The 70,749-nt window shown below is 41.3% G+C and overlaps 6 protein-coding genes across 7 annotated transcripts; 4 read left to right on the plus strand and 2 right to left on the minus strand.

Moving 5' to 3' along the window:
• The first annotated feature begins 18,944 nt into the window (after positions 1-18,944).
• LOC148892628 (transcription factor LBX1-like) lies at positions 18,945-21,346 on the plus strand. Its single transcript, XM_089006275.1, has 2 exons — positions 18,945-19,588; positions 20,110-21,346. The coding sequence occupies exons 1-2, from the start codon at positions 19,264-19,266 to the stop codon at positions 20,595-20,597; spliced, it is 813 nt and encodes a 270-aa protein (XP_088862401.1). The 5' UTR covers positions 18,945-19,263; the 3' UTR covers positions 20,598-21,346.
• A 3,929-nt stretch (positions 21,347-25,275) lies between these two features.
• Positions 25,276-31,854, plus strand: cenpk (centromere protein K). Its single transcript, XM_089006186.1, has 10 exons — positions 25,276-25,357; positions 26,110-26,211; positions 26,308-26,364; positions 26,969-27,032; positions 28,434-28,480; positions 28,552-28,634; positions 28,716-28,814; positions 29,415-29,544; positions 30,238-30,291; positions 31,280-31,854. Exons 1-10 carry the CDS (start codon positions 25,355-25,357, stop codon positions 31,433-31,435), a joined length of 795 nt encoding a protein of 264 aa, XP_088862312.1. The 5' UTR covers positions 25,276-25,354; the 3' UTR covers positions 31,436-31,854.
• A 541-nt stretch (positions 31,855-32,395) lies between these two features.
• smap1 (small ArfGAP 1) lies at positions 32,396-41,267 on the plus strand. Its single transcript, XM_089006780.1, has 10 exons — positions 32,396-32,660; positions 33,049-33,182; positions 34,450-34,535; positions 35,555-35,630; positions 35,736-35,801; positions 35,887-35,965; positions 37,242-37,372; positions 38,769-38,979; positions 39,778-40,103; positions 40,588-41,267. Exons 1-10 carry the CDS (start codon positions 32,543-32,545, stop codon positions 40,720-40,722), a joined length of 1,362 nt encoding a protein of 453 aa, XP_088862906.1. The 5' UTR covers positions 32,396-32,542; the 3' UTR covers positions 40,723-41,267.
• Positions 41,268-46,962: 5,695 nt separating this feature from the next.
• Positions 46,963-49,967, minus strand: LOC148892631 (keratin, type I cytoskeletal 13-like). Of its 2 annotated transcripts, XM_089005702.1 has the most exons (8): positions 49,480-49,967; positions 49,242-49,324; positions 48,993-49,149; positions 48,735-48,896; positions 48,518-48,643; positions 47,461-47,681; positions 47,361-47,374; positions 46,963-47,274 (listed from the first exon to the last, which is right to left on the minus strand). In XM_089005702.1, the coding sequence occupies exons 1-8, from the start codon at positions 49,897-49,899 to the stop codon at positions 47,231-47,233; spliced, it is 1,227 nt and encodes a 408-aa protein (XP_088861828.1). In that variant the 5' UTR covers positions 49,900-49,967; the 3' UTR covers positions 46,963-47,230. The 2 variants fall into 2 exon arrangements, with proteins under 2 accessions (XP_088861828.1, XP_088861829.1); XM_089005703.1 differs by lacking the exons at positions 46,963-47,274; positions 47,361-47,374 and having other exon boundaries at positions 47,457-47,681.
• A 10,388-nt stretch (positions 49,968-60,355) lies between these two features.
• Positions 60,356-63,655, plus strand: krt98 (keratin 98). Its single transcript, XM_089006313.1, has 7 exons — positions 60,356-60,761; positions 61,531-61,613; positions 61,717-61,873; positions 62,359-62,520; positions 62,648-62,773; positions 62,865-63,213; positions 63,298-63,655. Exons 1-6 carry the CDS (start codon positions 60,432-60,434, stop codon positions 63,087-63,089), a joined length of 1,083 nt encoding a protein of 360 aa, XP_088862439.1. The 5' UTR covers positions 60,356-60,431; the 3' UTR covers positions 63,090-63,213; positions 63,298-63,655.
• Positions 63,656-64,160: 505 nt separating this feature from the next.
• On the minus strand, positions 64,161-66,150 carry LOC148892633 (keratin, type I cytoskeletal 50 kDa-like). The gene is made up of 7 exons (XM_089006310.1): positions 65,678-66,150; positions 65,511-65,593; positions 65,256-65,412; positions 65,006-65,167; positions 64,799-64,924; positions 64,478-64,695; positions 64,161-64,367 (listed from the first exon to the last, which is right to left on the minus strand). Exons 1-7 carry the CDS (start codon positions 66,098-66,100, stop codon positions 64,271-64,273), a joined length of 1,266 nt encoding a protein of 421 aa, XP_088862436.1. The 5' UTR covers positions 66,101-66,150; the 3' UTR covers positions 64,161-64,270.
• Between the last annotated feature and the right edge of the window lie 4,599 nt (positions 66,151-70,749).

Raw genomic sequence — 70,749 nt, forward strand, 5'->3', positions numbered from 1 at the left:
CTGGGCTGAGGCAGACTCGGGAAAAAAATACTACCTCCCCCCCACCATCCCCCCAAAAAATTAATACGTGCAGCTCCAATTTGCAACTCATACACATATGGGGAAATGTTTAATTCCATGGCTGTTATTCAACTCAGTTCATTAATTAAAGAAAAAACATGAGCATTTCTTTATCTGCATTCCCGCCATCTTTTTGATGAGCTTTCTTCAGGAGTAATTGAGTCCGTTAATTAGACAGAATTAGGCTCTAATTATTCCAAAGGCACAATGCCTAGAGGGTGTAGTGAGGAACCAAAATGCACCATTTTTCACTGCCTTGCCACCCCGACAGCTTTCACTAAATCCCCTCTAACTCTCTTTGATGTCCTCTACAGCACCACTTTCACAGCAAATGGATTGGATATCAGGCCACCTCATTCTGCCACTCTTTTGACATTTGCGCCGCCTGATTTCCAGACAGTAAATGCATTTCATTACAATGAGGTGTTTTATTTTCTCCTGCTCGGTCTTTGTGTGATATTCAAGGGGATGGACATCTGTCTTATTTATGTCCGCTCACTCAGTGGCAGTCCTTGGCTATATCATGTTTTTATTACTTAAGTTTTAGATGGTGCTTTGTCACGCTAGGGGTGCAGATTTAAAAGATAGCAGATCCTTTCCTATTGTGATATCTGAAAGATTACATTTTCATCCCCTTTACAAAAGAAGTTTTATACATTGCAAATCAGTTATTAATGTGAAGACAAGTGATTGTAAATCCTGAAGAAACTGTTGTCAATAAACAATAAGTGGAGGCTCATATATTGGAAGAATAACATCCACTTTCTAATTAAAATATTTTAAATTGCGGTTGTCAATTGCTGCAACGCTTTGTCGGTGTTTACTGCAAAATGTGATAGAGTACAATCTTATACGTGTCTTGAAAGACATTATAGTGTTTTAAAGCTTTAAAGCTGAAGGTCCTTATTTTGGGAATAAAAAAAACATATTATTCCATTCTTTTATATTCTATGGATAGCCTGAAAATTTCATTCTGTCTGTCAGGTGATATAATGAATTACATTAAAATCATAACATCAATATACTGTATATAGTTTTGACAGAAAAGTACAATCTTAGTTAAGGCATTGGATGCGCACAAAATCTGCATTCCTTTATTCATGACCATTTTTTACACTTCTGTGACAGGAAGTTCATCAAAGAACCCTGAGGTGTGCGATCGTTTTACTTAAGAGTAACTTCACAAAATGTTACCCATTTTCTCCTGGATGTGAACATACGTTTTGAGCAAAAGACCAGAAATCTTCAAATCCATACAAGCAAGGCTTAAAGTCCGAATACATTGGCGTTGACACACACACGAGCGCACATAGGCACACATGGGCACAAATGTACACTTCCAGCTGCTCCAGTCAGAAACTCCCATGCAGATGTTGAACTGGACAGACCACCCCGAAGCAATGTGGCATTCAGAACCACAGGCCTCAGTGCCGCCAAACACGCCATGATGGATCGGCCCGCGCTCATGCCAGCTCAGACGAATGAGAGACTGATGGCCCCCATTGGTTCAGCTCCAAGTGTTAATAGTTGTTCCCAGATTGGAGCATGAAAAGACCCTTTAGCTGCTCCTAATACGGTAGGACGCGGGAAAACAGAAAGACTGATCTATCTTGAGTCACAAGACACACGCTCGAAATATACCAGCGCAACAATGAAATATGACTGTGTTGCGTTTTTATTAATAACTCACACCGTCATATTTTGCGAGTTGAAAATGAAAGTCAACAAAGAAACGTGCGTCGATGCTTTTTCCTCCTCCTTTAGCGCTGTGATTCAAGCCTTCCCTCGTGTTCAAGGGTGGAAGTGTCACCCTTTATGAAAAACACCATCTACTAAGTGTTGTTCAGAGGTGGTGTCCTTTATTTTCTCACGCCACATGCAACATGTTATATGAAATGCCCTCGTCATATTTTTCATGGTGACAGCGTCATGGCTTTCTCTGAGGGGTCTACCGCGGTTAGTTTATCCTCCGCTGTTGTATTACCCTTTGAATGTCTCTAAGTTAAACTGCGGCTGACAGCTTATCAGTCAATGTAATGCACAATGCCTCGATGTGCGCAAGCTGGGGAGCAGTTCAATATCCCAATGATTCAAGGCAAAAAAAGCAAAAAAGAGATTTATTCCGTCGGATGGGGCGGGAGAAGGGAGACATTAAAGCGGGTAGAGTTGGAAGAAAAATCTATTGCATGCATTAGCCTTCCATTTGGAATTTATACCAATATCAAATTATGTTTACCAGCAGACAAATGAACAGTTAAAACAACAATTGGTCAATCTGGAGGATGGAATTGACGGGCAGTAAACGTGTCTGTGTATTTATTTTTGCTCGCTGCATGATGCTTTTTGCCTACTTGTATTTTTTTTCAACATACCGTAAGAAAACATAATTCCTCCAATCGTTTTTCAAAAACCAAGTAACTGTGAGTGGCTGATTAGGTTGTTGTTTTTTAATCCAGCACACACACACACACAACACACACACACACACACACACACAGTCTCACACACACACACACACACACACACACACACACACACACACACGTACACCCACAAAACCTAAGTATAATAGAAATTTCTGATTTCAAGTCGAGGCTAAGATTAATAAATACTAAAAATGCTCCAAGATTGAGTTCAGTGTTTTCCATGGTTTGGTCACGAAGAACAATGAAAATATGTTAGCATGTTAGCTGCCACCATCAGTCATTGCCACAATGTCGGTCCATCAGCCAAATTATTATTTGGACAATCTTGTAGTGTGTTGTTCTTAAGAAGACAGACATGATAGTTGCTTTCGCCACTGTTTGTTTGTCCAATCACATCATTTTTAATCCAGACAGTTATTTGAGGTTTGGGTCAAAATTAATTGAACAATACTGTTCTTTTCATTCTTCTTTCAGCCATTGTGCAATGATATGCGCGCAATTGTGAGTACCATATAATCCTCACTGACCCGATTGCCGCAGCTAACAAGCTCAGATAGCTTTACTGATGGTCCTCCTCAAACTTCCTTGTCACGTAAGCATGATGTGTGTGTGTGTGTTTTGGCTGTGTGTGTGTGTGTGTGTGTGTGTGTGTGTGTGTGTGTGTGTGTGTGTGTGTGTGTGTGTGTGTGTGTGTGTGTGTGTGTGTGTGTGTGTGTGTGTGTGTGTGTGTGTGTGTGTGTGTGTGTGTGTGTGTGTGTGTGTGTGTGTGTGTGTGTGTGTGCGTGCGTGTGCCTGCGTGTGTGTGTGTGTGTGTGTGTGTGCGTGCGTGTGTGCGTGTGTGTGTGTGCATGTGTGTGTGTGTGTTGAACAAAATAAAGTGTCACTTTTTGATTTACCAATTGAAAATGAATGAATGGCTTATTTTCGTTATCCATGCTGTTTGCTCTTTGTTTGTTCAGTGTGAGGTTAAGTTTGGTTTGCACCTCTCCAAGGGCACGCTCCCTCACAAGTGGGCCGATCTTTGAGCTTGCCATGAAATCCCAGCGCCGTGACCTCTGACCTGCGACTAAGCCTCTCCCAAACAGGTCTGCATAATAAACAGAGAGTATCAGGAAGCATGTTGGTGTGGAGTCATGTTCATGAAATTGCACTCTTGCACCGCCTCACATTTCTGAGGTTTTCCTCTATGCTGCTGCAGCGTGTAATCCAATTCAAAACATTGCATGCACCATCATTCCATCGCCATCCACTAAAAAGTGACAGTGGACCGAAATAGCGCACAGAAGTCAATGAAACCACAATCCAGACTTCTCCATCACTTCCACACGTGAATTTTTTACATTTTCCTTTTATCTGCGGCACCTTGACTTTTACGACCGGGATCAACATTTTTGTCCCATTGGAACGACCTTGTCCCCTGTCACGATTTGGGACTCAAAGGGAGAAGGTATCAGAATTAACTGTTCTCGCACCTGTTCAACCATATATATTCACTTCAAGGCTTTAATATCTATTTTACATGCAATTTTTGCCTCATTTCGGTGTTTGTTTAACTCTAGTTGTGTTTCAGAATGAGTCTGAGAATGAAAACCACAAAAGTATGTTTCTTTGTTCTGAGAGTGTCTTTGTTGTGATGTAAGGGTGTCAAAGTCATTTTTTGCCGCAGGCCACATTGTATTTACAGTTTCCTCTCGAGGGCCGTTATGAATTGGGAGAAGCCATTAGAATGTTTCATCCCCTCCACATATTACATATAGAGCACACAACAAATTAATAAATAACTAGTTTTCAAATTTGAAGTAAAAAATAATGACTGTTATTGTGGTTTACATACAACAATTAGATTTTTTTGGTTCGGACTTTAGCAAACGTCATGGAACTTGACATGCTTGATTTGCTATTGCGGGCCAAAAAAAATGATATGGAGGGCCAGATCTGGCCTCGGGCCTTGACTTTGACACGTGTGTTGTAATGTTTCTCTTTTTTACATAACAAGTGTATTTAATTCTTGCCTTAATTTAATGACTAATCACTCAAGTTACTAAAATCGAAACATGGTTTAAAGCTAAATTTGAGTGGCAGTGGGAGGTGTCATTCACCTGTAATTATTTATATCCTCACATCAATAAAAAATGCCATATGATAGTTGAACACCCCCGTTCAAACAGCAAGTATTTTTTTGGAAAACATGGGATCGAGATTAAAAATGTAAAAATATATTCCACCAATAATGTCATATTACATACATACATACATACATACATACATACATACATACATACATACATACATACATACATACATACGTACGTACGTATGTATGTATGTATGTATGTATGTATTTATTTATTTATTTATTTATTTATTTATTTATTTGTTTCGTTGTTTGTTTATTATTTTTGGGGTGGGCATGGGTTAATTCTGCTTTTTGGTAGAAGTGTCAAGGTTTTGTTCTAACTCTGTCTGCCATTGCTATAGGCATGCTTGTCGTGTATTTTGGAATCATAACCCAACTGAGCTTCTGAGCATTTCTGGTGACGTATTTCCAATGTTATAACGCGACTTGAGCACAGGCTCAAGGTAAAAATCAACTAGCAATGTTCAAACTTTTCATCTCCTCCAAAACTGAAAATACATAGTGGGAAATTTAATCAATCAGCAAACCAAGATTATGTCAATAACTGAATGATTGTTTTACTGTATACCACATTAATTGAAACTCTATGGCGTTCTTCTAGTCTACTTATGGTTAAATTAAAATTCAGGTTTATTTTTTTCGAGACACTGGTCTTTTTTGGTGCATAGGGTGGTTCGGGAGGGGCAAAAGTGTTACTTGGCGAACAGTTGCGGATGTCACCAGGAATTATTGACAGCTCCATTGAAGGCTGAGGGAAGAAAAAAAAGGCTGGAGGTACAAAAAAAGAAACCATAAACCTCATTAATGTTAGAAATACATGTCATGGCCGTAATGTTGACTTTGGTCATGTTGAAAAAAAAAGTGTTCAAGTTCTTATATATACATATGCACATGCATGCACACACACACACACACACACACACACACACACACACACACACACACACACACACACACACACACACACACACGCACACACACACACACACACACTCACACACACACACACACACATTTTGCAGGTGTTTCTGAGCAGAGAAACAAGCTGTGTGGTTCCTGGGAGCAGCTGATGCAACATAGCCAAATTCCAAGATTTAGTCGATGATGAACAACACATAATAAGATGAGCTTGATTCCCTTATCCAAACATCTACAAGTGTAACCGACCTAACCTAAAACCACTCACTCTTTGAGGCTCAGAGAAGTCACAACCCAGGTTTATGTTTTTTTCCTTCCACTTTCAGGTCACTTAAAATACTCATAGTTACAAAACAGTGTTTCCAGAGAACTTGCTGCAGATCATGGTTGGAGGGAAAGCAGATACTCTCTTAATCCAGCTGCTGCCGAAGCATCATTAATTCCCTTGATGAACCTGTAATCTGAGATCTGGTAACCTGTGAACTTGTCATCCAAAGCACACAATTTGCGATTAATCACCTCACCCGCCCCAACCCCAAGAAAAAAACAGGCTTATCTCTTACTTGTAAATGCTAAAGCAGTGAAGTATCTTTTTTTCCGAAGGTGGGATATGAGTGTAGTGCAGTCACGGCCGTTAGTGAAGGCATTAACTGAGTGCTGGAGTCAGTCCGTTTCCTGCCACGCAGGGTTAAAATGTCACGACTTGAGCTCTGATTGAGTTACGGTCATGCTGCCTCTCAACACGGCTGTCACTCACATTTTGCCAAGACTCTGCAAGACCAAATAGTCCTTGATGTGGCAATTACACATACACCACATACATACACAGGTACACTCACACACCTTCAAGTAAACCTGAGGTCTTTTAAAACTAATGTGTTTTCAAATTGTTTCTTTCGGGGTGTTATACAGTTGCAACACGTTATGAATAGTTGTGAAGGCTGGGTGTGAAAGAACAATACAATCCATCCTCTAAATGTGTGGAGCATGCTGCCTTTGCGGTCTTCGGGCAGTTGCCGAGGGTCACACTGAACTGCTAGCCAGTGAATCGCAGGGCACATATTGACAAACCATTTACTCTCACAATTACACGTTGGGGCAATTTTGAATATTCCATGCAGGTTTTTGGAATGCCAGAGGCAGTGGCGGACCATCAAGGCCTGCAAAGCCTTCTCTGCCGGCCTAAAAATACCTGAATCACGGACTGATGTTAATTACATTTCCTCCATGAATTATTAACTATATTTTCTCCATGAATGTTTCCCCTTGTTGCGCTGCTACAAGACATGTGTTTTCGTATTTAAGGATTTAACCAATCACATTTCAGCCATCATTTGTTGCCAGGGTCAGAAGTCTACCTGGACGCCTTCGCAATCAATTCTGCGTGTCTTGTCGCATCAAATGTGTCGAACAAACTGTTGCTCTAACCAATCACGTTTCGAAATGGCAACCCAAAGAGGGTACCAACGCCTTCTTGAAGGCGCTGGACAAGGTCTGAGTTTTCAAAAACTGCTCTGATCACAAGCCGCTCATGACAAGAGCATACTGGCTCGATCTAGCACACTATATCGGTAGCGAGCTGCATAAGCAAATATGTTGTGATGATTTAATAGCAGTTTTGTCAACCCACAATGGCTGAAGGAGGAGAAGAAATTGATTTGTTGTTTGGATTTATTGTTAAAGCCATTTTCAAGACAGACTTTTCAAGAAAAAATAGGCATCATTAAGAAAGGTCGGTCAGTTGTTTCCTGGCTAATGGTACCCTCTAGTGGACTAGTAAATAAATCCCCACATTTTTTCAGTCTGGATTGATTCAGATGTAGCACTACATAAGGCCAACTCCGTCTTATTACAAAGACAACACCATCCAAATGTGTTGGTTCACCTTGGGAATACACCTGCACTTCTTTTGGCAATGGAAATGTTAAAGTTACCTTGGAGCACAATAATTTGTGTTCATGTGATTTTGTGTTTCTTTTTGTTTTGTATTTTGTACGGGGAGGGCAAACATTGACTTGGGCACAAGACTGGAGATCACCAATGCAAAACACACGTGTGCAAATAGATTATAATGTCACAGAGGGGCATAAATCAGCAAACGCTGCTGCAGGAAATTTAATGTGTAACATTTTATCAATGTTACCGCTCTTTTCTGAGCATTTTATTGTCTTGAAAAAAATCCGAACGGTGTTAAAAGTGGTTGTAAACTGACCCGATGTACAAACTGAGTTTTTATGAACAAAACACCTTGAAACCGTATACTGTATTAGTTACAGATCCGTGTTTTAATTTGGACTCCTTTTTTATCGTCCTCCGGTAGGTTATTTTGGGCGTAGCCTTAATGTTGCCCACCCAATGCAGCGCATGTGTGATCATGCACCCACACGCGAGCAAAAGATCGAGCGCTCTTCTTTTGATAAACCCCTGAATCAGCATGAGTCAAACTATCAATCGGAGACTTAATTCCCAATACAAATTATCATCTTGGGTCCATACCCAAGGTTGACATGAGCCTTGAACTTGAACTTTGATGCAACTAAACTATATTCTGCTTCCTATGAGCCTGACAAACACGCACACAAACACACACACACACACACACACACACACACACACACACACACACACACACACACACACACACACACACACACACACACACACACACACACACACTCCCCCCATCTTTCTCCACTGTATACTTCTCTCTCAATGCAGCTCAGGTGCTGATACAAGCAGAAATCTTGCACGCCCCATCGCTCCCAGAGCACATACGCTCATACACAGTAAGCACACGCACACATACACACAAATACACTCCCTCATACACCTTCATTCACCACACCCCTTTGGAAAACCAAAGGGAGGGAGCATTGCTCACTGCTGTGTTAGCATGGAGACAATATGAAGCACTGGGAACACTGTAGTTTGTCGGGGGACGATGCAGCTTCAGCACGTACGCGGGGAGCAGAAAATAAGAGATTATTACGTTGATGCATGGGCGGCTATCGTCTTAAGTCACTGAGGTTGCGGCCCTTCTCTCCCAATGAGGATATAGTGGCCAATAAGCACACTATGTCAGTGCAAAGACAGAGAGAGCTGAAGGAGAAGGGAAGTAGTAAACAAGGACGAAAAGGCAAAAGGGGACGAGGAGGAGTGGACTGAGTCTGCTATAGTCTCTGCTTCATCAGTATCCTCTTATATAAATGTCAACTGTACAATTTCCTTCATCACAGTTTCACCACCCCACTGGCTTTATCCTCTAGTACAAGGGGAGGGACATCACTCGCTCGCATCCCTTTTTATCGTTTTTCTCCATCGGCACTCCCAAAATCGCTTTACTCATTCTTGCCCTTCCCCGTGTTTCTCTCGCATTCCCTCCTTCCCGCTCTCCATCAGCTCTTTATCATTCTTTATCTCTCCTTGCCTCTCTCCCTCCTGCCTCTTTGCCTCTCATAGCAATGCGTCACTGGCCTGCCCCCATGAAACAAGTCAATTTTCTGCCAGCTCGGCGGAAGAATAAATCTCCCTGGCGCTGCTCAGAGCGATGGGGATATTTATCTAAGTGGAGTGTGTCCTCCTCGGCTCAACGCCACCGACTTCTCGTCGAAGGCGCTTTTCTAAAGGGGATGGAGGGAGAAATTGCGAAGGAGCGCGGGGAAGGGCTAAAAGAGGTAAATGAAAGGAGAGGGGTCTGGCAGAAAACAAAAACATGTGGGACAAAGGCATGAGCGAGGGCGGGTGGAGGGGGAAGGGGGGATTAAGAGGTGAAAATATGAAAAAGATGGATCGCTAGGGAAGTAAAGGAGACGTCTGGAACAAAGCCTATAAAGCAGTGCGACAGAGGAGTGAGGAAGGCGCATTAGTCGAGCCTGCTCGGGTTTAAACGGCAGGAACAGGCAGAGATGTGGATGAATGGCGGCCATCCTCCTCGAGGCCACACTCTTCCATTGGAGAGAGGGAAACGATTGGCTTATTGAGCTTGCTGTGAAAAAAACGGAGAGGGCTTAGAGAGAGGCGACGAACAAGGATGAGACATAAAATGATGACTAAATGATGAGGTTGCTGCTTTTTTTTCAATATTTGATTGAAAAAAAAGAAAAAAGAAAGAAAAACACATCCACATTAAATTCAGAAGCAGTGAAAAAGAAATGCTGCATTCGACTGATTAGTAGGATGATCAGCATGAGGTGAATATATTCCGAATAGAATTGTATCTCTTACATTTTTAATGCAGAGTGATTATTTGCAATTTAACAAGTGAGGAGATTTAAAAGGATTGGGGCAGCAGTGGGGTATTTGTAAGGGAGGGGAGCGGGGTCCTTTTCTCGCTACCAACATTAAAACAAAGTAAATATCTGTTGTGTCTCATTACCATTTAAATTTAAAAGAAACTGTTAGTATAATAAATGGCTGTGTTATTTTCCATGGACTTCAGCCAGCCTACCTCAGTATTAAGAAGAATTTCATTTTTCATGTTGGATAAAGTTTAAGCTAATTGAGCCTTTGCAATTAAAAGGATCAATTTTGCTTATGCACAACAGGAGCTGTGTAATACCGTGTTTTGGTTTTAATTACCTATTACAACCATGTGATATAATGGAAAGAAGGTTTCTTCGTGGGAGAGCATCATACTGTATTTATCAAGAAACACTGGGAAAAAAACTAAGTATATTGTAAAAAAAAAAAGTATATTGTAAATGTGTGTCAACGTGTCGTATTTCATTTTGAGCATTTCCGCTCAAAAGTAACACAAAGTAACAATTGCAAATCATAACTTCTTGTTGAATGTTTGTTCGTCATGTCAGTTTAAAATTCCTGTGGATCAAAAAGCTTCAAGTCTGCTCTTTTGAGAACTGTAGAAAATGCTTTCCAATTATATCCAGGTTAAAGGTTAAGAAGCCAACTCACCCTTTTGGCCTGAGGTTTTCTCTTGTTTATTTTATCACCAATGGTCATTACTACAGACACGTTTATGGACGATGCCATCAAAACCTTTTTGAATTGATTATCAAATTAATCCTGATTCTGTTGAGTCAGCCATGCACTTGAGTTGTTATTTGAACTACTATTGGATTGGACATTTCATTAAATACACTGGTACTATTTGTTCTGACAAAAACAAATACACTGTAAAATACAACATATAGAATTTACCTAATGGATAACAATTTACAGGCACTTTAATTGGGTCAATTTGAATCAGATATTTTATAATAATAATAATAATAATAATAATAATAATAATAATAATAATAATAATAATAATAATAATAATAATAATAATAATACCTTTTATTTCAAGCGCCTTTCAAAGCTCACAAGGACAGTAGGACACTTTACAGTCACAGACAAGCACAGATACAATAATAAATAAAATACAATTCTAAATAGAATACAATAAATAAAATACAATTATAAATAGAAACAAAAGATAGAGCTACACAGATAATGCAATTTAAATAGGGAGGTTTTGAGATGGGATTTTGTACAAGTACCATCATTCAAATGCCACGAAATACTAGCAAAGTAAAATTGACCTCACCATAATTACATTCCGCAACTACATTACTCATTCAAGTAAATATCCTCATGATTTTTAGTATGAATGGCACTATCAACTAATAATTATTACTCAAAAATGTAAAAAAAAAGACTAAAATGGCCAATGGATATCTGCTCACTATTGAAAGCCTTGTAAAAGTTCACCGACTGATGACCCAGCATCAGTACAAACTATGGCATCAGTAGTTTGCTGGATCTCAGGGACTGGATTGAACCTGCAACCTTTGTATTGGGGTCGACCAATGTACCTACTGAATGAAGTCAAGTAAAATTCTGTAATTTAATGTCTTGTAGATTCGGCTTGACAACATACGTGTGCTGTTTGACCTGCTTCGTATTTAGGCCTGTAATATTCATGTTGTCACTAGATTAGCATGATGAATGAAAACACTTCATTAGAGACAAATGAAAGCTGTCTTGACATGATTATGGCACAAACAATAACAGCACTGTGTGAGCCACGCAATGATTGATAATACTGCTGGGTTCAATAGTGGTGGGCTTAACCAGGCTTTCCCCGAGGGGGTTTCCTTTGGTATTAGTCAGACAAATCCCTTTGTCAACCTCTCCCCTTGCCATTTTTATTCATAAGCATTTGGCCCTAAGAAAGACATCAAACCTAGAATACAACGAGAGGTCAACATCATCTTTGCGCAATGTTAACCTCTGCATTGATGAAGCTAATTCACATTTCCTCAGTCCAGCCTACGGGGGTCCCGCAGAAAAGGGGAGGAGGACCTGAGGGAGCCACTGATGTGTGTCTCTATGAATACGTGTGTGTGTGTGTGTGTGTGTGTGTGTGTGTGTGTGTGTGTGTGTGTGTGTGTGTGTGTGTGTGTGTGTGTGTGTGTGTGTGTGTGTGTGTGTGTGTGTGTGTGTGTGCGTGTGTGTGCGTGTGTGAGATCAACCACTTTGGAGAGAGTGTCCCTCTTGACCCGGGGCCCTCCACATGGGGTTTGTATTGATAGTGTTTCGTGAAAGGAGGGGAAAGTGAATGTTGTCCAAACTGATTAGAATGACAATGGGGGCATATGGTTGCGTGAACGTTGTTGTATGGTCATGGCAGCCACCATATTCCGCTGCGCAGGGTTTCCAGGTGCTTCATAATCGGACCCACTGGGCGCCGACAAATCATACACCGATGCCATAATTTGGCTCATGGCTCTTCTTCCCATTGGGTGGGCGTCTTTCTCCAGCTCTTCATCACCACCATTCCTGGTTATAGAACTCACTCATCGCCGTGAGTGATCGCGAGGACACTGGACCTGATCGTCAGTGGGAATCATTTGTAATTGTCGTTTTCTTTTTAAGAAGCAAGTTCCACAGAGAGGCGCAAAATACAGATGTCAGCAGCAGCATCCCCTTCCACACAAAAGCCATTCTCATGAATACTCAGCTCCACCCTAATGACTATTCAATACAGTCTTCAGGCTGCAGATGAACGGCCATTCCGCAGCAGCATCTGCTGTGGGCCCAACTCGCCAGACGCCAGCCTTGTAAGAGGCTAATTGAAAGACAGAGGCCACCTCTCTGTGTTTGTTTGTATTTATGTGTGTGTGTGAATGAAAGAAGAGAAACAAGGGGGTGGGGGACACAAGTGTCAAAGGGTGGAGTAAATGAGGAACAGCGAGTGATGGAGAGAAGGAGGAGAAAAATGGTATCCCCTACAGAAAGAACAGCTGACCTTTCGGCATTTGTTCCCATGTGGCCATGTTGGAAAATGATCTTGAAGCAATCCTACTTCATGTATGTAATTAAAGTAACCCTTTTTTAAATTCATGTTTGAATTAGAAAGGCTACAATTTTGTTCAAAGAGGCACTTGACACATGCTTTACTTGCGGGAAAAAATACAACAGGTGCTGCAGGTAACAATGGCTGAGATGAACAGTAAACAATGGGTTATATCTTTGAATGCAGCGACAGGTTATATCTTCTCATTTTCCTTCTATTAATACAGCAAATTAGTTTTCCTGCTTGTCGCATCCAGGCTTCTTTATTGTACTTTGTAAGTCCTTGCATCAAAAAAAAGGCTGCGCAAACGAAAACTGAAGGATTGCTATCATAATTCTCCCCAGTTCTCCTCTGGCAGTTTTTACTAGCAAAAGCTGTGAATAATCTTTACCATTGAGGCCATTCCAAATAACACAATCCTTCAGCACTACAGCTTACTGTGTTTTATGGTGAAGTGCAGATGAGAAAGAAAAAAATCATTGAAATGATGCACTGCTCCTTCTGCCGCGTCTGCTGCTCCGGGATAGCATTCAAATAGCGCAGAGGAGAGATTCGCAGGTCGTCAAATGTGGAAAACTAAATAAGAAGAGAGATGTAATATACAATTACCAGACACCTTATTCGGTACGCCTGCATCTTATATGATCCAGAGTAAGAGCTCATCAAATTCTTGGGTACAATTTCACATTTTGTATACCCTCTTAACAGATTTATTACGTTGTTCATGTTGATATTCTAGCTTGGTTTTACATTATGAATAAATGAAATGAATAAATGGAGATGCTTGATCGTTGAACAACAATATGCGCTAGAGGACCATGTTGGCAAATTTAAGCAAATGAAAAGTTTTCTACGTTTTTATTGTCTAAATTCTGTTTTATTTGTTTTTACTTTTTAAATTTTGGTAACCGGTGAGCAGAACTTTTTTAGACAGAGCGAGATGCAAACTGTCACTTTTGGAGTTCTTATAACTTATTCACTCATTCGCTGCCATTCTCGAATTGAAAAGTGTGACGTGGAGCGCCATTCCCGAATTTGTTCAGATATTGGTTTTTCTTGCGGGGGGGTGCCAATGAAGCGCTGGTCAGACCTCTGGCAAGCTTTTTTCCCTTCCATGAGGGGGCAGCATTTGCCTTTTGTCCATGTTATCACTTTGTTCCAGCTTCAGCTGTTGTTAAAGCGCAATATATATCAATATGTATGTATTTTATTTTGTACAGCTGCCCGTATTTAAAGCTCGGATAATTCCAGACCCATATAACTTAAGAATCAACTCTTTTTTTCTAATGAAAGAAGACAATCTAATGTTCTTACGCTGAATATAATGTTCATGAAATCCTAAAACTCAATATTTTGTGGGTCCTGCAATTTGAGTGAAAATGACAAAAAACCCTGGCACTGGAGTGGACACCTTTTTGCACATCGTCTGGCAGTGAATAAGTTAAGAAATATTTAAAAAACGTATAGTAAGCTAAAAATAGTCAAGGTATTGTCGTCAGGGCGGCCTTATTGCCAAGTGGTATATCAAACTTTTACAAAGCTTTGAAATAAATAAACTCAATTAAATGAACTTTGTAAGTGTATATGTTGAACTTCACTGCATCATCCAGAAGTGTTTCTATTTTCTGACACTCCTTTGTAAGTAAATACAATTATTAATAATATTACAAACATCTTGTGTGCAGTGCAGTTCTACATCACTGCAAACCACAATCACAATAATAAATATATTCTAAGTTAATGCCTAATTAGAAATTGGAAATCATTCATTAAGGTCTGATGTAGGTCTGTAATGTCTCCTTGGATTATAATATTGTTAATGAAGAAATGCTTCATCAGGAATTTGTGAGTGGACTGTTTGCTGTATCATATATATCTATCTCACATATACTATGGGAAAAAAGGGACAAAGATAATCAAAAAGAAGGTTTGATAATTGTACACGTTTCTTGATGCTTGCCACATACAATTGCTGGGGGAGAGTTTTCTGGGAATTAGGAATGCTACGCTGACAACAAATGCACAAGCGAGCCCCAAACCCCACCAGAATGGTCCGACACGCTGTTATCACCTGGCAGGCCTGACAGAAAGAATAACCCACCAGTGTAGGCGTTATGCACACCCTTTTTAATCATGTCAAAATGTTAGTTTGAAATATCTATGGTTGAAACTATGGCAGCCAAATACACAACAGTCACTTTGTCCTCCATCTAGGGAGCCATGAAAAGGGTTCTTTAAAGAGGGAGTAACACTGCATTATGCACTCCCCATGGGGCAACGTCTGTGCGTCTTGTATTTCTTGGGAGTCCGTGCACCTGTTTGTGCTTTTCCTTACATTGGGGGAAAATGTCCTGACTTGTAATTTATTGATTGGCTGTTGTGTTCAGCTGCATTTTCATTCATGCAATTCATCCCTTCAAACACCTTGCAGGTTACAATGAACCCATTTTGTGAAAATATTCTTTCGAAAAAAGTACACACACTATTTGTCCCATTAGTTCAATCGCATGATTTCCTTTATTCATATTTAACTTGTTGTCACAGCATCAATAAAAAAACTCACTGTTCTTGCTAACGAATAAATAAATAAATAAATAACCGTTGTGGGGTTTCACCAAAGCGTGAATTCATTTATGTGAATGATCAATGGGCATATTTTTTCTATCATCTATGCCACCCATTTTTGACTCGGTGATACATACATATTTTAAAAATCCTTTCAAAACAAATGTTTATTTTTCCATTAAAAAAAGTTCAATGAAATGTAGTTACTATGCAATATGAACATTTTGTTGCAATGAACAAAGCCGCGTTGCTGTTCTTAGAGCAAGGGGTGTCAAAGTAATTTTTTTGCCGCGGGCCACATTGTAGTTCCGGTTTCCTCTCTGGGGCCGTTATAAATTTGGAGAAGTTTAGAAGGTTTCATCCACTCGTCATATTATATATAGGGCGCAAAAGAAATTGATAAATGACTACTTTTCAAATTTCAAGTAATAAATTATGACTGCTATTGTGGTTTATATACGACAATTTGAATTTTTTGTTGGTACTTTAGCTAGCATCATGAAATTTCACGTTAGATTTGCTTTCGCGGGCCGAATGAAATTATGTGGCGGTCCATATTTGGCCCCCGAGCCTTGACTTTGACACCTGTGTCTTAGAGGATACTTGTAATAGTTTAGCATGAAAACATTGCAAATTGTTGTTGTGCAACTACGGTGTAATATTCCTTCATTCTGTGACTGTAAAGTATCCTTGAGAGTTTTGAAAGTTGCTTATAAATGAAATGTATTATTATATTATTATTATTATTCATTAAGTAGTGAAGATACTTGAAAGAATACAGTTCTGAGAATATATACCAGGATTAGACACCTTTATTAACTAGGTTACTCATAATTGTTAGACTGAGGAAAACTAAATTGAAGTGGTGTCATTGTAATTATGCTCGAAACTGTGTTTGAGGTGAAAAATAAACACCTTGCCCCCCATAGAAATACATGTTGGGGTATTTGAGTGAATTGACCTTGGACAAGGCCGTTGGAAAGCACACAGTGGCATCCAGCGAAGACAGAAGGTGCGCTGAGAGGCGTTATGCTCTTACACTGATCGGGCTGTTGTTCTGAGGTTCCAGCAGCACTGCCACTGTACTGCAAGGCAGGGAAAAGCGGGCCGTCAGGGATTTGTTAGGGGCCTGTTATTACATCTCCAGTCACATAAAATATGGCTGCCTCTCCACAGAGAAGACTGCCAGATAAATCCACTCTCCTCCAATCACACTGGCCCTTGCGAAGAAAGCGCCCAATGGTGCGCCTCAGAGAGTGACCCTCTGGTAATGACATGTGATTTATACAGTACATGTTTTGTACAGAGAGAGACACACACACAAGCCGAGAATCACTCTGTCTCTATTTTCTTTCTTTCTATATATGGTGAGGTGGGAGTTAAGGGGCCTTTGGGAGAACGGAGATCTGACACCCAACTTTGGGGTCTCACAAAATGGCTACAATGTGGATTGTTCCCCTGCAGCTGTCAACTAACAGCCGCCTAAGCCTGCAGTGGGTGCTGAGTCTCCTCGCATGAGGTCACTAACATATAGCAAGATGGAGCTTGGAGCTAACAGACTGCTGTGTGGAAGGCCTAAATCAACACCTGGTTGGGAAGAGGTGAAGGGGCTGTGCTGACTCCACCAGAATTCTACACATGTATGAAATGCTAAATATCAGCTGAAATGGAGAACAAGTCAATTATAGGATCACTCCGTCAATTGAGAACCAGAATAATCTGACACATACAAAATAGTAAATGTCTTGAATTGTGAGAGAAGGAGTGACACTGTTGTCCCTCCCTAATAATAATAATAATAATAATAATAATAATAATAATAATAATAATAATAATTTGATGACTCAAACATTTACACTATATATATACTGTATATATATATACGTATATATGTATATATAGATATTATTATTATTATTATTATTATTATTATTATTATTATTATTATTATTATTATTATTATATATTTAGGTGGATGTTTATAATTCCGTATATATATAACAGACAATTTTAGTTGATTAACAGAAGCAAAGAAATGCAACCCAAACACCCCCCACCCACACATAGTAAATGTCAAATTCTCATTTGACATTATTCACAGGTTTTAAATCTTTATATTTTTTTAGCCTTCCATCATGAAAAAAAGTGTTTTATATTTGGTTTGATTACTGTAAAGGCATTTGAAATATGATGATGTGAATGCCTGTATTATTTGTTATCTCGCTAGAAATCACAAATACATTTGTGCATGAACACCTCTTGTGAAGCGACAAAAAACTCGCCTCTCAACAAAATACCACATAAGCAGTTACCACTGAAATTAAATCTCAACCCTTGCAGCAGCAAATAAAAATGACAGGATCTATTATTCTCAACTGAGCAGGTTATTGCTATTTGGTATTGTTTTCTTTTAGCCTTCATCTTAATATTTCCTGTGAAAATTACATCAAGAACTATTAGCATGCAGGAAACGAACGAATGACTGTGTGCAATATTGAAATTAACACAAACCAAACCAATTGTTTCAGAATCATTGTACCAACAATAATATTAATAATATTTACATCAAACAGAATTTAATAATAAATAATCTTCCCGTCGATCAACACACACACACACACACACACACACACACACACACACATATATATATATATATATATATATATATATATATATATATATATATATATATATATATATATATATATATATATATATATATATATATATATATATATATATATATATATATATATATATATATATATATATAAAAGCAAATAAATGTAACAATTTGAAGAAAACAACTAAACGATTAAACTATTATTTTTATTATTTTTAATTGTCGTAGTATTATCTTTGCATGGGCACATTGTATTTACTGTATGTTCAAAATGTTATTTCAATGACCCGAGATGTCAAACATGCACGGCGCAGGGACATTTGAGAGAAGATGAAGTATTTCTAGCAAGTTAATAAAAAGGACGGGAAAGGGAGGAAGAGGAAGCAATTGCCTGAATTATGAGAGCGCTTTGGTGATGCTGAGAGGGCCGCATGCTGCTCCTCTCTGGCGCCTCAGAGGAAGCATCATCAGAGCTAATCTATGGTTTAGCTCGACTTTACCTTTACAAAAAAAAAGAATCATCCTCAAAAAACAAACATCCTCATGACTAACTTCGATCATCACTCGTCGAATAATCCAATTTCTTTCACAAAACGAAAGAACGCAAAGTGTCGCCAGCTGAAAGTGAACTTTTATGCGTAAAAAGGTTTAAATAGGCGACGGTTTGTGATTTCTCTCCTTCTCTCTCGTGTGCCCCCCTCCCTCCTTTCCTTGTTCTCACCCCCTGCCCCCTCCCCCCCCTCATTGACTCCACCAAGCTATTCTCGTAAATCACCACACGACTAAATTAGACCGAAGATGATATGAGTACAACGCATGATAATTCCACCGGGCTCCTCCTCCTTCCAGCCATGCATCCTAATTAATGGGACCCCCACCCCGCATCCCACCCCCTCACCTCCAGTCGCAAAAACCTCGGCGCTGGACAGCAACATAGTCAAACAGTGAAAAGGAAGAGGGCGAAAGTGCCACTGGAAATAATTGATTAGCTACCAGTCAATGATAACTTGTTAGTAATCGCCAATTGTTTGGAGCTCGCCATTTTCCGGGAGGCTTCTCGCCACAGCGGACTCTGGAGGAGCACTTTGAAGACATCCCGTTTTGGAATAAGATTGTCCTCCTTCAGTCTCGCTCTGTTATGTGACTTTTGCAAGCCATCTCCCCTGCATAGCCTCGGTCGTTTTCCAATCTGATTGTCCCCACCTCGACCCGGCAGCCCAACTCACCACCAGCGATGACATCCAAAGAAGTGGCCAAATGTGATGCGGGGGAAAACAGGAGGCGAAGCCCGCTGGACCACTTGCCGCCCCCGGCCAACTCCAACAAGCCACTGACCCCCTTCAGCATCGAGGACATCCTTAACAAGCCGTCCGTGAAGCGAAGTTACACTATTTGTGGCACGGCTCATCTCATCTCTTCTAGCGAGAAGCACCGCGCCTCAAGCTTGCCTCTGGCCAGCCGGGCTCTGCTCACCCAAACCTCGCCGCTGTGCGCCCTGGAAGAGCTGGCCAGCAAAACCTTCAAGGGGCTGGAGGTCAGCGTGCTACAGGCGGCAGAAGGTATGCATGCGCCTCAAATTGATGGTTTTTTGTAATATCGACGCAGCTCTGGAAATAAAAACACACACATGAAGGTGCATCTGCAAACATATCCGATGCTAACGTACAACTATAATTAGCCCAAAAGTCCCTCCTCGTTTTTAAAATCATCGTTTTTATTTTGTTTGAGTGCTGATTGTCACACGTTATTTATAAGTTTACATTTAATAAACTCATCGGCAAAACTTGCAGCAGCACTGACGTATAGACAAAAGAATGGCCGAGTTTAGATGTATTAATCGAACAGCAGTTGAACCTCATCATTTTGGTGACATCACTTGGTCGCATTATTTGTAGACAAGAGCTCCCGGTAGGATATGAAAGATTGCAAACTATCACCACAATAATTGTTCAATTATTGCCAATCAAAATGGAGTATTATTATCTGATGCTAGTGGTCATTCCCGTGTGGTTTTCTTAATAAGGCATCGGATTTGTTATTGATTTATTTATTTTGAATGTGTTTTTCCTTTTCTCTACAGGGCGGGATGGCATGACCCTCTTCGGGCAAAGAACCACCCCGAAGAAGCGCCGAAAGTCCCGCACGGCCTTCACCAACCATCAAATCTACGAGCTGGAGAAACGCTTCCTGTACCAGAAGTACTTATCCCCGGCCGACCGGGACCAGATCGCCCAGCAGCTCGGCCTGACCAACGCGCAGGTCATCACGTGGTTTCAGAACCGCCGGGCCAAGCTAAAGCGAGACCTGGAGGAGATGAAGGCTGACGTGGAGTCGGCGAAGGCGATCGGCCAGGTCCCCTTGGACAAGCTGGCCAAGCTGGCCGACCTGGAAAAATGCGCCAATGGCACGCTGGGCCATCCTCGAGTCGACTCCCCCACGCGGGGGGGCCAGCAGGAGCACGATCTCGGCCAAAAAGTGACGAGATCCCCGCTGTCGCCTTTCTCAGACCACACAACGAGCAAAGAGTGCTCGGAGGACGAGGACGTGGAGATTGACGTGGATGACTGATGTCCCTGTTGCGCAGGAGAGAAAAAAAAACGATGGACACACACAAACGCCGTCGAGGATTTACTTGTATAATTTACGGCTTATATTGTGTACCACTTTTCTGAACATGTACCAAAATGTAATTATACTTTTGTACGGGCACTCACAGTGGATAAGCATGGATACACAAGAAGAAGAAATATGCAGTGGCCATTCACGACACGTAACAAACCGTCTTTGCAATCAAAGCAATATGGTCAAAAATGACACTTGTAACTTATTATTATTGTGATTATTGTTCTTGTTATTTTTAACGCCATACACACATCCAGGCAGGCGCGTGCGCACGAACATTCAGAACATGTTCGTTCCATTACTTTTCATATCGGGCCTACCCTCACCCAATCATGTTTAGCATGGAAATGCATGATTTGATTTGTGATTACTGTTATATTTATTTAACGTTGTTTTTTCTTCATTTATTTGATTTTAATTTAAATGTTTTTACGTTCCGTGAGCTGCGGCGGTTCCCCTCCTCTTTTCACCATGTGCCGCGGTGCATGAAGAGTGGGATTTTTTTCCAATGATGGCGTGATGCAGAAAAAAAGACTTTTTATTGTGGTGATTTTTAATTCTTTTCTTATTACTTAGTTTGGAGACCGTTTGTTATGATTTCAACACCTGTAAGTGCCTTTCTAAAAATCAGGATTTGAAAACCAATTAATGCACAGACTGCAATGTATATAGGCAACAATGGGAATAAAATGACATTTTCCCCGCTGAATATTTCCTTTAGGCTGTAATTCTTAAAGAATATTTTGTTTTTACTTTCTCTACTGCAGACTAATAAAAACCGTGCTATACGACACGCCGCTCGGGCGTGTAAAGCCATCAAACGCGTCTATTTAAACGTATTATACTGCGCTATTTAATCCCTTTGTGTCCTTTTCTACGAGGATGCTGGAAACATATTGTGGTCCAGAATCTCCCATGTCCTTTCACGTCTTAAATGCGTATCGTGGCTTCCTGACCCGCAGACGTGTTTCTCTATTCGGGCCAAAAATTTATGTGAGAAACACAAATCTGGCCGCGGCAAATAAAGAAGAGGATGCCACGAAAACACAAGGTTTTGGCCCACTTTATGCCGGCCTTTGGGGGTCTTTTTTGTTCCGGGGGTGCAGGCCGTAATTTTGAGCGTAAAGCATGAAAAGTGGGGACAAATGAGCAGCGTTCCCCGATGGGCAAAGCCACAAAGGCGCAGGGCCGCCCCCCGCTGCCAGCAATACTGAGACAAGTGTGTCCCACCGCACAAAAAGGACGCAAACGTTTGGAGGCCATATGGTTTTTGAAATTTCCTCACAATTTCGGACAATTTGATGGATTGAGTTAACCCTCCTTTTAAGCAGTTGAAGTGAGTGCGAACAAAGACCATAATGCCTTCATAGACTCTCCCTTCACGAGGGCATCTGCGGCTATTAATGTCTGGCCCTTTTCTTTGCCTCCCGTTTTGAACAAGTCAATGAATTACAATGAAAGTGGCCCTTTTTTTGTGAGTGACTTGTCTTTCTCCGCTTTAGCTGCCGAATAATAAGTTTGACTTTTGTCCAAGAAGGGTTCCTAAACAAGAAATGGATTTTCTTGAAAGTGTTTTTGATGTTAAGTAGGGAACCCATAAAGAGTTGAGACTGGCATTGATGCCAAAGCCTGGTTAGGGAGCCTTTTGTTTGTTTTCTTCCCTTTGCCTCTTTATTCCTTTTGTCTTTTAGGGGTTTAATGAAGCTGAAAACATGGTGATGTGAGAAAGAGAGAGTGTCACGAACATCAACTCAAAAGGCTACCTCTCGTTTAACCTCCTTTGTTCAAAGAAATGATATGTAGATCGCGTCTTTGCGTGGCTTGTTATATAGTGTTTGACTGTTTTAGGACAACTTAAAACTTCAATAAGTGTATTCGACGGTATGGCTATTATATGTATAGACTCCAAGTAGTCAGCTAGAAGTCCTAATTGAAAGCCATTCCATCCTTGGGCCATTCCATTTGGAACACCTGGAAAAGAAATATGTACTTATTAGAATTAATTTCTGGTGTTTTCTTTTCTCATGCCACTAAATAATCTCATCAATATGCACGCTGTTGCTTTAAAACTAAATTCACCAACATTGTTAAATGAATATTATAGTTGACCTGCAGTGGCCAGCGGGTAGTTTATATTATATGTTGCGTGTGTGTTTGTGTGTATGTGTGTATATATATATATATATATATATATATATATATATATATATATATATATATATATATATATATATATATATATATATATATATATATATATATATATATATATATATATATATATATTTGGGGGGGTGCGAAAACGGGTGGAGGGTGTAAAAGATTCATTTTACGTGTGGGTCTCATTCTGAATAAGCATTTATAGTTTTAAGGGAGAGTCTTAAGGCAACCCAAGTTTATGGATTTCACTTGTTTATTTTATGAGGGCTTGTCAGGAGAGCCCGTGATAAGTAATATTACAGTCTGTGGGGCCACTTCATGGTAATTAATCTGGAGGTCTTAAGTGTATTTCGGTATTTCACTTCAAGATGGGGGAAAAAAAATCACTATTTCAATCGTCCGGAAAATTGAAGTTTGATGCATGAGTCCCTACTGGAACAATACAGTCCTCTCTTTACCCCCCCCCCCCCCTCATTTATCTCTCATATTCCCTTTCTATTTTATTATTTGCACCTTGTGGTAAACAGTCTCAGATGTAAAGCTAAATTAATTTTTGAGCGACTGACAGTTTTGCAATAATGCATGCAATGGGAAGGATGAACTCTGTTTATAATTGTGAATTTAATCAATTGATGACCAAAATTAAGGATTTGGATGTTAACAAAAACCTATTTTTGTGATATTTGCAAATGTAACTATTATTAATAATCACAAGCACTGGCGCGTGTGGCTGCCACTGCTCACCCGCAGAAAAAAATATCCTGTGACTGTAAAGTGTCCCTGAGAGTTTTGAAAGGTGCTTATAAATGAAATGTATTATTATTATTATTATTATTATTATTATTATTATTATTATTATTATTATTATTATTATTATTATTATTATTTATCACAATTGATAACATTGCCATTTTTGAAAAACATCACGAAAAATTGACATGTAAACGACTTTATATTTGCCTGCAGTTAAATCACTGTATATAAATGGGGTGGGATTGCAGAGTTTTAATCATAGCCTTCCTGCAGAGCCAGTTAATACTTCAAACTTCAATTTTACGGGCGATTGGGCTAAGCATGTTTCTGACAGAATTGATGTATGTATTAATTTCCTTTAACTGTTGATTAATTAGGCTGCGCTGAAGGCTCACGCGGAACGGTTTGTTGGTAAATTTGCATATTAATCAAATTCTAGTTGATCATTCAAAGAATATAGTTGGACTTTCAAGAAAGCTTGAAAGTAGCAAGAATACACTATTATACCCTGAAATTGCCGCTCTTGTGCGTTTGAAAAACTGCATTTGCAACTCTCGAGGTATGGAGTCAAAATTGCTATATGATAAACACGATTTGATAGAAAAAAATAAGCAGAACGCCTAAATATTCTATTCATTGGGTTACAGACTGCCCCAAACAGATGTTTGACTAAAAGCATATTTGTGAAGTGCCACGATTTTTGTGAAAGCAGCAGTCATTGTAAAACGTGATGGCGATAAATACCACACAAAGTGTAACATGAAACAATGACATTTTAACCTTTTCCAAGTAAAGTAGTAATTGGGAACAGATTCTCATTTGCAACGGTGACCTGAAACCAGATAGCAGAGTAAAACAATGCAAAAGAAAATAAAACGAGAGAAAGAAAGAGAGAGAGAGAGAGAGAGAGAGAGAGAGGGGGGGGGGGGAGCGAGAGACGATAAGGTGAGTAAAAAGGGGAAATACCATGCAGGTACTCTTACTGTACTCTAATTTGGCAACGATTGTACAGGCGGGAGACGAGTATACAGAGCCATCTGCTGTACCATTGTGGAAGCACATGCTGAATGCCCACCAGCCGACGGGAAGCAGCAAAGTGAGACCCAATGCTCGCCCTGCCAGACGTTATGGGGGTGTGGCCCTCGACCCTCCAATAATAATCAGGCCAGTACCGATGTGTTCAAGGAGGAGCAGAATGATGACAATGATGGTGACGATGATATTGCTGTACTACTCCTGCTGCTACTACTACTCCCACGACGACGACGGCGATTACTACTAGTACTAGCTACTACGACTACAGCTAATTGCTTTGAATAATTAGTTTTCATACCAACAGTAGCCAAAATGGAACTGTATAGTGCCACTTAGCAGTTTTTTTGACGACGATACTAGTGCAGCGTGTTCTACCGGAAACAAATTTCTTGTGTGTTCTACATACTTGGCAATAAAGATGATTCTGATTCTGATATTTAACCATGATAGAGGTTCCATTTTACTTGGAAAATATTTACTCTTAAATAATAACAAACATTCGGTCATCGCGGGACACAAATCTGAACAATCTTAACATCTGTTATTTTGATGACACATGTTAACTTGTATGTGCTGAATTCAGACCGTGCATTACGTTTAAAACAAAACGAATGCGCAGATACCCGCAACATTGATGCTCTTCAATGTTTTCCACGTTTACTGTCGCGTTTATGACGTCATTAATGTTGGCGGCATTTTGAAAAAGAAGCGTTTTATTCCGTAGTTTTCTTTCAGTCAATTCGCCGTAACCAGAAATGGTAAGTATTGCGTTCATATTTATATCAAGTTGTGAATTCACTTGCTTGCCACGAATCGTTTCTGTTGGACGAAAGACACATCATAAACGATCATCAACATGACAGAAATTACTTTATCTTCATGACACGACATGAGCCATCCTTGTCTTGATATTCATATATCACCTAAGCATAAAGTCCTAACATATGTTGAAGTACGTGAAGAACATGAGTAAGTTTGTTAACTCAACTTAGTTAATCGTATTGTATGGTATGGACAGTTTCTTATTTCTCAAATACCGCTATTCAAATTTAAAAACCTAAAATAACCACTTAAATCCAATGCACAAATAAAAGCAGGAATACTCATTGGGGTCGCGGGGGTTGCTGGAGCCTATCCCAGCTGTCTTCGGGCACGAGGCTTGGTTTCCAGCCAATTGCAGGGCACACAAAGACGTACAACAGCCACACTCACACCTCGGGACAGTTTCAAATTGAATTTGGAGTGTTCAATCTGCCTGCCATGCATGTTTTTGGAATGTGGGAGGAAACCGGAGGACCCGGAGAAAACCCACGCGGGCCCGGGGAGAACATGCAAACTCTACACAGGAAGGCTGGAGCAGGAGGCGAACCTCCGACCTCTGCACTGTGAAGCCGGTGTGCGTATGTGTGTGTATGTTTTTTAAAATATGGAAAATTCAAACATGACACCCATGACGACGAATGATTGACATGACTTCAGCTCCGACTCAAAGATACTCCCATATCTGCAGGATGATGTTAGACAGGGCAACCAGGCTCAAATGGAACTGTCAGAAGTTGCTCAGGTGGAGCTTGTGAACCAATGTGAGCAACAGTTTGCTCAGCTCAATAAGGTGATTTATGCATTTGTTTTGTACTCGTATTCTTGATTCTGAGCACTGAAATGGCAATTCTGTTGAAACTAAAAACCATACTTACACTCTTTTCAGCTTCAAAACAAGATCATACTATGTGAGCCAGAACAATGTGAAAACACTCGAGAGCAGGTGAGCTGGTGTTAAGAAAGTTACATTGCAAATAAATATCCTACTTGTATGATCGAAACAACAGGACTCTTTATTCTCCCAAATGCATCGCGAAAGCGCTGAAGATCTCAACAGCTGGCTGCACATTTTGATTTAGTTGATTTTTTTTAGATATGCATTAGTCGATACCTGACATACAGTAAGGCTAGAAATAATTGAGTGCTTGGTGTTTCCTTTCATCTTCCTACATATCATATTTAAGCATCTTTTTAGATTGATCAATATTTCTTCAGTGTGGCCTGGGCTAGTTATTGAATTCAAAGCAATGTTTTTTTTGTTTGTAGTGACAAATGTAAATATATATATATATATATATATATATATATATATATATATATACAGTAAAGTCTCGTTATATCGATATCGCATATATCGATAGTCCCGGTTATATCGATACTATTTCTATGCACTCACGGAGAAAATTACATGCAAACAGGGTCGGATATATCGATAGTCCCGGTTATATCGATATTTTTTCGGACTCCCTTGAATATCGATATAACGAGACTTTACTGTATGTATGTATATATATATATATATATATATATATATATCTTTTTTTTAGTCTGTTAATCGGCTGTTATCAACCGAAGCGGAAATGAAGCAGTGGCAGACAGTGGAACCGAGATGTAAGTAACTTTTGGAATTATATATGACTGTTTAGACATAAATTGTATGACAGATCTAGAAGAAATCTCAATCAGAACAACACTTAATGCTGATGTCTGATGCTGAAAAACAAGAAAAATAAAACCACTGATAATATTATAAATAACAAAAGAAGCGATTAATTTAAACTGAGTGTGTGATTTTTAAATAGGTAGTGTTTGAGATGGGATTTGAATGTGGGAAGAGAGTCAATATTTCAGATGTTGGGTGGGAGTAATTTCCATACTTTGGGGGCAGAGCGGCTGAAAGCTTTGCCCCCCGCCACCCATCATTCTGAGACGGGCGGGTGGTACACAGAATCGAAGGGATGATGAGGACCTGATGGTACGAAAGGGAACGCAAATTTGAAGATCAGTAAGTTATGTATGGCTTTAAATGTATACAAAAGTATTTTGAAGTTGATGCACAGTTTTACTGGAAGCCAGTGGCCCCGAAAGGAGGGGGTTCCACTGATGATCCGGACTGAAGAATTCTTGACGAGTTGAAATTTATGGAGGAATTTGTGATGGACATGGGAAAGATGTGAATTGCAATCATATGATAGGTCACAAGACTGTGGACAAGGATAGCAGCGGTGTGAGGAGTGCGAGAAGGACCAAGACAAATGATATGAAGATGGAAATATACGGACCGAGTTAAATTATTAATGTGGGAGTGGAAAGATGGTGAGCTACCAAGGATGTGATCAAGTACATGTTAACATGTAATTCCTTCATAGAAATGAAAATAATCAATTATGAATAACATCATAAAATTATGAAGACATGGATGGGATTTGAGTATTGTCATTTCCAAACTCTCTCAAACTGGGAGCTCTTTGCAGTAATCACCCCCCCCCCCCCCCCCCAAAAAAAAAAAAAAAAACAAACAACTCATTTTCACATAAGTTGAAAAAAAGGGTACATAAATTACTGTATTTTCCGGTGTATAAGGCGCATCCAAAAGCCTTCATTTACTTCAAAAGATGACCCTGCGCCTTATACGCCGGTGCACCTTATGTGTTAAGTAATATTGAGCCGCAGCAGGTCTCGCGACTACTGTCAGCAGCCACTGACTCCATTTCCCCCTGTAGAAGTAGTCCGCGGTCCATGCTGGAATATATAAAACGTATCCCCAGCCTCTACTGTGGCGCCTTATAATATGGTGCTGTGCCTTATATATGAAAAACCTTTTTAAACATGTCATTCATTGAAGATATGCCTTATACAGTATATGGAACATATGGTACGTATCCAGGTTCTTCATTCACATTTTGACCACTTTTTTCCAAACTTTCGCAGTCTTTCTCACCAAATTTTTTATATTTTCCTTTAAACTATGGGAATTGTATTGATTTCTTGTATTTCTTTTAATCCATGTAGTGCTGGCAGAAAATTCTGAAGTATTGCTCAAAGCTGGAAAAGAGGAGGTACACATGCACGAAAAATACAGGACTGAAAAAAGAGACTGCTTCTGACACGCCCACTCTGTTTTGCACAGATGCTCAAGCTATGCTCTGAACTTGAGATGATTCTCTCTTGCTACGAAGCAAAGCGAGACAAGCTGCGAGAAACCAAAGAACTGTGCGTGACCTTTTATCTCGCATGCATGCATTTCTTTCTCTTGAGTGATGTTCATGGTTTTGTTTCAACTGTGTGTTAAAGTGAACTAAAGTGGGTGGAGGAAAAAGGACAGGTGCTAAGTGCTGCCACTGATCATGCTAAGCGACTACAAGAACAAAGAGAGAAATTATCAGAGCATAGGTGAGTGTGACGTTCGGTGAACTGTGTTCTTTTCCATGGCAAAACTATTGAACACTTACATTTATTTTGTCCTGTTAAATGCTCTGTTCACTATCTATTTTGTAATACTGTATAAGGTGCACTATACGTTGCACTTTTTTCATAGTTTGGCTGGCCCTGTGACTTACAGTACAAGGTATACTCAAGTGTGACTTGTACATATTGATATTAGAGCTTAGACTGGCAAAATAGCCAAGTAGCATCTTAATAATGAAGGGTAAAGCTTAAAATGGGTAGCATAAATCCACCCATCTCTTTTCCGGTCTCTGGGGAGTGTGGGTTGGGGGCACACACCCAGAACCGGTTTCCAGCCAATCAACTGACAAGCCAAACTTGTCAATCGCCATGCCCACCCAAGTGGTTACTGGGGTTGAACGGTTTCAATTTCATGTCAATCATTCCTGATGTGTAAGGTAGCGTAAAGCCACTGCACTCAATTTTTTTCCCACTAATTGTCTCAAAATGCATTACTACAGCAAACTTCAGGTACTTTAAAACTAATACAAAACTAGTAAAAGGTGTGCTAATTGTGGTTTGTTTGTGTCTCCCCTTGGATTCTAGTGTTCTGCTGGAAACCAAGGACAAGATCAACAAAATGAAAGACTACAAGGAAAAGCTGATGGAGTCTCTGGGAGACATCCTCGAAAAACATGTTCCTCCACCATGCAGTGAGCCCAAGACAAACAAAAAGGTGTGCTCACTTTTCTGGTGTTATCTCCATGTTGTTGAAGGTGCCGAAACACAAACTCAATGGTATTTCTAAGTCTGGTATGCAGGTAACAGCAGACTTACGACCAGGTTCAGTTCCAACCAACTGGTCGTAAGTCAAAATGGTCATAAGTCGAAATCCATTCAAATTGTTGACTAGACACTCTGCTAAATGACTTGCAAACGACCTGATTCTAACGGCATGGGGGCGGGCAGGCGTGTTTCTGGGTCGCCGGTGTTCTACCGGCTGACCTCTACCCGGCCTTAACCCACTCTCCACGCGGCCTAAGGCTGCGGCCGTCAGCAGCGCCGACACGCCCACCTCGCCACCTTGCCCCAAAGCAGAACGAACAGTCTCGAAGAGGCGGCGGCCGTGGGCCCGATGCGGCATTCTCGTCGCGCCGATGCCGGCCGCGGCCCGGCCAGGGCTAGAGCCGAGGTGGGTCGGGCACTCCCCCCCTCCGGTGCCATCACACTGTCGATTGCTGTGCGAGTGTGAGATGCTGGCTGGGTGGCCAAAATTGTGGTACGCCTTGCCGGGCTGCTACCGCGTTGCAGTGCCAGACTTAGAATTAAAATTAAAAAAATAGGGTCTGTCGATCATGGTCATAAGTCGGGCCGGTCGTAAGTCGGATGTCACCTGTATTGTAGCTCATCATGATTTCAATTTCCCCAGAATATTCCAAATGATGTAAATGAAGATTTACTATGCCTCAGTGATATTCTGGAGGTAAGTTCTGTTGCACTTCTTACTCACTCCTCAATTGTCTACCTTTAGAATTACGAACACATAAAAGATTGTTGTCATTACGGTTCTTAAATATTATTTCAATGAATGTGTCATTTATCGCCGTATGTAAAATAGCATCAGCAATAAACTTCTTGATTTTTTTTCTGCTTTTAGTTGCTACATCTTCAAATGCTTCAATTGCTTTGTTGTAGTTCCTTGTTTTTGACGACAGTGTGCACAAGAGCTTTCTCCTTCACGTCGCTCAGAAGATACCGCCCATCAGCTGCGTGTTTAGTCAATTTCTTACAATTATTATAATTTATTTATTATGTTCACTGCTTCTACTTTAATTTATTGGCGAATTCTGTTTATTTCAACTTGCAACCAACATTTAAATGGGGACTTTGATTGGCGAGCCATGCACATGTCCATCATATGATTGAGTAAATCACTAGTCATCTTTTTAATTATTGTTTCCAGACTAGTTACTGATTGAAGTCATTGTGCGTACACAATATGACTTCTGTTTCGGAGGTTAACTCATTCACTGCCGTCCCCGAATTTATTCGGGAATTGAAAAGCATGACGTGGAGCGCCATTCCAGAATTTGTTCGGCTTTTGTTTTTTCTTGCGGGCGGTGCGTTTCAAGCTTCGGTCAGACCTCTGGCTATGTTTTTCCCTCTCACAAGGAGTCAGAATTTACCTTTTCAATGCAGATAAGTAGGTAAGTAAGCTCGAAATGAACTTTTTTTCTGATGAAAGAAGAGAGTCTAAGGTTTCTTGTGCTGCATCGAATGTTTATGTTGACCTAAAACTCAATATTCTGTGGGTCTAACAATATGAGTGAAAATGACAAAAACCCTGACACAAGTGGACACATTTGCACATCGTCTGGCAGTGAATGAGTTAAAAAGACCTTTAATTTTCGCTATGTTAGGATGAAGAGAAAATGTTAAATCATATGCGTTGCTTCTTCTATATCTTGCAGCTACTTATAAACAAGGTCCTGAACACACCACATGACCCATATGTGGCAATAGACTCTACTTTCTGGCCACCGTATGTAGAGATGCTTCTCCGCCATGGTATCGCTGTGAGACATCAGGAGAATAACTTCAAGATTCGCCTGGAAACTTTTTTCTGACCCTAATTTTCCCTTGTCCTTCCTAATTTATATTTGTGTAGCTTTAGCTGCAATTGGACAATTCTCATCTGGCAAAATGCTCTTGGTGACACATTCGGACTATCTATTGCAGCGTAAAGGAACTCTGGTTCATCAAGAGCCATATTCTGCCTGTTTTTGAGCTCTCGCTCAACTCCAACACATCTGATTCAATTGATCATGATCGTTTCAGGCTTCTACTGAGCTTGCTGATGAGGTGCATGTTTGAGTCAGGTATTTTAGAGTGGGGGGGGGGTCTATAAGGGGCAGGATATGCCCCTCTGGGAACCTGAATCTATTGTGATCAGATGAAAGTGTCAAAAACAAATCTTGCATGCTCATTTTGATTGCCATTTTAGTTTGATGGAGCTTCATGGGTTGGCCATTTGTATTAAAGTTTGTTGTGCTCTGAGGTCTTATGTCCTCCTTTTGATTTTTTTTCCATTTGGTGTTTCAGTTTGTGTCCTACTGAGTTCATGGCAGAAAGTGCATCCATGACTGTACTGCTTTCAATTGCTCAGTTGGCTCGAGGAGGGGTGTATGTAATGATTGCTCTTAATTTAAATTGTAACTCACAAGACAACGCACGAAAATTGACCCAGTGACGGCCCATTGGTCGAAAAACTCATATAAGTTGGGGCAATGAGTCACATTACTCGCAGCTCTTGTATTAGATTTTGCAGGTGTACCTAATGAAGTGTGTCGTCCAGCTGTTGTGGCGTACAGTACAGGCAGGGTTTTCATTTTTCACCCTACCGCCCTACACGCCTAATGATTATCACGAATTGTGATTGTGTTGTCTAAAAGTTCCACATTGTGAAACCAAGCCTAATTGTTCATTTTGTCCGAAACGTGAAGAAACTCTGTGCGTCAATCGACGTCATTGCGGCTGTCCAATCCCATTTGGCCGACGCGTCAGTTTGCGAATTCCCGTGGGCGCAGAAGTGATTCCGGTTCCGGGTGTCTTCATACCAGTTGAAGGCGTTCGCCTTTCTGATTATGGTCTTTTATCAGCATATTTTCTTGACTATCGACGGATTGTTGTAGTTACTATTTTATTCGATACAGTCATCATCGTCATACGTGACCATGACGACCCGCTCGGAAAGAGAGAAGGCCCAGAAACTGAACGAGCAGCACCAGGCCATCCTGTCCAAAATGCTCAGAGAGGAAGACAACAAGTATTGTGCCGACTGCGAGGCGAAAGGTGCGACATTCACGTTGTCGAGTACTTGTTACATTTTGCCACACAAACATCGATTTATATTTGAGGCTAAAATCGTAAGGCGTCGGGACGGAAGCGGCACCGGCAGTCAGCTGACACCGAGTCGCTTGAAGCTAAACTAAGTGCCTGGCTAACTGGTTAACCCGTTTTGTCTTCGCAAGAGCATGAATCGTATACTTTCACAATGAATCCGTTTCTACCACTGGAAACATCACACAGCATGTTTATCATGTATTAATCCAGAAATTTCTAAAGCCTCAATGTCACGTCACAGAAATATGTAGGGTGCAAGAGTAGTGTATCGTACCCTTTGAGTTTAAGCCACCTCTTACTAGTCAGGTCCACCAGGAAACCCTCTTTCCTTTGTCAGGTCCGAGATGGGCGTCTTGGAACCTGGGAGTGTTTATCTGCATTCGGTGTGCGGGCATCCACAGGAACCTTGGTGTCCACATATCCCGAGTGAAGTCAGTCAACTTGGACCAATGGACCTCAGAGCAAATCCAAGTAAGGTCGTGGTAATGTGCCTGCTATACAGTGTGACTTTTTATTTCACATCGTGTTTTATATTAGAAAAATGTACCACGACACCTATAATCTACTCACAGTGGGTGAATGCAGTCAGTTGTGATTCCTAATCATGGGGCCACAGCGGCTCAACCAGGATGCTGCAGGTTATTTTTTACAATTAAATGTGTGTTTTCTTAATGCCAGCGAAGGAAGTGGGCAATTACAAAATTTTGGCCACGATTATTCACTGGCCAGGTCACCCGTCCTTACAGGTGAAACTAACTGAAATCATCTGTCCATAATCGTTATTTGAATAGTGCTTCTGTCATTGTTAAATTACAGCCCATCACCATTATTTTAGGACCGTGAGCCACCGTCCTTATTTTTGCGATGCTTTTGCCCTGGTGAAATTACAGTACGTCACTGCTAAAACTAGTTTGTCACCACTATTTTAGAACCAACACATCTTCCCCAGTTTATGCAGCAAAAGCAGTCAAGAACCAGAACAGGTTCTGTGAAAACGAAAACAAAAGATACTCCCTAGATTTTATAATAACTATTTACAATCATGCCTTTGATTCTAATATTTGATGCTTAAAATAAATAAATACATTTATCACACTGTGTGAGCGAGAACAGATGGCGGAGTGATTCTATGTGCTGTTTAGATGGGCTTTTACAATACACGGCATGAGAAATAGTAGCTCACAAACTATGTTAATATCTCAGAGTTCCTGGAGAGCCTTAATGTGATGCACCATGACCAATTTCTTACTAGTTTTGTTTTCCTGAAAAAAAGCAAAGTCCGTTTTTTTTAACTGCAATGATGAGATACGCCTTGCCAAGGCGGAAGCTACTTCTCATGTGAAAAGCCTCCCTGTTTACTTCCTGAGATGTGACTACGTCAAGCCTCAGAACCCGGCGGACGTTCACGCAAAGTGAAGTGTGATGTGAAAAGGCCTTGAGGCATCTTCAAGTCGATCAGCTTACTGTTAATGTAAACTGGCCCAAATATTACACACATAATTTTGTATTTTAAAATGGCAGTGCATATTAATGAACATTTTGATGTAAATATGCTATTGACCATTTTTTTTCTGTAGTCCCTTGTCAAGTTGATGTCATATTTTGAAGACAAAAACTGATAGTGATGGTCATTCTGCTGGTCTGGCACCTTTTACTTGTTACATGCACACAACACAAATACTGTGAGCATGTACAAGTAAGTGCATTGCATTTCTGTCTTTACCTCTTCTTTTGTCAGCGTATACAGGATATGGGAAACACCAAGGCCAGGCAGCTGTATGAGGCCGACCTTCCTGCAAACTTCAGACGACCTCAAACAGACCAGTATCTTTCACTATCTGCACTTAACTGAAAATGTCATCTGATTTGTATGAATTCACTGGCCACCATTTTTGATACACCGGCACACGAGCCATAACAAGGACACACCACTGCAAACCATTGTCAAAATAATCCTATCCATCAATTTTCAACACCGCTTGTCCTATAGAACAGAGGTAGGCAATGCCTGCTTGATTTCTATCTACCTATTGCAACACAACTATACAATACAATACATATTTATTTATATCGCGTTTTGACAACAGTTGAAGCTGCAACAAAGCACTTAACATGGACAGGTATCATATACAGGTAAAAAAAGCAGTCACAAACTAGGCGTCTTGAAGGTGTGTAGAGGTGGATGAGCTCGGAGAGGTAAGGAGGAGCGAGGCAATTTAAAGATTCAAAGACAAATCATAAGATCTTGAAAAGAACTCTAAAATGTAGAGGGAGCCAGTGAAGGAATGCCAGAGTAAGAGTTATGTGCTCCCTCTTACGAGAAGAAGAAGCAAGTAGCAGCATTCTGGACCAGCTGGAGACGCTTCATGGAGGATTGGCTCACTCCAAAGTAAATCACATTACAGTAATCGAGCCGAGATGTGACAAACCAATTCAAATGATCAGATCATCAGCACACTCTGGAAACCTGATCTTGAACCTATTCATTTCAGCCCAGTTTATTGCAACAGGATGATATGGAAAACATGCAAGATAACAGCCCCCCAGGCCTGGAATTGCCTACCCATGCTGTAGAGGATCAGGGTGGGTGGCGGAGCCAATCCCAGCTGAACCAGCGCAGAAGGCTGACTATGCCCTCAACTATTCGCCAATCAATCGAAGTGCACATATAGGGACAAACAACCCTTCACACCCACATCCACACCATCACCAAGTAGGAACCAATCCCCCCAACACAATCAGTGATGCTCAAACTCCTCAATTGAAGGTCATTCAATAATGAAGATATATTTAAAAACCATCCAATGTGTAAAGCTGCAGTTTTTCCTTGACTATGGCCTCAGAGCAGTTGAATTCTTCATCAGGGATAAATACGAGAAGAAGAAATACTACAACATGAATGTGACCAATGGAGGCAGTGTATGTTCCTTTATTATTGTCTGATATGAATATTTTAAATCCATATTTATTGTCCGGGCTCAAACAAGCATAACTCATTTATTTTTTGAATGCTTGTTTTGTCAGCCTAAAGATTGTATCAAGAAAGAGAAGGAGTCAGAGCGAGGGAGCAAGGTGTCCTCTACCACAAAGGTAAGTACTTATCTGCACATTTGCGCAGATTCCTAGGATTTCACTAATTTAGCATCTTAAATGACTGTTAACTTATTATTTTAAGAAAAATGAAGAGTCAAGGCAAATCCCTAAAATCAGCCCAGTTAAGCCATCGGAGCCTTCAGTGAACCTATTAGCGCTTGGTGAGTCTGCTTCTCTTTTTCATCAGCCATTTATACATGAAGGCGCAAGTGTCAAAACTCACTGTCGTCGCTGTTTTCCTTGAGGGGCATTTATTGACTGTCAAACCATATAAAGAAGTCAAGAACAATGGTTTATTCCACCATTGTTGAAGTGACTGTAGTAGTGAGGAGTTTTGCTCACAAAAAGAATGCTTATAATGTCTATTATTTATTACACGTTATACATTTCTAATGTAGGTCGACATGTTTGATTTAGTTTCGCAAGTCGCATAAAATGATTTGGCGGGTAAGATCTGACCCCGATCCTTGAGTTCGTTAGTTTTGAAAGGTCTATTCTGTGTAAGTAATGTATTTATGAGGTGGCTTGTGATTGTAATATCTGTCTGAGGTTACGACCGCTTTAGCTCACGAACTTTTCGCCTCACGAACATTAAATTCGCAAGCATATAGTCTTGGCTGACGAACTAGTTTTCGGCGGATGAACCAAACCACACAGCGCCACGGTAGCTGGCGGACTAGTTTTCGGCGAATGAACACCAAACAACGCGGTCAAACAGCGCCACGGTGGCTCGCGGACTAATTTTCGACACCCCCCCCCCCCCCCCTTTATTTGACTGCGGACGTGGTTTGTTATCGAGTGGAGTACTTTTGCTATTATAGGACCGAAAAAGACCCTACCACAGGCTAATGTTAAGCCGAAGACAAAAAGAATTTTTTTTTGTCCTGCCCATTCCCATTGTTTCATACTATTGAAGATTGTTGAGTAATCAACACTGCAGCTTGGCTAGCTCCACCCTCTCAGTCCAGTATTTGAATTCTCATGAACCTCCCTGCCACCAGTCATGGACTACAGTTTGTTGTTTGCAATGTAAACGTATGTGTTCGTCCAGAAAGGTTGAAGCCGTGAACCAGTGTAAGCCTTGCTCTTACAGGAAGTTAAAGTTGCTGATTCAGTCACTGACACGCTGACTTTTTATGTTTCAACATGGCAAACAGGAAAGGGGCCCTAAAAGGTCAAATCAGTGCTGAACCCCATTGGCTTGATGCTCGATGAAATTCATGATTTGAAGAGGACTCTGGTTTCAGTTGGTGTTTTATTTATGGTCAACGAGCCCATGGTTTGAGGTTTTTTTTTTTGACCTCACGAAACAAAAATTGGACTTAAGTCTGTTCGTGGTGAAACATTGCATATTCTAATGAGTAGAAAGTGCTTTGTTACCTTTTGTGGTAAGCTTTTTCCACCTGTAAAACCGGTCTTTTCACTTTTCTCTGGTAGACGCACCGGCAGCTGCACCAAGCAACAATGGGATCACGAGCACAAGTCAGAACAATAATGACCTGGACATATTTGGTCCTATGGTATCCAACCCCCTACCATCTTCCACATCAACTGCTCAGTTTCCTCAGGTACAACCGACAATATGCCGTATTGCTCCAATAGGCGGAATCTTCACATCTGCAAAACCACCACAACCACAAAACAAACCTCGGCCTGTCTCCTAAGCCATTATCATTACATCGTTAAAGAATTCACACTGTTTCCAACACATGATATTGCTTAATCATCTTCCAAAAAAAGAAAAGAACGGATGCACGTGGGGTGGGACTGATATTGATTGCAACAAAAAAATTACATTGACTGAATTTGCACATGGGGGTTTTCGCTGTCGCTTGTGTGCTATGTTGTGTTGGTCTATCATATTTCAACAAACACATTCAAGTTTATGATTGTTAGATCACAAAATGTGGGGAAAAAAATCAAGCTATGTGAATACTTTTCAAGGCTTTGTAAATCTGAACGACAGTTCAAGTACGTATCTGTCAAGATGGCTACTTCTGATAAAATGAGGAGAAATCCACTGGTTATTAATGGAATGAAGTTACACAATCAAAAAAATATTTACATTTTTTGTAATTTGGCATTGTTTACTTCATTGTTGTCGCAACTAACTTAGATGCTAAATGTGCATCCAAACATGTATGCAGCATCACTGGAGTTATATGCGGGAGAAATAGATTGGATTGGATTAGCCTTTTATAGTCTGGCAGTGGAGATATGTATATTTCACAGCAGCAAAGTTATGGAAGGAAGAGGAAAGGCAGGGAAGAAGTAGAAAAACAAAATGCCGGACCTGCTGTAAAGGCAGCCACTATTGCGGCGCCATCTTGAAGTCAAAAGAACAAAAAAACAGAATAATATGACACCACAAAGACAGTCATCCAATCTTAAGCACTTTCTGCATCCTCTTTGTTGCATGAAGGAGTTATCGATGACAGAGGAGAGGATCAAAGTGTCCTTTTCACCAGTGGATCAGGGGCGGCATGGGGAAACGTGCACGTCTGCTACAAGCTAAATGTTGAAAGCAAACACAACGCTGTAGCATCCATTGGCGAAAAGAGATTGTCTCACATTTCCTGTCCCACGTAAATACGCTTTAATTCCAAGCTGCAACAGTTCCACATACGCAGCGGTGCTCTGCGCTGACACTCTTTCATCAAGGGCTCCTCAAGCCATGCATTCATCCATCCAGCCGCAGACTGTCCAACAGCAACGACCTTTCCGCTGAACAAAGCCGGTCTGTGAAAATGCTGCCCATTACAGATGCAAAAAAGCACAATCATCCCAGAGCTGTACAGTGATGACAGTCAAATGGTGCTCGTGAGAGCACTTGCTGACGGCTGCCTACTCGGGCCCCATCTTGGACTTTCTAGATTCTAGTAGATCGAGTCTACGGCATGTAAATCAAGCACAAACCCGCTGCTGTTCAATGTAATTCTATATATTTGGTTGTTTTTCATCTAGGCGAGCTCTTGCAGTGTTGCAAGCACTCCTACACAAGCCCCACCAGCAGCAGTGGGCGGAGGAACGCCAGCGTCAGGACACGGCGAGCTTGACCTGTTCAATGACAGCAGTAGCACAGCAAAGACAGAAGATCACGCCAAGAAACCATTGTCCAAGGACTCCATCTTGTCACTCTATGGAACTAACAACATGTCGCCACAGGCTCCAGCAGGTAGGAGGACGCCATATTACGTTATGTTGTAACTTACCAACATAAAACTTACCTCGAAAGGGCCATATTGTGAGCAAAGCTGTGTTAAAAAAATATTAATCCATTTTATTGTCCTTTCTATATCTTTATATCAATTCACAAAACCATAAATCGATCCATTTAATGCATATTTTTTTTATAATGTCATGTGACTTTTCCTGTGACACTCAAGTTCCTCCTTATGTGAGTGTAGAGCAGTGGTCCCCAACCTTCACATGGACCACTCGTGCCATGTAACAGGCCGGTCCACGGCTGTGATTAAATATTTGGATTGTTATTTGTAACACACTCAACCTTTGAAATGGATAATGGAAATATTACTTGAATCAGTGCCATCTCTTGCATTTCACAAGACATGAAATGCATTCGGGGACAGTCAGAAGTTTCAATTTCAAACTGGAAATAAATCCATTAATGCCATAAATGTCAATAGCTACAATTCGCTAAACAATGTGGACTTTGTATTAATCTATAAAAGCTTATATAACATAAAGAGCAATTGGCATCAAATTATATAATTCAAAGGTCCAATTTATCACTCACTTTAGAATGCCTGATGAAATCCCCCGGCTTCCATCCGTCAGTCTGGATTTAACGGTAACACCAGTGCAAAGGTTGCTGAATGAAGCCCGAAGGAGAAATAACAGTAGTCACATTGCATATGCTACCCAACTGGGTTGTGCACATTCTTAATGTGAGCAAACCTTTATGTCGCGGTAAATTAACATTATTATTTGCCTACTGCCTTCTTTCCATCAGCTGGCATGTTCATTGGACCCTCTCAGATGCCGTTTCCCGTTCACACTTCTGGTGGTTATCAGGCTTTCCCCGGTATGGGAACCGCCGTGCCACCGACGACCGTTATGGGGGCCATGATGGCACAGAGTGGAGCAGCCATGATGGGGCCGAGTCCAGGAATGATGGTTGGGATGACCATGCCCAATGGCTTCATGGGAAATGCCCCTGCTAACGGTGTGATGGGCATGGCCCCCAGAATGATGGCGCCACATGGCGGTGCCATGATGCCTGCCCAGGGCATGTACGCCATCCAACCTGGTCAACAAGCTCAGTGGAACATGGCTCAGGTATTGCTGTGAGGCTCCAGCTCTGTAAAGTCACTGCACAAATGAATGGAGAATTATTTACGTTTGGTGTTGTATTAAAAAAAAAGACACAAGAAAAAGATCCTGGCCAAACTCTTCCCAATAGGCCAAAAAGTGCAATGTTAGGTGTTTAGCTCTACATGGAGTGAGGGCACGTAAAATGTTTGGCCAAGTTACAATGTAGTTTCAAGCTGCAGTTGAAATTCTGACCACAAGAGAGGAAGACACGACATACATACAACAACATACAAGATCAGCGTGTCACAGAGGGAAAGCCAAAAGAAACTAAACATGTGCACAAAAGTCCATTTTAAGGATGAGGCCAACAACCTCCACCTGATTTCACTGTCGAGGGTGTGTCCAGTTATTTTTAGCACTTCAGGGCTAGAAAATGAGTGGTTGATTGTTGGTCAAGATTATAATTTCCTTCCCGAATAATGATCGGAATGTGTTTTCCTACCCTCAGGTGAACCATCAGATGTCGGGCTTGCATCTGAACGGTGCACCCGGACACATGGCCTTCACTCAGTCTCCAGCTGCTATGGGTGGTTGGGCGGCAACTGGATCCGGCCAAACTTTGAGCACACAACTATGGAAGTAAGCTTTTCGGTGAGACCACAAACAGACAGCGGAAGAGTGATGGTTGCTGAAGGTGCAGAAACTCTTTTTGCGTTTCTCTGCACCTCACTACGAACTGATGTCGATTTCCACCATGGACCAGCCTTCAAGAACATGAAAATAGTATCTCTATTTGCTCTTTCTCCTTTCTGTCTCTCTTTCTCTCTATTGTGTGAGTGAATTGGGAGTCTTACAGCATGGCAGATTCTGCCTGTCATATGTTTTTTGATCATTGCTATTATATTCCTTTTTTTTGGGAAAACAAATATAAGGAAATAACAGTCCCAGCAAAAATTGTATTGACATATCAGAAAGGCTGCAGGACCAGTTACACAAGCTTTTATTGTATCATTGTATCAGGATAAGATTAAAGAACATTTAAATAAATAGTATTTAAAGGGAGAAGATGAGACTAATCCGGTCTGTCTGTACTGCTCCCAAGTGTACATACAGCGCTGTATAACCTTCTTTTAAAGTACTTGTGGTTCCCCCTATATTGAAAAAAATTAATAAAAGTCATAATCAGTGGCATGTGTCATCTCTCCTTTATTGGATTAATGAAAGAAAGGTAATGGAGGCATGTGCTTCCGTTTAACAAGCCATTGTACGACTTGTGAAATATTTATATGTAAAGATGCAATGCAAATTTTAGATCTCCGGTTTTTCAACATGGAGACAATTCTTTGTTCTGGTTGATTGTCATAGTTACAGAATTACATATTCTGTAACTCTATGGAGGATATTTACACAAATAATATTCCGCATAGACATACATAATTTCTTTTTTTATAAGGTCTTGTGTTTTGGCTCGTGGTGTTAGTCTTGCGGGGAAGGACAAAAGGGGGAGACAAAAATTGGGGGGTGGCGTAAAGTTCCAATTTTGTTGTTGATACTTTGTCAGTTTTCTTTTTGAATCCAGTGGCTTGCGGTTGCTCAACCTATTAGTCGGGATTCGGGTGCATTTTAGGCATCAGATAGAGCAAACAATATTTAAATGGTGTATTTTCAGCCAATGCGGTGTTTGTACTGACAAACATTGAAAAGCTTTATGGTCCTCCTAAGAATAACCATTAGGTGGCGGTATTACTTTAACTTTCTGCTTTTGGAGTTTATACCTTCTGACGAAGGCTATCAAAACTGAACACAACAGTCATTTAAAAGGCCGGTGTCTGGATGCAAGAGTTGTAAAAACGATACAATAAATTTGTAAAACAACAACAACAATGCTTTACTTCTATCACCGTTTGGTCAGTGTGGTTTAAAAAGCCTTTTGAGCTGAGCTTGCTTGTTTTTCAACGGCTGGCTTTGCAAGCAATGAATGCCTTTTTTGTTATGTGCCTAATAGTCAGGAACATATGTGCAGAGCTTTTGGAAAAATAGACTCATGATGCAACATATTCATACTCGCCGAGTATTACTCGGTTACTGTTTGACAAGTAGGGAAATGTGTTGACTTTCTCAAGTGGAGTTTTTTTCTTTACATACCAATGGCCGTTAGGTTTGTCAGAACAAAAGTCTGTTAACACATACTATGGCTATTTTTCTCCGCCCAGCTCAAACTGGGATACGTTCCAGAACAAATAAACCGTCCCCAGTGATGGCTTTTACAGGTGGATGTGGCATGCAGAGTGATCCGAGCCTTTCTCTGTGTAAACCCTGGTTTATTGACACCATGTATTTGTGTCTCAAATGAAGTGTTACATCTCCAGAACTATGAGCCCTGCCCAATTACGTTAGGTCCTTGTCAATGAGTCCAAGGATAAAAAGTGGGTGTGTTAGTTGCAGCCAGCTCTACCTGTTTAATTCCCACCCACAGGCCATCCCGGACTGCCCTGTCAACCTGGTTTCAGTTGTTGATGATTCCAATGTGCTTGATTTGAATGGTGGCAATGGATAAAAGAAGCTTGTTATCCCAAAGAGGAGGGCCATATATGCAAAAGACCTAGCTCAGCCTGAAACCATCTTAAAGTGGTTTTGGGGTACGTTCAAGTCCGACCTCCCCTTCAGGCCTGCGTTGTAAAGGTGTGCAGTGATGTTTGCTGACCGAGCATTTGCAAGGAGGTTTGGCCTTCTTAGCTTGTATGTCTAAGCAAACAGAACTCTTGAATAGAGTCCAAGCCCACACCCCCGTGAAGATTGCTCTTTCATTGCTCTACTCCAGGACCTTGACACATTCCTCCCAGTAGCACCATCAAGTTTTGGTTCAAGTCTGACTGATGCCTGAATAAATATGTCACTCATACAAATGATGGATTTGAATTTGTGAAAATTCCATGATGGCATTTCATGTTTAACTGTAGTTGAAGTACTATGCAGTCATGAATTCCTTTGTGTGTATACGTCTTTCTTAAGTAGTCTCCCTGGTCACCCCAAGGCCACCTTGCTGGGCAGACAGCCATGATAAGGCAGCAAGCCCTTTGACGTGGCTTCCTGTCTTTTATCTGAATTCATGCAGACCTTCCGTCAAAGTCCACCTCTAATCAGCACTTCCTATCGCTGCTCTTATTGGTGTTTTGAATTTAGATTAGAAATAATACATATGCAGTCAGAAATGAATAAAGACATTTTCTCATGAGATCAAAATCCATTATAGTGTGTACAAATTACATATCGAGAGACATTATGATGACATGTTGCAAAAGGAGATACCCCTCCTGCTGCCCTAAATCATCTGGGATAGAATACAGCTCAGTCGGGACGAGCGCCATAGAAACGGAATGGGTTGCTGTTTCAAAACTGAAATTTCCACCTTGTTGCCTCCCACTAATAATCGAAGAAAGTTGTTGAATAAGTCCACCATAACATGTGGCTCAACAGGCTTTTGAGTTGAATATGAGGACAAATCGAGGTACTGTGTTTAATTATTTACAGTACCTGCGTTGAAGTAAAAATATGGCAGCATCAGATGCGGTGGCCATATTGGATGGGGCAAGTATTGTATGGTGGGGCAAGTAAGTATGTACACTGGACCTTTATTCGTCTTGCAGTGGAGACATTTACATTTCACAGCAGCAAAGTTATGAAATGAAGAGGAAAGGAAAGAAACACAAAATACAGGTGCTGCTGGAAAGGCAGCCTCTCTCGCAGCGCCATCTTGAAGTAAAAAAAAAGCTAAATAACCAATAATATGACACAAAGTGTGATTCGTTCTTCAGCACTTGCTGTACCCTCTTTGTGACATGAAGCAGTTCTAGCTGAAAGAGGAAACACCACTAGCTTTTATGTGTTAGTTTACTCCATTTATGTGTTAGTTCGGTGTGAAAAAAGTCAGAAAGTTAGATATTATTAGATATTCAATTGAACTCTCCCATCGGTCACATAGTTTAAATCAACTTGGACAGAACTACTGATTCTGGAGGCCATGGGTTGATTAGATTGACATGCCAATACACAAGTTTGAATGTGAATGGATTAAAACATAAAATAAATAAAAATAACATTTATAGACACACAAAAAGTAGTGCACTATGAAAACAGGATAACAGACTGTTGGAAATAAATGACTAAAATTCCAGGAAACAAATTGTAGAATTTAGATAGTAAATGTACTTTGGTGATTCTGAATTAGGCCAGCAAAGAAGGCCTTGCCGGCCCTGATGGTTCACCACAAAATGTTCACTCTTACCACTGGCCACCGTCCAAACTGAGATTTGTCCAATAACTTTCAACATTCTTGCCTTTGTTGCAAAGTTATAAGGATGAATAAAACTTGTTTATTAACTCCTGCCGAGCTGGATGACAATCTTATTTTCTGAATAACATTCGCAAAATATGGTTTTTCATTTTAGCGAATACATAAATAGATTGTTATAGGAGCTCGTCACATACTCTAACATTTAAAGGACAACCGACACCATTTTTTTTTTGTTTCCTAACTGACATCAGAAAAACGTTTTATAGCATCTAAAATACCCAAAACACGCAGGCTGATAGTTTTATTCAAATGCAAAACACCAATAAAAATGAGTTAAAGTGTCCCAAAACTACTTCAAAATGACCTCAGAAAGTTTCCGTTTCGGAAGGTCCCACCTCCTTGTTCGTGATGTCACGCCAGGACATCTTGCCTTGCTCGAGAATCAAAACAATGGCTTCAGATTTGGAGAAGATTCTTTCTTGTTACTTATCCAGTTATGAAAATGATTCAAATAGTTCTGAAGAGGAAAGCATAAATATTTGCAATCGATTAAAGAAGTCATTCCGTCTCATTTTGAGGCGTCTGGACTCCAATGTAGCGCCCAGAAAATGCACAAGATGGCGCCCAAGCTCAGTTGGAAATGAGCTGCTTTGTCTGATGGGAATTTGTGTCAACTAGTATCAAATAGTAGTCTTGGTGCAACACACAACAATTCACCATCGCATTATTTATGTTTTTCCTTCTAATTTCACCATCAACACGGATCAACACGATGTTTTCAGACCAAACAAAGTACCCAAAAATGCATTGTATGTCGCTTTCTCGGTCAGGGGCGTTCCGGAAGTGACGTCACGTCAGGCATCGTCATCAACTCGAACACAAGACTTCCTGAATATTCAGCGCAAGTCTGAAAACGTAAAATCTAGCTATATGCCGTGGAATCTTTGTAAAATACGCTCAGTAGAAATCATTTGAAGTGATTTTACAATTTATGGACACAATCTGTCCGGAGGAGCTTTAGCAACTCTTAGTACAATAGCTCCCTGAAGGATATTTATTTTGACATATTTGAAGGAAACAGGAGTCAAAACATCAATCTTCTGATTACAAGATGGCCATTCACCTTTAATCGGTGGCACCATTACAGTCCAAGCCTCACCTATTGTCAGAGATAAGAAATATGATAACTTCTTATTCTCTAATCTCTATCACCTATCATGCTGAATAAAACCAGGCGCAGTTCTACTCAGTTACACCCAGCACAAAAGTAAGTGCAAAAAATATGTCTTGCATTATTGTGTAAGAATTCAGTCAAGCGGTGGACATACTTAAGTTAATGATCAGTTTTAACTGCTTGTTATGTGCTCAGAGTGGACAAATGGATTTATTATTATGATGCAAATAATCCTTCAAAATGGGAATAGGACTGAGTTGAGTAGACCCATTTAAGGTTATCAACTGTTGTTTTCCCCAGAAATGTTACATTATTACTTCAGAATAACAAAAAAAGAGGCTACGTAACGTTTTGAATTGTCGGCAGGCACCATGACGATGATTTGTGTGGAAACCATTTCCTGCTTTTTTTCACCTCGGTGATCATTAAGACACATAATAGAAGGAAGTTCAGCATATAACTCAGAAAGGATGGACCTCTAAACGGGTGTTTACAGTATACATAACATTTCACTCTTAATTAGTTCCAACACTTTATCGTTGATGTAAAGGAAATATTGTGACATTCTTATCGCATTGGCTTTGCGTTGTCAAAGTAAGAACATTGTTGGTACGTCGTTCACATAAACAGTGTAATCTAACAGAAGTGCTGGAGACGGATCCAAATATGGGCCCGTAAAGCTTCCCAGTGGGGGTTGGCTTTTGCACTCCCACCCACTGTGTAATCTCTGTGTGTCCAAAGCAAACATTACACCATTGTTTGAGAAATGTGAACTCCTCATAGGCATTATGCTGCTTTTACTGCTGAACTGTGCTGACGGTAGCACGACGGTTACATAGCACACCTAATTTTCGTCTACCTATTTCATTCAGCTCAGATTAAGTCCATGCAGTGATCCAGAGTCTTGGCCCAAGCACCCCCACCCTTGCCAACCAGCTTCATAGCTTTTACACACCCCATCATAAATGGGTCCAAAGTGCAGCCACGGTACCAGATTTTAACAACACCTGCCTTTGTTCAAATTGTTCCTATTTGCATTCCCGGTTGGTGTGCCTACAATATATTGCAGTACGCGTGTTCTTGTTACTTAGGTAACAATAGTTCCTGTAACAGTGTTGACAGCCTCCAGGGGACATATTAGTCAGCCCTCAGGGTATGTCTTCTGAGTAAATCCAGGGGTCATTTGCTCTGTTTAGTTTTCAACTCTCCATGTTTCTCACCAGACTTTGAGGGCACCTAGTTTAACATGAATACGTTTGACCATTGTTCACCCTTTTCCTGACAACACCGTCCTTGCGTAACACACATTTCCACAGCCCCCATTTCCCACCTCCCGCATTGTAACTCTGTCGCTATGACAACTGCATAAACAGAGCTGTCATAGCATGAAGATGAAGTCTCAAAAATGACACAGCTTTTATTCACCAGCAGGTTTATTGTTTAGACAGCGTTTGCAAACACACACATAGTTATTTCTTCTACGCCGTGAACTTTAACTCATCCTTTCCGTCTCCTCTCAGTCTCGAGCCCAGCCTTCAACTTACATTTTCTGTCTGTTCTTATTTATTTTTTTATTTTAACCTAATTTCACTTATCGGGTGTAACAGCTTTTATGAGACAGTGTGTGCGCGTGTGTTTGCAACCGTTTGTTGTCCTGCCAGCTGGCCCTTTTAGCCTTTTAGCTTAAGTGCGCACAGTGGTGGTCGTGACTGTGGTCTTGGTGCTCCCTGTGAAGAAGACAGAACCATGGCAGTGTTTCAAGTTTCCATACGGTTATGTAACATATCCTTCCCTGGCATTAAGCATCACTTACCTGAACCAATTGGCCTGAATTGAGAAAGAAAAGAGAAAAAAAAATGAATGACCCTTTCAAAATGTTTGCATTCTCTCCAAATACGTTCATTTTCATCTACCTGGATTCCTCGGAGTCTAGTAGGCTCCTGTAGGTTGCAATCTCCTGCTCCAGCCTGGTCTTGATGTCCAGCAGCATTCTGTAGTCCTGGCCCTGCTGCTCAATGCTGGCGCGCACGTTTGCGAGTTCTGCCTCCAGCATGTTGATTGTGTTCTGGAAGCCGGCGAGCATGGCGCTGTAACGGGCCTCCGTCTCTGCCAACGTGTTCTCCAGCGCCCCTTTCTATAGAGGGTTAAAACAAAAAACACATGTGCACTACAGTCACACTGTATGTGAAAAATAAAGCAGACCAGCCACACCCTGAATTGTATCCTACTCTGCGGCTGTTTTCAACACTTTGTTTATTTTATTATATTCATTTAATTCATGTTTGTTTAGATGGTGGAATAGTTTTGTATTAGCATGGCCTGGGAGGTTATCTAGCTAGCTACCGAGCTATCTATTGGCTGGTTGGATGGCTATCTGGCTGGCTGTCAAGCTATTTGGCTAGCTATCTCATGGCTATCTATTAGCTGTATGGCTAGCTATCTAGCTGGCTAACTATTAGCTATCTAGCTATCTAATGGCTATCAGTAACTATCTATTAGCTCGCTAGCTAGCTGTCTATCTATTTGAGTTACTTCCGGGTTGAGTGAACGCTGTAAAGTGACCTTGAGAGTTTTAAAAGGCGCTTAGAAATCCAATGTATTTTATTATTATTATTATTATTATTATTATTATTATTATTATTATTTAACATCTTTTTGTCTTGTTGCAAAAGTCACAGGGGGACTCCTTGAACTCTAGTGTCCCGTGGGCTTACAAGACCATCATCATGTTCTGCATTCCTTCCCTTTTCTTCAAGCTCTTTAATGTCTGCCAGAATCTAACCGGATTGTGAAATGTTTTCCTCTCCTCGCCCCCCGCCACCCTGTTCCCTCCCAAACGCATTCTTCTGTAAAGCCCCCCTTCTGAACCCTTTATCACTGTCTCCTTTTCCCTGGACAAGAGAGGCATATGGGAATTTTTGCTCATATAAGGCGATATTGTGAGAAGGCCGTCTGGCTTCCGTCTCTCACCATGCTGAGTTGAGACTGCAGTTCGATCTCCAGGCTCTGCAGCGTACGTCTCAGGTCTCCGATTTCTGTTTTAGATGTCTGGATCGTCTCTGTGCTGATGGTCACTTCCTTGGTCAATGCGGCCGACTAGGGAGAGAAAAGCATGATATCACGATCTCAGTCTGATTCAGTTGTGTTTTTTTTTTCCTTTCTTTTTTAAATGGACAATTTATGTTACCTTCTCATTAAACCAGGCCTCCTGGTCACGGCGATGTTTATCTGTGATACTTTCATACTGGGCGCGGATCTCCTCCAGGACTTTGTTGAGGTCCTGTTGGGGTGCGGCGTCAACCTCCACATTGACTGTGCCGGACAGCTGTGTTCTCATCGCTGCCAGCTCCTGAGTCGCACACCCGCCCACCCAAAAAAATGTTTGAATTTGAAACCTTTTCAGAGGGCGTTTTAACAAGAATTTCACTGGTGAAGATTTTAGTACCTCTGCGTGGTTCTTCTTGAGGTAGGCCAGCTCATCTTGCAGACCCTCAATCTGCATCTCCAGGTCGGCTTTAGTCAGAGTGGTTTGGTCAAGCAGGCGGCGCAGGTTGGCAATGTCGGCTTCAACAGACTGCCTCATCATCAGCTCATGCTCAAACCTGATTTTGTCAAAGAAAATTGGAATGAATATGATTTTTGCAAGATGAGCACTGATTAAACCATCCAATGATTGCCAACATCTTACACTTACTTGGTTCTGAAGTCATCAGCAGCCAGTTTGGAGTTGTCAATCTGGAGGAGGATGTTGGCGTTGCCGATGGTGGCGGCCATGATCTAAAGTTGAGAATCGGTCGCATGCGTCAGACGGCAGCTTTTTTTTTTTGTTTGTTAATGGACACAAGCATACGACTTTCTAAAACCAGGATTAGTTTAGCACGGTAATGATTAACAAGAGTGCAAACTTTTTGCGAGGTGTTGACCCACCCTACCTTGTCCTTTAGGTCATTGATAATGGCCCAGTAGTTGCTGTAGTCCCTGTCGGCCGCGGGCCCCTTCTGCTCGTAGTACTCTCTGATCTGCTTCTCCAGCTTGGCGTTGGCAGCCTCCAGAGAGCGCACCTTCTCCAGGTAGGAGGCCAGACGATCATTCAGGTTCTGCATGGTGGCCTTCTCATTCAGCTGAATGGTGTTCTGGTCCAAGGCATTGGACAGGTCGAAGGAGGCTGAGCCGCCACCGTAGCCGCCGCCAAACCCGGACGAAAGAGTGTGCATGCTGGAGGAGGAGATGCGAGGACCTCTGAGGCTCAGTCCAGACAAGCTGTGCGCTTTGGGCGCAGCTCTGGATGAGTAGCTGTAGCTCTGTCTGCTCATCGTGATGGGCCCGCCGGTGATGCTGTAGCTGGACTGCATGGCTGAGAGATTTTCGAGCGAGGACACGAGAGGAGTTGAGCCGCTGGAACCAGGAGTGGAGGTGGGTCGTGGCGAGCCAGCTCCTGATATAGTACTCGTCCTGGGGCGGGTCTGGCTGGTGGGGGTGGAGGTGGAGTGGGGAGGGACGAGGCGAGAGAAGGAGGGAGTTTTGCTCTGCCCTTCATTACTAGCTTGACACAACCACCATTTGTTTTCCTTTAAGGGCCGACACATTTTTTTTCTTCCCTTTCCCACTATGAGGGCACTCTCATGGAATGTCAGTGTGTGTGTTACTGCTTTTGTGTTCATGTGTGAGGAAGCTATAGTTCTTTACAGGTGTGTGTGTGTGTGCGTGTGTGTGTGCGTGTGTGTGTGTGTGTGTGTGTGTGTGTGTGTGTGTGTGTGTGTGTGTGTGTGTGTGTGTGTGTGTGTGTGTGTGTGTGTGTGTGTGAGAGAGAGAGAGAGAGAGAGAGAGAGAGAGAGAGAGAGAGAGAGAGTGTCACCCTTTAACATTTCAGCTTGCTTATCTAAATACCTGCTCGTCTACTCTCATTTGTACCAGTTTGAATATTCCCATGCAAACATAAAATGCTTGTTGCTTTATTTGTTCTTATTTGTCTATGTACAGCACTTTGTATGCAGCTTCTGTTTGAAAGTGCTCTTTAAATACAGTTGAGTTGGCCAAGTTATTTTTTTTACACTTGACAAATTTAAAACAGCACTAAGCATGCAAGTTATTCCTCTCTATAAACTATGGATTTATTCTCACACTCTCCGGGAGGAGCCATGGATGTTTCATAACTGAACCTGTGATAGTAACCTTATGGCCAACATTTAATTACATTTTTTTCCTAGTTATTGACCATCCCATGAAAAAGGAATCTGCCCCTCTATTGTTCACCATCTCACGCTGGACATCCCCTCCCAGTTCCTGTGTGCGCACTCACATTCATTTGTGTGCGTTCTTGAGTGTTTTCATTTTGTCCCCCGTTACGGCCTGTTTTGGGGAGGAAACGGTGCGTATGAAAGGACTGTGTGTCAGTCACTCTTGTGTGCATGCAAGACTGCTGGAGTGCGAGTGTGTATGCAACTACTTATCTCCGTTTGGGCTCCTGGCCAACTTTTCGGTGCTGTTGGAGATGGGAGAGGCTTGTGGGGTCATCACCCTTCAGCGAAAGGGAGAAATGACTCATGCTTCTTATTGGTTGCAGCAACAGGGTTTGGTCTCACTCTACAGGACTGTGAGAGATCTTTCACTGCTATGTTTCATGAAACCCTGTTCCGTTATTTGGCGATTGCCTTGAATGTATATTTATTATTTTGCTTGTTTAATGCCCTTAGAGATGAACATACAAAAAGTGACGTTTGAACAAAAATGAAAACGACTGTGACTGTGACCCTAATATCTTACAATTAGAAGAATTGTGTAACATTTACTGGTCATCAAATGAAGTGATGCCTTGATTTACGAGTTTCACCCTTCCCATTAGAATTAAGTTCCAAAGTGTTGCAATCCATAATAACGCACTATCTTGAAAGTCGCCCACAAATCTTCAAACACATTCCTGCTCACTTTATCTAAATGCTTATGTACTTTATGGGAGTGTTCACTTGTCATATACTGCATGACCCTGTGAAATATCTTCTGCCCACTCCCTTTTTCCAATCTCAGTGCTTGGTCAAAGAAGTCAAATGAAGACAAGGTTTCTTCAGCCGTCATCTGTACAAATTTGAAGGTTTCGTACGTTTCACCTCCTATCCAAGAGGCTTCGTCAGCGAACTGAAGTCTGACTGGTCGTATCGGCCCTATTTATATATCCCCGACCAGTCAGACTTTAGTTCGCTGACGAAGCCTCTTGGATAGGAGGGGAAACGTCCGAAACCTTCAAATTTGTACAGATGACGGCTGAAGAAACCTTCTCATCGATGGACCACTCCTGTACGACTGAAAGCTTACACAGACAAAGTCAAATGCAGCCAACATTAGCTCTCTGCATGCATACTTGAAGCAAAAGCATCCACCTAGCGTGGATTAGGAGTTGACTCTTCCTTTTCTCATTTGGTTTTATTGCAAAGTTCTTACTTCTCATGCCTTGTGAAAGTTACGTCACATTCCTTGCCTACCGATGAGGCAGGTCTGTAAAATAATTACCACGTTGTGAGGGAGAGAGGAGAAATTAATACAGTGTAACATCCGAGGATGAACATTAACTGTACTGCAGTCACGTTTGAGCTCTGATTTGTTCACTTTTGAATATCTCATTATTTTTCAAGAAAAATAAATATAGTTTATGCATATTAAATGGACACAGAAGCACACATGAGGCCGACATCTGACTGGACAAAAAAGGCAAACAAACAAAGAAACAAAAACACTCATAGTACTTACAATATGTTTTTTTGGGTTTTGTGTTTTGCCCAACAGAAAAGTCTTTCGTGAGTCTGATAACCCAACAAATATTAACAACGCTGATACTTGATCTACTGTTTTCGTTTTTTTACACAAATATTCAATGCAATAAATGTTTCATACTCTGAAGTTTCATAGAATGTCGTGATTTCTGACCTGTTGTCATGCAGTCCATTGTTTATGATGAGTTTAAAGATTACTGATGCAGCGAATTCAAAGAAAAAGCAAAATACAAAGAGATTCAGCTGTTTGTCTTTGACCTCACGCAAGTAAGTCATTAAGAACTTCTCAAAGGTGTTCTATCCGTTGTCTTCAGCATTATCACGGCCCTGGGAATGAAAATAAAAATCACAACGGGAAGTCTATTGTCCTCTTCTGCATATTACTGTACACTGTAAACGGTATCTGTTATTTTCTTGTATCCCAGCAACAAGTGGAACATGTCACTCACTGCCCGTTGTTTCAATGGCACCTACATTATTATCTTCAGGTCTGGTTATACTGGTCATTTTAGCATTCATGAACATTGTTCCTTTCTTACAAATGCAAAGAATGGTCTCTGATCAAGATCAGGTTTTACACAAGCCTGCGTCTTATACACTTTTATTTGTGGAATCAATTCATTTTCTGAAGACAAAATTGATTCATGAGACTACTTTGACATTCTTTCTGCATCCACCAATCATGTGATGCGCTTCATGCTCGCAGAGTTGCAGGCATCTCTTCAACACATGTTTCCAATATAGCAGTTAGCAGTTCCCTGTATAGAATCAACAGTGAATCACAGCATGCAATCCTTGAAGGCTCCTGTCAGTGTACCACACCCCACTGCAGGCATGATCACATCCTCTTTCAACTATTCGGACTGTGCAATTGCTTCCCAGCATGCGACGTCTCCGCCAAAAGTCCAGCGCACACAATTATTGGCATGTGAAATCTGTGTATGTGTGTTAAACATTCAGTAACATGCATAAAAGCTTGTAAAGCCTTCATCTGTTTGAATTTGGGTAAGCACACAACTGTGTCCTCGTGTCAATAGATACCATCATTTCATCATTAAAATGATTTGAAAACTATTCACGTAGAGTGGTGGAGTGGGTGGTGAGGTGTAATATAAGAGATATAAGATACTATATTTCGGGAAAATAAATGATCAGTGGAACATGTTTCTGTTTGTATCTACATGTTGCTCTCTAGAACCTTTCATATTTACTTGAGAGGCCTACACTCTTCTTCTCGTTGTCGTTGACAATACAATACGACATTGTGCAACTCCGTAAGAAATCTGTGTGAAGAACAACGTCTTAGTTTTTTCTTGCAGATCCTTATGCCCTGTATTTGACTTTACGTAATTGACAAATACGTCAGATAGACCCAGTGCCACACCCTTCACGGGATCAGATGCCTGAACACTGTCGGTAACTTTCACGGTTATACAGCCTCCTCTAGTGGCAATTTATAAAACAGAGGCAGGCCAAAAAAGACAATTCATCGTGGAGTCAGCATTCCGATTTTAATCTCAGAATTCTTCTAAAAATCAATCCCGAGTGGTTGTGATATGGGGGAGCGATTTAACCTTCCTTGTCTGTTTGGATAACAACCATACATGCAAATTTCCCCATTGTGGGACGAATAAAGGTTTTCTGATTCTGATTCTGATACATGTTGGTGAATTAAACCAGTTCACCATTTTCACTCGCAAACAGTGATGGGAGTTCCGGCTCCTTTCAGGCTCTCAAATGGCTGCACAGTTTTATTTTGTTGCTTAAATTAATTAACTACCAAAAATCATGTATAATTATGTGAAAATCAAATTACTCATGTAAAAAAATACACTATATCAATTTTTTTTATTTCCATGGCTTTATTTATATGTGCGCAGAGAGCATTCACTTTAGCTTTCCCTGTGGTTTCTCTGGTCTGATGATCAGCTGTCACTAACTTGCTTTTCATCTTAATAATGCTATAATACAAACGAGTACAAATGATAATAATTGAATAATAATAACAGCATAAGGCGATAACATTTGTCCACTGTACCTGTCTACACTGATCTCCAGTGGCTCCAAAACAGTGCATGCGTCCTGCAGTACCTTCTCAGCTCCTCCGCTAAGTTCTCAGAAATGTGTCTTTCATTGAACTCAAAACAACCCAGCAGACAAATCCCCACTTTGAAATGTTCAATAAAGTGGCATGTAACTCACATGTAGGATGTCGTGTTTCGGGATATGCAGCAGTCAGTTGTTAGACAAACAGCTATGGCTTTTTGACCCGTTCTTGGACTGCAGCACGTTCTTTGTCATACAGTATATGATTCTGTTATGATTCTTTGCGGAAGTGTTTTGAGAATCAGAATCCGAAAGCCTTTCATAGCCCAACAATGGGGAAATTTCCTGCTTGGAATCGCATACATTGGATTGAGAGCATGAGTATATTTTCTGAATCCTCTGTCATCCACAATTGAAAATGGCTGAAAATCACTTGCAATCATTTTACCCAGTTCCTCATCAATTGTGTTCTGTTTAGCTGGGTTGATAGCTTTTTGCATAAAGTGTCTCAAGGAGCCTGGGGTGTACATCTTGGAAGTTGTGATATTGCAGCAGCAACAGATGCAGGCAGACACACTAGAACCTTCATTAGCTGGTTCTCTTGCTTGTCTTTTCTCTTCAAATTGTACTGATGGGTTGACTGTTATGATGTGCCTGTGCGGGTTATTTATGGAGCCTGGTTGATGGGTTATTTTAACCTTACAGTCTACATTCTGCCAATATCAATTAAGTTGAAATGAGTCCAGTTAACTGTTTCCTATCAATTTTCTCGCCTTTTCACTTTTGTTTTTCTTTGTAGTGCTATCAAGCTCTGTCGTTTCCCTTTACTGCATGCGCTCCTCACAGTGTGCTTCTTTTTCACTAACCCCTCCCTCTTCTCATCACTGCTGAGTGTCTGTAATTCTCCCCACACTCCTCTACCACGGATCTTGACCAATCACATGCGGCTTTAACAGAAGACTGGGGGCGGGGAATAGAGGGAAAAAAAGTCACTCCCGTTTCCGGCTCCTTCTTAGGAGCCGGCACTCTTTGGTCACTTCAGAGATCCGGCTCTAAGAACCGGCTCGTTCGCGATGGACACATCACTACTTACTTCCTGGTTAATGGTACCCTCTAGTGGACTCGTAGTAAAGCACACCACACTTTTTATGAGTCGCAGTCCCAGCTATTGTTGCAGTAAAGGTTGTATAGTCCTAAATTAGTTATTAAGGGTTGGATTGATTCAGACATAGCACTACTGAAGGTCGAGGTGTGAAATGCACAGCTTGCCACTAAAGTACAGTAATAATTGTTGTGCTGAATGACAAAAGATACGGTTATGCAAACACTTGACACAACCAGTTGCTCGTCTTTTCAACACTGCAAACTGTAGGTTGCTTACTAAATGACTTTTGTTGTTACCATTGCGTGCCGCACTCAGAGTCCTATGCTCTGTTTGTCTGTCTGTGAAAATGGTGAACTGGTTTAATCGAATTATGTTGTTGTTGTATTCGAAACAGACAAGAGAGATCAAGTCTCTCCCCCATACCAAAATCACTCTGGACAGCCAGGCATTTGCTACTTTAGAGGAAGGGGAAAACAAATTTGGCCCAAATGTTGGATTAAGAGTAAGGTCTTAAACTTCACCCCCATTCATTGATGTGTTTACAACACAAATGACAGTACGGACACATGCTTTTCTCTTTCTTCCTGCGATACACACAGACATGATGAAAGAATGTTTTTGTCTTGTTCTTTTTCTCACAAAACCTCCACAGTGTGCATGCCCGCATGTGCAGAGCAAGGAGCTGCAGAATCAGTTAGAACTTGTCGGTTAAGAGCTGTAAAGAAAGCGGACGAATTCAACCTTTGTTCAGATTGTGGTGCACATTAATCCTGTTCATTCTTTAGTTGGGAAGAGGAAAAGTGTACGTAAAGGCTTGCTGGGGGCTGTTGACATATACTGTGCCAGGATTGGTCACAGGACTGTTATTCCTTAAACTCGCTTGACTCTCTAACACTGCTTAATTGCTCTTTGGACAAGAATCATGGTGAATTAAGCCCGGCCCGCACTGTATCGCGGCATGAATGGAATTTGAACTATTTGAACCATCAACCCTGACCAGTATTTGAACACTATTCCCAAAATCAGACCGGTTACCCACTTACAGCCACCACCAAGGTTTTAGAAGAATATCACATCAAATTGATTTCAAATGTTACACATACAAAATGGCCAACATGTTAAGATTGCAAGCATCTTGCAAGCATCTTGGATAAGAAGCGAAACATCCGACACCTTCAAAAACGTACAGATGCCGGCTGAAGAAACCTTTTCATCGATGTTAAGATTGAGCACCTTCCAAAATCTGACCTTTAACACAATTTTGCTGTGGTAAAATTGGGTAAAACGAACCCGATCTGCTCAAAATCCACAGCGACCCAGCCTGTGAGTTTGATTAGGAAATCTTGAATTCACCACTCTGCGCCTTCACAAATCGTTGGAACAGGGGCCGGAAAAGACGGCTCAGGAGCCGCTTGTGGCTATTTAGCGGCACCCAGTGGCTACCTGGCACTTTTTCAAAATGTTTTTGAAAATGGCAAAAGATGGTGGAGGGAAATATATTTTTAGTTTAAATATGATTTCTATAGGAGGACAAACATGACACAAGAATTCTTAACGTCTGCATAAACTCGTCACATGAAGATTTGCGTCATTGCCTGCGGCACATCAGCAGGGCGGGATGCCGGGCAGGCAACACTTGGTTACAAATCGGCGGTGTGTGGTATGTGATGTGCCAGGGATCTCAAAGGTAAAAAGGGAAAAATAACAAAGAACGGAGCAATCACAGTTTCTTGGATCAAATCATTTGCATGTTTTATTCTTATAAAAGCATGCTACGTTTTATTGGACTCCGTTTGTTGCCCAGGTAAGGGCCGTGTTATGCATGTTCAATTTTGGGTTGTTTTTTTATCGAATCCTCAAAATAAAAATTACATGAAAAACGGATTTCTTGATTGAATTCCTTTAATTTAATCATTAATTAATAAACTTTTATTCATTTATTTATATTGTAATGAAGTTAAACTTGAGGTGGAATCCCACAACAGAGTAGTCACGTGTAAGCGCCATTCTCTACATTTAATCATTTAGTTTAATCATGAAGGCCCATTCTGTATTTGTGAACAACATATTCATATTTTTGATAGTGGGCTTATAGATACATAACGCATGTGTCACCTTCACTATGGGGCTTATATAAAGCTTTTAATTTAAAAAGGGACATTTGTTGTTGATTTTTTTCCACTATGGCTCTTTCTACATTTTGGATTGTCGACCCTTGCCTTGGAGTGATGTCTGCAATTTTATGACCTCTGATTGGTTTGTGCTTAAAGTGTGCGCCAAAGATTGATGTCTCGCATACTTAAACATCCAATCGCAGTATGCATTTTTCAACAGAAAGAGCGGATTTTGTTTTTTATGAAACTAGATTAACCGACACTTTTGCCGGGTGGCTTACATCAAACCCCGAGATGTTTATTTTGGGTGCAAGAGCACCTTTGGCTCAAGCAACAAGAACCACAGTTTCCCACCAAACCCGGCCAACAGATGGCGATGGAGTAAAAAGAGTCTTGAAACTAGGTCATTGCATTTTCTTTTAAAACAATACAATACAATACAACACATGAATAATAATAATCAGACATTTCGTTTGATTTATATCACCCTTTAACAACAGATGAAGTGCAAAGAAACGGCTAAATAGTGAAAACAAGTAAAATAGCACATATCTAACCGATTTTATCCTTCTGTTACCATGAATGTAGTTGTTTTTATGATGATCCATGCACTTGTCTCCTCTTCAATTAGCAGGTCTTATTTTGGAAGAATGTTAGTTCCTCACAAATGATGAAATATGACATTCTCTCCCAAAACATATCACACCAAACATGATATAGTAACTGATTCTCATTAAAATGTTTTTTTTTTCGCTGGCATTAATTTAAAAAATGTGTCCATTGAAGGGCTATAGGTAAATCAATTTGATGCATTATTATTTTTACTCTTACTAGTTTATCAATGAACAGTTAAAGTTTTGGGTGGAGGTCCAGGGTTCGATTCCCAATCTCACCTTCCTGTGTGTATAAGCCAATTAGAAAATGGATGGATGACTGGATGGACAGTTAAATTTTTGACACATAGATCGTCTCTAGCCAGCTTCCAAAATGTGACATGCAAATATACCACTACCATGAAGAACATACTCATAGGGAAACCAAAGTGTGTTGTTGTTTGTCTACGACATGAGCTGGCAAGCAGAGCAACATATTTGTTGTATCTCACAAGACAAAAGATCTCTATTATGAGCCACTGAAAGACAAGCATAGCAAAAATAAAAGTTGTTTTACAGGCTAGCCACGCAAATCAGGTTTCCTCATGCATGGAAAGGCGCCATGTCTGTGGTGGTGTATGACGCTGGTCTGCAAGATATAAGTTAAAGCACAGACAACAGCACAGGCCCAAATGATGTACAAACACACACCATAGGTAGTTTTGTTTTCAATTTTTTTGGGTAATAAAGAGTAACATGCACATGTTGTAATCCTTGTGCTTGCGTGGGTTTTCTCCGGCTCCTCCGGTTTCCTCCCACATTCCAAAAACATGCATGGCAGTCTGATTACACACTCCAAAATGTCCCGAGGTCCAAGTATGACCGTGAATGGTTGTTTGTTTCTGTGTGCCCTGCGATTGGCTGGCAAAGGGTTCAGGGTGTCCCCCGCCTCCTGCTCTAGACAGGCTCCAGCCCCCCCACAACCCTTGTGAGGACAAACCGGTCTGGAAAACGAATGAATGAATGGTAATATGGGATTTTTTTGGGTACTTAGTCTTTCTCCTACATTCTAAAAATATGCACGGTGGGTTGAATGTACACTCACAATTTTTCCCGGTTGTGATTTTGAGCATGAAGAATGAGGTTGATCACTTTGATCTGATCTGATCTAATGCCAGGCGTGTATGAAGAAAAACAAGTAACCCTTTAACCAGGTAATAGCCTTCATCAGAGTGCAAAGTAATGGCCGTATGTTGTTTTGAAAAGTCAACCTAATAAAAACAATTGCAGAGTGGTGGGTCCATTTTGTTTACAATGTCAGCACGAGGAGGACTGTATGATGCGTGTATGTTGCTGAATGCTGAGAGTTTACACATAAATGTGTCAGTAGAGCATGCCTTGCATGGCATTCCCAAAATTCTTTGAATGAAGAAAAGCAATGACTGCGACACCACATTAAATATTTTTCAATGCGTCTGTGTAAGCTCTCAGTCATACAGGAGTGGTCCATCAATGAAAAGGTTTCTTCAGCCCTCATCTTCTTTGAAAGTGTCAGACGTTTCGCTTCTCGTCTATCTACTATCCAGAGGTGGCGGTGGCAGATACGTTACGGAACAATGTGGAATGAATGTGGAATTCACTATGCGTCTGTGTAGTAGAGTGATGTGTTGGTCTATGACACTTAGACGTTTAAGTATTCAAACCGTTAATGAAAAATGATTCCACAAGCATCAGCAAATGCAATCTTGCACATTTTGGCTTTGATATATTTGACTTGAATTACCTTGGTCTCAACCTTTGGCCCTTGTTTGGCTGATGTGAAATTGTCACCGCTGTGTTTAATTCCGGTCCACGGTGGTGAGGAATCATTTTGAGTGAATATTTTATGACATTTCTTCTAAAGGTGTGTGAGTCTTCAAACTGCTTGTTTTGTTTGTAAATAAATACGGAAGGTGGCAATTATGCATTCCTCAAGGGATGCGGGGTATGATCGAGAAGTATTTCAAGAATGATCATTCATTGAGAAATGATAAAATGCGGACTCACAAGTTTGACCTGTAAAGAGGGCGGATGATCCCCTCACCCACTTGGAACCACCCGTTTGGTGATGGAGCGATTGCAAGGAATAATGGCAGAGACATTCTTCCCTTTCAACTTCAACCCCTCCCTTTTACTCTCTATATAACACACGGAGCAAAGTGATGGTCACAACCGCACGTCCTCTCCAGCATTACTACTTGGTCCAGATCCAGATCCTCCAACATGTCGCTGAGCATGAAATCTTACGGCCTGAAAACGCTCAGCGTTTACGGTGGCGCAGGCGGCCACGGCACCCGAATCTCCTCTGCCCAATACAGCGCCTCTCCTGGCTTCAACCTGGCCGATGGCCTGGACCTCCACGTCGGCGCCAATGAGAAAGCCACAATGCAGAACCTGAACGACCGTCTGGCTTCTTACTTGGAGAAAGTGCGCAGCCTGGAGAAGGAGAACCAGCGACTGGACAAGCAGATCAGAGACTGGTACCAGAGCAGAACAGTCATCAGTCATGACTACTCAAGTTACTTTGCCACCATTGATGACCTGAAGGATAAGGTAAGAGAAGTGGTATTCCGGGATCAGCCGCCAAAAGGTGTGTTTAATTTGTGAAATGAAAACAAAAATCTCTCCATCCCAAGACAACTACACATTGCCGATGTAAACGCTCCTGATCATCGATTAATCTTCAAGGTGTTCCAGTGTAGTTGCACTTGTTTCTCATTTGGATCAATCGTAACTGACCATAACACAGCGTGGCCGCTTTGATTGGCAACACTATGACTGGAGATCAAGCACTCCTAAGATGACTCCAAAAATATCCCAGGAGAGTTTTGCCAACATTTTTTAAAGACAATGATTGCAACCTGCTGCGATTGGCTCCCAAACAATGCAGAAAGCACCCTACCGATTGATTCAAGTCAGCTGTAATAGAGTCAACTACAACCCTCATGAAGAAAACTAGGAAAGAAGATGAATGGATAATTCAGAATCAGAATCAGAATCATCTTTATTGCCAAGTATGTAGGACACACAAGGAATTTGTTTCCGGTAGAACACGCTGCACTAGTATCGTTGTCAAAAAAACTGCTAAGTGGCACTATACAGTTCCATTTTGGCTACTGTTCCATAGATTCCATACATTCCATACTGTTCTGCAAAATTAAATAAAATGAGAGAAATAGTGGTAATACAATAAAAAAATATATCACTGAAAAAACCCATCTCGACTGATTTCATGCTATGCAGAACATTTATTATTGCTTGTACTGTTTGACCAATGACCTTATGTTGTGAGCTCTTTAACATGTTTTTGTTTACTTGTCAGATCTGTGTCGCTGCCAGGCTGAATGCGAAGACCATTCTGGATATTGACAATGCAAAATTGGCTGCAGATGACTTCAAAATGAAGTCAGTGTACTGTGCGTGTGTGTGGAAGTGTGTGGGAGCTATCACATAGTGGAGCTCTGCAACAAGCCACCCAAAACTCAGTGAGTTCCGTATTTGCTCTTAGGTATGAAAATGAGCTGGCCATGAGAATGACCGTGGACGCCGATATCGCCGGATTGAAGAAGATGCTGGATGAGATCAACTTGGCCAGAGTGGATCTGGAGTGCCAGGTGGATGGTTTGAAGGATGAGTTAATCATGCTGAGGAAGAACCACGAAGAGGTGAGGGTGCCCCGCCACGGTTTTAACAAAGGGGTTTGTGCAAAATGAATGACTTCTATCTCAATCAGTACATTCCTATGCATGACTAACACATGTGATGTGTTTTCACACAACTTGTCAACTCAGCACATATAAGTCAACAATCCCCCACCCATTTCTTTTCACCATTCAGTCGATGCTATGTGCATAGTGTCACCATTTGTCAGAATCTATTGTGGCTTGAGACGACCCTTGAGTACACACGGGACCCCACACAGCTCTCTGAGAACAATGAGGAAGTTTCATGTTCTGTGAATGTTTTCTGCAAACACTTTTTCTCCTTTAAACAATCTTGTCTCGCCTAAGATCGCTTATTTGCCTCCATCATTAGCTCTTTGCTATTGTTTTTCTGGCACACATTTAAAGATGCCAAACACACATTTCAAAAGAACCAAAACCAGGAAAAATGTCATTTAATAAGATTCTCCTTTTTTGGGCCCTTGCAGGAATTGGCGCTGCTCAGGAGTAAAATGGGTGGTCAGGTTAACGTGGCAGTGGATGCATCGCCATCTCCAGACCTGAACCAGACGATGATGGAGATCAGAGATCACTATGAGACAATGATCGCCAAGAACCGCAGGGATCTAGAGTCCTGGTACCAGAACAAGGTGATGAACATCAGAATCAGAATCAGAATACCTTTATTCGTTCCGCAATGGGGAAATTTGCAACATGGCTTATGATAGCCTTAAAAAAAGGAATTAACGCGTCAAATTATGTCTGTAATGTGCCAAGATCGCAGCAGTAGAGCAGGAAGTGATGACACAGTCAGAGTCTCTGGTGACCTCCCACTCAGAAATCAAAGACCTCAAGAGCACCCTCCAGAGGCTCCAGATAGAACTGCAGTCCCATCTTAGCATGGTATCAGTAACCTTCCGTTTTCAAACAAATGCTTCGTCTTGCGTGAATGTCCAACTCAGGCTCCCCTCTCATGTCTCCTCTATGCGACCAGAAAGCATCTCTGGAGGGCACTCTGGAGGAGACACAGTGCCGCTATGCTGCACAGCTAGCAGGCCTGCAGAACATGGTCGTGAGTTTGGAGGCTCAGCTTTCACAGATCCACGCCAACATCACCAGCAATAAGCACGAGTACGACATGCTGTTGGACCTTAAAACTCGACTGGAGATGGAGATTGCAGAGTACAGACGACTGCTGGATGGGGAGGATGAGAGGTGAGGACGAGACTAATTTATCTTGCAATGGAGTAAGTATATTAGGAATGATTACAGCAATCACGTCATCAGAAATCATTAGAACTAATATGTTCTGTTTTCATTTTTCTTCACCAGCTCAAAACAAGGTGGGTATTCTTGAAGTCACCAATAACATTTGATAAGGTTGAAACACAATGACTGCATTTGCACGTTTCTCATCTTTTTCACAGTGATCACCAAAGTCATCACGGTGGTGGAGACAGTAGTGGACGGGAGGGTGGTTGAAAGCAACAGGACTGTTGATGTCGATGTGGATCAGACTGATTGACATCACAGAGACTAACTTGGAATGTCATAATCCGCTCATCGAGCCCACTGTCTTGCCTGTTTCAAATATTCCTCTCCTCCAACATGCCTGATTCAAATGATCCGCTCATTAGCAAGCTCAGCAGAAGTCTGAAAAAAAATCGCTTCTATCCGGTGTCTAGGAGGAGTGAAACATGCATGCATAACATGCATAATCATGGCCCTCGAGGACCAGATTTAGACTCCTCTGTGTCGAACCTAATAAAGTTCATGTCATTGATTCTTATGTGCTTTCATTAAAAATAAAAATAATATTCCAATTCACACTCAGCAGGGCAAGTAGTGTCAAGAACATTGAGACACACAATCTCATATTGAACAGTTTATAGTATCGAGCTGCAGACACAAATGATCTCAGACAAATGAACTTTACAAAATCCGACCGGTATCAATGAGATGGTGTCTTACTGTATTATGCTATGATGCTATAACCCTGCCTGTCCAGGTATGATCCAGTTCAGCCAGACCTGTGAAGAACCATATCCCACACATATCTATATTGCAATGTGTAAAAGATAACCCTCTGAAGTAAGTTTATCCAGTTGGGAAATTATGGGGGGGGGGGGGGTAGACAAGTTTAACTGAGACTGTATTGAGTAGAATGGCGACAAACAATTTAACCATTTGAATAGACCCTGTAGGGTTTGTGGTTGGTTCGTGTTATTTCATTGCTCCCGCGAGCCCCGCAAAAAAAGTTGAACAAATTATCAAATGGAGACACAAGGAGTAGGTTGGCAGACAAGGGGCCTTTTTATTGCATCATTACTGTTGTTTGAGATGAAAAGGTGGTCATAAGGTGTCACTCCCCTTTATGCTCTTCTTTGCTTTTGAGGCTTCTTAGGCGGTGGTGGTTTTGGAGGACACGACCCTGCCGTCAACCATCTCCTCTGTGACCATCAGCACCCTGGCATTGGAGGTTTTGGAAGTAGCAATGCTGGGGAAAGACAATGCATCCATGAAAAAGCAGTCTCAAAGTATGCGGTGCCAATCCGATGACAGCTTCTCTCTTGTAGTCAGAAATGCTGTCCAGCAAATTTCTCTTACCTGCCCTCACCATCCAACAATCTCCTGTACTCCGCAATTTCCCTCTCAAGTCTGGTCTTAATGTCAAGGAGCATGTTGTATTCGCTGGTCTGGTTGGCAATGTCGGCGCGGAGTTGAGTCAGTTGTTGTTCAAGAGCTGTCACCTGTGCTTGGAGTCCTTGAAGGATCATGGAATATCGGGCTTCGGTGTCAGCGAGTGTGTTTTCCAGGGCTGCTTTCTAGAGGAGCGTACAAAAGCATTTAAGAATGAGGAGGTGGGGACATTGGCGTCAGTGGAAATTTTCATGACAGTGTGTAGCGAGAAGGCTCTGCTTTATTTACCATGCTAAGTTGAGACTGAAGTTCGATTTCCAAAACTTGTAGGGTGCGACGGATCTCAGAGATCTCCGACCTGGAGGTCTGGAGGGTTTCTGTGCTGACAGCCATTTCCTTGTTTAATGTTTCACACTGCAGTAGACAGAATAGTCTGTTAGTGCCGTACTCCGGTACAGTCGATGGAACGACCAACAACGTTTCACCGGAAATTACCTTGTTCTGGAACCATACTTCCAGGTCTCGCTGGTTCTTCGCGGCCACGCTTTCGTACTGCTCGCGGATCTCACTGATGACTCTGGTCAGGTCGACCTGTGGTTTGGCATCTACCTCGACGTTGATCTGTCCAGTCATCTGTAACCTCATAGCTGCCATTTCCTGTCACACAAAAGGGTTGGTAAGGTATTTGGACAGAAACAAATTTGTAATCACTCAGACACAGATAATGGGAAGTTTTGCAACTCACTTCGTCATGGTTCCGTTTGAGGTGGACAAGCTCATCCTTGAGGCCTTCAATCTGCATCTCCAGGTCTGAGCGGACCAGTGTCAGCTCATCCAACATTCTCTTCAGACCGGCAATATCTGACTCCACTGACAAACGCATAGCCAGCTCGTTCTCATACCTGTGAAACGGCGGGATATGAGAAAATCATGCTACAGCCCCGCATCATGTGCACTTTTGATTTGTCAAGTCATTTTCAGCGAAAGTCTTCCAACTTACTTAGTTTTAAAATCATCTGCTGCCAGTTTAGCGTTGTCAATGGCTAGATAGATGCCTCCGTTGATGCGTGTGGCATCCTGGATCTGTGCGAGTTAGAAAGAGAACATCAGGGGCCTTTCATGTCTTGGGAATACTCATGGAATGAGATGAGATGGGAACACTCTTACCTTCCCCTGCAAGTCGGTGATGGTGACCTGATAAGCAGAGTAGTCACGCGCAAGGGGGGAGGCCTTGCTGTCCAAGAACTGACGGATCTTCAACTCCAGCTCGGCATTGGCCTTCTCAAGGCTGCGCACCTTGTCAAGGTAGGAGGCCAGGCGGTCGTTCAGGTTCTGCATTGTGGCCTTCTCGTTTGCTCCAACATGGAGATCCAACCCATCGCCAAAACCATAGCCTGCACCCCCTCCAATGGAAAAACCGTAACTGCTGCCGCCACCACCTCCCATTGCATAACCGGCAGTGGAGATTCTTGAGCCAGATCCACCTGCGCCGCCATAAACGCTCAAAGCCTGACCCTTGCGGATACTGCCGACGAGATTTCCGCCTCCGTAGGAGCGGCCAGAGAAAGAGGACCTGGTGATGGATGTCATTATGCTGACTGGTCGGTGGTGTCTGCCTGCCTTACAGAGGAGATGGAGTGAGATACGCGGCTCCTCCCGACTCCCCTTTTTATACAATACGAGTTGTATGTGGAGGCGTGTCAATGGGAGGAGCATTAACAAAGATTCCGGGCCCCACCCCTCACACTTATTTTCTCTTGGGTTCATTTTCACCGTATTAGCTGAAGGAGAAAGTGTGAAATGTTTTCATCAATTTGACCACATAGAAAATATAGATGACTTGCTGCTCTCGACACTTGGTGGTCTTTAACTCCAGATTGCGGTGAATGAAAGCTATTTTTCAATCACACCAGCTAGCTTTCGTTACTCAATGGTGAAAGGGCCACACCCTGCTCTGTTAGCCTGCGGCCGCTTGGTCAGATCCAACCAGTTTGAAGTGTCAAGTGAGCACTCTTGACAGTTGAGCTATCTAACTGAATGACTGCTTTGCTTAAACAAGGTAGCTGTACCCTGTGGGCGAATGTCAATCTTATTATATAAGTAATATGTATTGCAAAATCCTGAACGAGGACATCGGTTTCACACGACTTTTGAACTTACATTTTGCACATAGATTAGCACAACCTCTTTCACCACGTTTGTTGAATTAAACTATTCTATCTCAGTATTCATTTCATGAAGGCTTTTCATAGAAGTTGAACACAGGTATTCGTAACTGAGGCTCGTCAAGCAGATGCACAACTACCGGACTGTAATTAATGAGGAATCCCTCAGACAAGACAATACTTTCTGCACGGCATGCCATGAAACGAATCCCCTCATTGTATTTTACTCCTGAATTGCAATTAAAAAACACGACACCCGTGCAAGGGATAAAGCTACAGTACACCCATGTCTGTAATTGGCTTGAATCTCTGTTGTTTGCATTTTAACACAATAGCAAACATGTAGTCAAATGGTTTGAGTATTTTTACAGGGTCTGTTTTATTTCCGCCTTGAATTCAGTTGTATTTAAACATTTTGGAGTAGAATGACCTCCCGCGGCCACTCGAGTGCATCATCAAAATGCATCCAAATCGATGTACAATGAATCAACTAATTTGGGTTTACATTCTGTTTAGACTGGGACCAAATTTTGTCTAATTCAGAATACAATTATCCTGAATTACAGTATATTGTACTTTCACAGTTACTGTGTAACTGCTATGCTCACAGCCGCAAAGTGGAGTTCAGCGCTCCATTGCAAGTCAGTGATGCTTGCATAAGAGGCGCAACAGGACACTTTTTGTTTGACTGGTGGGTGTGGCAAAGGGGCAAAAGGCTGATCCGAACACGTTGCTCTGGTCGAGTTGGTTTCAGCAAAATGAGATGTCTATTAAAACAAAGAGAGGCAAGTTGCTGCCTGAGGATTTCACAATTTCTCGTGAGAATTAAGTACAATTTTGCATGAAAAATTGGTAAACACGAGGAAAACAACCATGGCTATTGCAAGCTTTGTCAAAAGCGCACACTGGTTTTAAATGAATCAATTGTCCATGCTATACGTTCACTCCCAAAGGGTTGCTCGAGGGCTTTATTGCCATTGTTTGATGTTTGTGTCAATATTACATTTTATATATGCAAAACAGTACAAATGACTGCATCATTTTAGTAATTAGTGCGGACAACATCAATAACCTTTAATATCTCAGGATATTTCCATGGTGCCGTTGAGCAAATTAAGCAAATTAAGACACCTTTATGAAAGAAAAAGCATCATAACCAGTTGTGCACGCTCTTGAACTGAGTGCACCAGGTTGCTTCAAAGTGAACAGCGGTGTTGGTATGTGAGGCATTAGCCATGCAAGGTGTGGTTGGAATCTCTCACAGGAGCAAACGAGCAGTTTGGTTTGAGGTTTTTGATATTTCCTTCAACACATTTGCTCAATCATTGCGGAGATCTCTAATTGAGTTGTTGCGAGAATGTGTGTGCAAGTGTAAGAAGGGTTTCGAAATAAGCAATGGGAAATTAGGTGAATGGGTTCTAGTATAACCATATTTCAATTATTGTTTGGAAGTGTGGTGAAACACAAACAAGAATTCACTGCAGTTTAAGATGTTGTATGTGTTTACCAGATGAATTATACTGTTTATTCAATAAAAAAAAAAATGTGGGCTTTAAAGGACAACCAACGTCACTTTTTTTGTTTCCTAACTGACATCAGAAAAACGTTTTATAGCATCTAAAATACCCAAAACATGCAGTATTATATTTTTAGTCAAATGCAAAACACCAATAAAAATGACTTAAAGTGTCTAAAAAGTACTTCAATTTGAAACCGGAAGTGGCCAGTTTCAGAAGGTCCCGACCTCATGTTCGTGGTGTCACGGCAAGACGCCTTGCCTTGCTCGAGAATCAAAACAATGGTTTCAGATTCGGAGAATATGCTTTCTTGTTACTCATCCAGTTATGAATATGATTCAAATAGTTCTGAAGAAGAAAGCATACATGTTTGCAATCAATTAAAGAATTTATTCCTTGTCATTTTAAGCCATCAGGGGTGGGAAATGTCGCACCCAAAAAAGGAAAATGGTGACAAAGCCATGTAAGGAATTAATCAGCCCGTTTCCACAGGCTGATTAATTCATTACATGGAGCTTTGTCGCCCTCTTCTGCCTCTTGTTGGTCCTAAACGAAGTTTTCAGACCAAAGTACAGCAAACACATTGACGTGATGGAAGGACTGCTACAATGTGTCCTTTTTTCGGTCAGGGGCGTTCCTTCAGTGACGTAGGGTGAGGACTCGTCACCAACTCAAAAACAAGACTTTCGGAATATTCAGCGCGAGTCTTAAAACGTAAAATATAGCTATATGCGGTGGAATCTTTCTAAAATACATTCAGTAGAACTCATTTGAAGCCATTTTACAAATTATGGACACAACTTGTCCGGAGACTTGGGTTGTCCTTTAAAAGTGCACGGTTATTGTCTAAAGCAAGACACAACTTACTCCTCGGTCATAAAATAATGTTTGCAGAGAGAGAAGGTGGCTATGTTTTGAGTGCATATTGTTACTTGAAGACAAAGTAGTTAAGAACAACAGTAAAAAGATTTTGTATTGCCATATATGGAGTGAAACTGACTGAATATGGACGGGCAATATTATATTACAGTAAAGTCTCGCTATATCGATATTCTCGGGAGTCGGAAAAAATATCGATATAACTGGACTATCGATATATCCGATCCTGCGGCATGTAAATTTTCTCCTTGCGTTCATAGAAATAGTATCGTAATAAGCAGTACTATCGATATAACCGATATCGATATAACAAGACTTTACTGTATTCAGAAATTACTATTCAGTCCTGGGTTCTTCACCTCACAACTACAGAAGAACAAGCAGTGCAACTACGGTGTGGCGACACTTAGACTGCACCTCACAACCACAGAAGAAGAAGCAGTGCAACTAAGATGTGGCGACACTTAGACTGACATCTATGATGAATGTGTCACTTGTTAAGTGCCATATAGTAGGTACTGTTAACGCATAATGTAGTTATTACTATAACTATTATGTGGTAGTTATTGTACGCAGATAATAACATTTCATCAATGTTATAATATTATATATTAATTGGTTAGCAGTCTGTCACTCGAGTTAGACTGATACGTCATTGCTCACTTTCTTACACTGTCTTATGGAGATGTGTAAGGCACTCATGCCAGATGCTCAACTGTATCACAGCCGCACCACACAAAAACTGAAATGACAAAACAGAATTGTAAGCTATATATCCACAATTGAGTCTGACGTTGTTCTCTGGTTTTGCACATTTACAGCAATTGTCTGCAAACACCTCGTTCCCTATTGAAGGTCTTTAAAATGTTTTATTCTGGTGTCACTTTTTATACTGTCTCTGAGCAGGATTGCTTAACATGGAAAGAGTCCATTCGATTTCACTTGACAGTACAAAGTGTTCTTTAGACCAAAAAAAAAGATTGTAGCCTGAGGGGAAAGCAGTTGGAGCATGCTGGAAATGCGGTTTGTGTTCTGACCTGCAAGTGAGAGAGAGCCGGGGGTGCTTTTAGTTGGGTGTGGAACTTTGTTATTGGAGCCGAAAAGGAACATGGCGCATGAAAGTGTTCAATATAACCCCCTCCTCCCGCCCCCACTTGCCGAGTAAAAGAGATAATTTGAACCTCTGAGACCTCACAGGATTTTATTCGGTCCATGATGCCTCTGTTGCAACATGTTTGTTGAACACTATTACTTTTTGTTTTTAAATCCTTTTCTTGAAGACAACTACTTTAGCAGGGGAAAAGTAGGTTCATTTCCACAATGAGGAAATGATGAAACAGGAGCCGCTTTCTTTTTTCAGCTATTAAAAGCTATGGATGAAAAGGTTTCTTCAGCCGTCATTTGTACTTCTTTGAAGGTGTCAGACGTTTCGCTTCTTGTCCAAGAAACTTTGTCAGCAAACTAAAGTCGTCCTGGTAGTTTAGGCCCTATATATATATCCCTACTGTCCAGACATGGCGGTGCCGGACTCTGCTATAATAGGTCCCTGCTCTCAGGTTGGGGGGAGCAGAAGACTACTCCCTGCAGCTGCACTGATAGTTCCTATTGTTCTGACTAACGACTGGCCTGATTGCCCCACTTCGACCGGTATCACCTCATCAGTATTACTAATCCTATG

Source organism: Hippocampus bargibanti, linkage group LG10 (genome assembly GCF_051943395.1).
Source record: "Hippocampus bargibanti isolate YZ-2025 linkage group LG10, ASM5194339v1, whole genome shotgun sequence".
In the NCBI taxonomy this organism is placed as follows: domain Eukaryota; kingdom Metazoa; phylum Chordata; class Actinopteri; order Syngnathiformes; family Syngnathidae; genus Hippocampus; species Hippocampus bargibanti.

What these genes read in the sequence shown, in the direction of transcription:
- krt98 (XM_089006313.1), top strand. Translation starts at nt 60,432, where the DNA reads ATGTCGCTGAGCATGAAATCTTACGGCCTGAAAACGCTCAGCGTTTAC. An exon ending in AGTCCTGGTACCAGAACAAG is followed by an intron (nt 62,521 to 62,647) that starts GTGATGAACATC and finishes TAATGTGCCAAG; the next exon opens with ATCGCAGCAGTAGAGCAGGA. An exon ending in TGCAGTCCCATCTTAGCATG is followed by an intron (nt 62,774 to 62,864) that starts GTATCAGTAACC and finishes CTATGCGACCAG; the next exon opens with AAAGCATCTCTGGAGGGCAC.
- LOC148892633 (XM_089006310.1), bottom strand. Translation starts at nt 66,100, where the DNA reads ATGACATCCATCACCAGGTCCTCTTTCTCTGGCCGCTCCTACGGAGGC. An exon ending in TCACCGACTTGCAGGGGAAG is followed by an intron (nt 65,594 to 65,677) that starts GTAAGAGTGTTC and finishes TAACTCGCACAG; the next exon opens with ATCCAGGATGCCACACGCAT. An exon ending in GCAGATGATTTTAAAACTAA is followed by an intron (nt 65,413 to 65,510) that starts GTAAGTTGGAAG and finishes GCCGTTTCACAG; the next exon opens with GTATGAGAACGAGCTGGCTA.
- LOC148892631 (XM_089005702.1), bottom strand. Translation starts at nt 49,899, where the DNA reads ATGCAGTCCAGCTACAGCATCACCGGCGGGCCCATCACGATGAGCAGA. An exon ending in GCTGATGACTTCAGAACCAA is followed by an intron (nt 49,150 to 49,241) that starts GTAAGTGTAAGA and finishes TGACAAAATCAG; the next exon opens with GTTTGAGCATGAGCTGATGA. An exon ending in TGCAGTCTCAACTCAGCATG is followed by an intron (nt 47,682 to 48,517) that starts GTGAGAGACGGA and finishes AACCCTCTATAG; the next exon opens with AAAGGGGCGCTGGAGAACAC.
- cenpk (XM_089006186.1), top strand. An exon ending in GAGAAATTATCAGAGCATAG is followed by an intron (nt 28,815 to 29,414) that starts GTGAGTGTGACG and finishes CTTGGATTCTAG; the next exon opens with TGTTCTGCTGGAAACCAAGG. An exon ending in GCCTCAGTGATATTCTGGAG is followed by an intron (nt 30,292 to 31,279) that starts GTAAGTTCTGTT and finishes TATATCTTGCAG; the next exon opens with CTACTTATAAACAAGGTCCT.
- LOC148892628 (XM_089006275.1), top strand. Translation starts at nt 19,264, where the DNA reads ATGACATCCAAAGAAGTGGCCAAATGTGATGCGGGGGAAAACAGGAGG. An exon ending in CGTGCTACAGGCGGCAGAAG is followed by an intron (nt 19,589 to 20,109) that starts GTATGCATGCGC and finishes TTTTCTCTACAG; the next exon opens with GGCGGGATGGCATGACCCTC.
- smap1 (XM_089006780.1), top strand. Translation starts at nt 32,543, where the DNA reads ATGACGACCCGCTCGGAAAGAGAGAAGGCCCAGAAACTGAACGAGCAG. An exon ending in ATGTGACCAATGGAGGCAGT is followed by an intron (nt 35,631 to 35,735) that starts GTATGTTCCTTT and finishes TTGTTTTGTCAG; the next exon opens with CCTAAAGATTGTATCAAGAA. An exon ending in AGGTGTCCTCTACCACAAAG is followed by an intron (nt 35,802 to 35,886) that starts GTAAGTACTTAT and finishes TATTATTTTAAG; the next exon opens with AAAAATGAAGAGTCAAGGCA.